The following is a 68,490-nucleotide window of genomic DNA, read 5'->3' as shown; positions in this document are numbered from 1 at the left end:
CCCAAAGTGCTGGGATTACAGGCGTGAGCCACCACGCCTGGCCACTTTCAAGATAATTATATTTATGCTTTGATGTATGTACACACTAACAAAACAAAAAACAAAAACAAAAACAAAACAAGGATAGTTTTCTTTAAATCAACAGAATAATACATTTTGTCATGCTGTCAGCCTACCCACACATAGACATGGCTTAGCTTAGCTTTTACATAGACAAGACCTGCTATATAAGAAAAACTTAAAGATGAGTCCCTCCTCTTGCTTTCTGAGGACGCTGTACTCTGCATCTGAGTAGCTTTCAGTAAACAACGTCTTCTCATTGCACCCTGAGACTTGCCTTGAATTTCTTCGTGCATGAGATCCAAGAATCCCCTCCTGGGGTCTGGATCAGGATCTCTTTTTCTGGTAACACTATGATTGCACACAGCACTACAGCCTGGGCCACAGAACCCACTCTTGTGGGTTTGAGTGTAATTCTGTGTTGTGTGTGTGTCCGGGAAAGTGAGTGTCTTTTATTTTTTTTTTGAGATGGAGTCTTGCTCTGTCGCCCAGGCTGGAGTGCAGTGGTGTGATCTCAGCTCACTGCAACCTCCACCTCCCAGGTTCAAGCAATTCTCCTGCCTCAGCCTCCCAAGCAGCTGGGACTACAGGTGCGCACCAACTGCAGTGGTGTATTTTCAGTAGAGTCAGGGTTTTGCCATGTTGGCCAGGCTGGTCTTGAACTCCTGACCTTAAGTGATCCACCCGCCTCGGCCTCCCAAAGTGCTGGGATTATAGGCGTGAGCCTCTGTGCCCAGCCAGGTGAATGGCTTTTGTGGGTACCAGACAACGGGATTGGCTCCTCTCAAGTGGGAAATTCCAAAGGAATTTTTGTTTGCAGATTGATCAAGCCCAGCCAATGAAGACAGGAAGCACCCAGCCGCTTTGGTGTGGACACTTGAGGCTTGTTTGTTGCTGCATCAGTTGGATTGACCCAGCTGCTTCGGTGTGGACACTTGGGGCTTGTTTGTTGCTGCATCAGTTGGATTGTGTTTTGGTGACTGGTGTGTGTCGATACAGTCCTGGGAAACTTGAATTTGATAAACTGATGTTCTTTTGTAATACTGTTTAACTCCAATATTCTTTGGAATCTGGCGTTTGCTGTTGAATGAGAAAGTGGGATGGAGGTCCCTGTATGCAGGTGTTTACGTGGCTGTTCTAAGCGGGGTTGGATCTGGTTAGCAGGTTTCAGGTGTTGTTCTTCTGTGGAGCTGTTTGCCCCCAGTGTTCTTTAGAGTCTGAGGAGGTTTTGGCCTTTAAAAATCAAACTGTCATGAAAATTGCTTTATTCAAAATCTGGGTTCACAGCCTTCATTGGATTACCTATCCAGGAAAAAAAAGTGTAGCCATGGAAACCAGTGAGTTTGTTTTTACCTATCCAGGAAAAAAAAGTGTAGCCATGGAAACCAGTGAGTTTGTTTTGCTATCTCATGACTAGAGTTCTGAGGTAAAAGCTATTGGATTCTTGTTTATGTGTGCGTATATATGTCTAGCTGTGTTTACGTATGTACATTTATTATGTCATATGTCGTGTCTACCAAATTGGCTTATAAATGAAAGAGTGCTCAGAAGTAAATCCAAAGTATTTTTTTCAAGTTTATGTGACTTAAAAAAAAATCTTTACTAAACAAGCTAGCTTTCAAATATCTTCAGAATTGTCAGCATACATTTCTGCCTGTGTTTTATATTTGTCTCTACTAGATATTTGGAGGTGTCATAGTTTGATATAGAGGGTTATAAAACCATAAACCCAGCTAAAATGAAATGATCTTGGTTTGTGTGCCGTTTTTGATAAATAAGACTAATTTAATGTTGTTAGCTAAATCTTCTGAGTTATTGGCAAAAATATCCAAATATTTAACTTTAAGGTTCTTACTTCTGTGAACGCCTGATGTTCACTGACTGTTAAAAAAGTTATTAACAAGGAAATTACTAACTTTAAATGATGACTAGCTGTGTCTAACATCTCAGTTTTCAGAAGTCATCTAGGTAAACTGTTTACAATGAAATAACTGAGTACATGTATATAGGATAAATGTTGCAAGTGATCTTTTTTGTAATTTAAAATCTTAAAATTATTTTTGATGCTCATTGGATGTCTGGAACATTTCCAATTAAGAAGAGGTTATGATGTGGGGAAACATATTTCTTTTTTTTTCACATATACTTGTCTTTTCATTTTATTTACAAAATGAATACATAGTCCTTTATTTACAAATTTGATACATGGTTTTTTTGTTTGTTTGTTTTTATTATACTTTAAGTTCTAGGGTACATGTTCACAACGTGCAGGTTTGTTACATATGTATACATGTGCTGTGTTGGTGTGCTGCACCCATTAACTCGTCATTTACATTAGGAATATCTCTTAATGCTATCCCTCCCCCTTCCTGCCACCCCACAACAGGCCCTGGTATGTGATGTTCCCCTTCCTGTGTCCAGGTGTTGTCATTATTCAATTCCCACCTATGAGTGAGAACACGCGGTGTTTGCTTTTCTGTTCTTGCCATAGTTTGCTGAGAATGATGGTTTCCAGCTGCATCCATGTCCCTACAAAGCACATGAACTCATCCTTTTTTATGGCTGCATAGTGTTCCATGGTGTATATTTGCCACATTTTCTTTTTTCTTTTTTTTTCTGAGATGGAGTCTCGCTCTGTCGCCCAGGCTGGAGTGCAGAGGCACGATCTTTGTTCACTGCAAGCTCCGCCTCCCGGGTTCCTGCCATTCTCCTGCCTCAGTCTCCCGAGTAGCTGATACTATAGGTGCCCAGCTAATTTTTTGTATTTTTAGCAGAGATGGGGTTTCACTGTGTTAGCCAGGATGGTCTCAATCTCCTGACCTTGTAATCCACCTGCCTCGGCTTCCCAAAGTGCTGGGATTATAGGCGTGAGCCACCGCGCCCAGCCGTGCCACATTTTCTTAATCCAGTCTATCATTGATAGACATTTGGGTTGGTTCCAAGTCTTTGCTATTGTGAATAGTGCTGCAATAAACATACATGTGCATGTGTCTTTATAGCAGCATGATTTATAATCCTTTGGGTATATACCCAGTAATGGGATGGCTGGGTCAAATGGTATTTCTAGTTCTAGATCCTTGAGGAATCGCCACACTGTCTTCCACAATGGTTGAACTAGTTTACAGTTCCACCGACAGTGTAAAAGTGTTCCTCTTTCTCCACATCCTCTCCAGCACCTGTTGTTTCCTGACTTTTAATGATTCCCATTCTAACTGGTGTGAGATGGTATCTCATTGTAGTTTTGATTTGCTTTTCTCTGATGGCCAGTGATGACGAGCATTTTTTCATGTGTCTGTTGGCTGCATAAATGTCTTCTTTTGAGAAGTGTCTGTTCATATCCTTTGCCCACTTTTTGATGGGGTTGTTTGTTTTTTTCTTGTAAATTTGTTTGAGTTCTTTGTAGATTCTGGATATTAGTCCTTTGTCAGATAAGTAGATTGCAAAAATTTTCTCCCATGCTGTAGGTTGCCTGTTCACTGTGATGGTAGTTTCTTTTGCTGTGAGGAAGCTCTTTAGTTTAATTAGATCCCATTTGTCAATTTTGGCTTTTGTTGCCATTGCTTTTGGTGTTTTAGACATGAAGTCCTTGCCCATGCCTATGTCCCGAATGATATTGCCTAGGTTTTCTTCTAGAGTTTTTATGGTTTTAGGTCTAACATTTAATTCTTTAATCCATCTTGAATTAATTTTTGTATAAGGTATAAGGAAGGGATCCAGTTTCAGCTTTCTACATATGGCTAGCCAGTTTTCAATATGGGGAAACATGTTTCTAAAAATTGTTGTGGGGAAAAGAGAGAGAGATAAGGTTGTTACTGTGTCTATGTAGAAAAGGAAGACATAAGAAACTCCATTTTGATCTGTACTAAGAAAAATTGTTTCTGCTTTGAGATGCTGTTAACCTGTAACTTTAGCCCCAACCCTTTGCTCACAGAAGCATGTGCTGTGTTGAATCAAAGTTTAAAGGATCTAGGGCTGTGCAGGATGTGCCTTGTTAACAATATGTTTGCAGGCAGTATGCTTGGTAAAAGTCATAGCCATTTTCCATTCTCAATTAAACCAGGGACACAATGCACTGCAGAAACGCAGGGACCTCTGCCCAAGAAAGCCTGGTTTGCCCCACACTGAGACAGCCTGAGACAGGGCTTCTAGGGAAAAGAAAGACCTTACCATCCCCCAGGCCGACACCCGTAAAGGGTCTGTGCTGAGGAGGAGCAGTGAAAGAGGGAGGCCTCTTTGCAATTAAGAGGAAGGCTTCTGTCTCCTGCTCCTCCCTGGGAATGGAATGTCCTGCGGCTAGAGGCGAGATATGCTTTGTTATTCTTTGCTACACTGAGATGTTTGTGTAAAGTGAAACATAAATCTGGCCTACGTGCACATCTAGGCACAGTACCTTTCCTTGAACTTATTCATGATACAGATTCCTTTCCTCACATGTTTCCCCGCTGACCTTCTCCCCACCTGTTGCCCTGCTACACTCCCCTCACTAAGACAGTAAAAATAACGATCAATAAATACTGAGGGAACTCAGAGGTCGGCACCCGTGCAGGTCCTCCGTATGCTGAGTGCCTCTCCACTGGGCCCACTGTTCTTTCTCTATACTTTGTGTCTTATTTATTTTCTCAGTCTCTCGTCAGGTGGGACGAGAAAATACCCCCCAGGTGTGGAGGGGCTGGGCCCCTTCAAATTGTCAAATGGTTCTCGTCTATAAAATGCTAATATCTGATAGGCAGCTCAGGACTTCTTGCTTCCTAGGTTCTCACTATAATTTAAGGTTACCGAGGATAGGAATTATAGTTAATATATAATTCTGTATATAAAATGTGCCAAAGAAGATGTGTTCTTAGTGAGATAAAGAATAATTTTGTCTGATTTAGAAATTATCTAAAGGTTAATTCAAATTATGGACTTGAAGAGGTTATTTATGAAAAGCGTAGTAAGGAACGAGTAGGGAAGAAAGATGGGAAGAAAGTTATGCATGTGAAGATGTATTTTTGTTAAGGAAGGTCATAAAGAAAAATAATAATTTTGTATGAGAAAGGATCTTGTATGGTGAATTTTTGTCCTAAAGTAAAATGACTCATTATTAAAAAATAGAGAGAAAATTTAGGACAAAATGGAATATCCAAGGATGTCATAGATGGTCTGTGTAAATCACATGTAATTTTTTTCTGTTTCTGTGTCTGTCTTCATGCACATACCAAAAAAAAAAAAATAGTTGAAAAAGTTTAGGTAAAATATTCTTTAAAACCTGATATAAAATTGAAGATGTTTGGCTAATTAATATTGTTCATAGTTAAAGCTCTTAGTCTTGATGTAGGCAAAATAAGAAATATTACAAAGAAATACATTGCCAGTTTGGCAGTTCTTTTTAAATGTAGTTAAGCATGAAGCCAGATTACCGTGGAGCCAAATTTCACACACATGCTTGCATTGCTTCACACTATATTTGCAATTCTGCATAGATAGTACTAGCACTAAAGTAATTACTGGTTACATACCCAAAGTGAACTCCTTAATTGCACAAAATATATCATGTTATTGATAGACTTAAATACATTGAATTGTATATCACGAACAAAATATCCATTATGTGTTTCTTTAAGACACTGGTTAACACTTTAGCCTCTAAGATAAACTGAGTAGGAGAACAATTGAGCTTAGTTTCCTGTTTATTTCCTTTTGCTTCTAATTTTCATTTATTTGCTGTTTGTTCTCCTTTGGGTTTTACATATATATGCATATATAAAACCATTGATGTTTTTAAGTTTCCAATGGAAGTCTTTTATTTTGTTCTATAAATAGTCATTTTGTTTCCTATGCATTTCCAACAATTCATCGTTTGTTTTATTTATCTAAAATTCCTAAGCCCCTTTGGCAAGCATCCAAGAATTGATAAAGGACATCAGCCATTTAAATTTTGGTTGGTTTTGCTTGATGATGGGGAAAGTTACAAGATCTTTAAGGCTCCTAAAATATATAAAGGCTCCTAAAAATATAAAAAAAGACTTATTTTTGCAAGTTCTGAGCAGAAATAGCACATTATTTATTTTGTTACTTGAAGAAGTGGGTGAGAATGAAAATGTTTAAATGGTGTTTATTTCCAAGGTAATTCAATTCAGTCAATAATTTCAGGTGGTTTCAGATCTTTCCTTTAGGTATTGAGGAAACGCTGGATATGGATACAACATTTTAATGTTCAGGAAAGATTGGCTGTATCCTTAATGAAATTGTATTGCTTAGGATTTTTCTGAAACTAATTTAGTTTGTTGACCATTATTAAAATTTTGTCATATTGGCCATTATTTAGTTGTGTTGACATTCACTTGAATTAGGTAGTAATAAAAAAGGTGAGACTTTCTAGTGACTTTTGATCTCAAATGGTTTATCACTGATGGGCTTGCACTTGAAAAAAATATGTATAAGTGTTGCACTGGTTTGAAGATCTTGGTGGTGAAAGTTACTTAATTGGTTCTCAGTACTGTATCTAGGAACCAATCTTGGAAATATGTGATGATGCACTTTAAGCATACCTGAAATGAAATTACTGTGTGCTTGCTCTTATCTCGTTTTGGCTCTGTTGTATACTATTTAAGTGAAAGGAGCTTATTTATCTTCATTGAATTTCCAAAACCGATATTTGCATTTACCATTTTTTAACGATGGAGAGAAAAGAAAAGGTAGTTGTTTTGATACGTTTGGCATAGGACCTATCACTTTTGGATGCTTTGGGTCACAGTTCTGTCACTAGAAGGCTAGTAACTAGATACATGCAATGAGTAACCTAACTACTTTAATACAGTGGTTTGGAGCGTGCAGGCAGTAGCTACTGAATGCCAAATCACGATATTTTAATTTGTGACATGTTAGAATGATAGAACTTTCTGTAGTCTAAATAATATCCCTTTAACTAATCCTTGTGCTGTTAAGTTACAGGTCTTTGACTCCGGGGTCTGAAAAAGACACCAACCCCTGCTACATTTTGAGCACTGATACCTGTCAAAGCCTCATCTTCAGACCCTCAGATCGGGGAAAAGATGACAATCAAAATGAACTGCTTTTGTGAGACACAGGGCCAGAAATTAATACTATTCAACCCCTCTAGGCCCAGGGACTATCGCAGAAGAGCTGAGCCTATGAGACTGTAAGGGCCGATTCTGAGGGATAACATTAGTTCTATAAATTAAACATTAATATCAAAAGCGCACTGGCGCAAGGCTAGCATCTGGGCCCATATGTCTGAATAACAGGGTTTCTTGGAGCATTGATCTGTTCGTTAATAGAAAATCATAAAAGGTTATAAAAAGTATATGGTAATCTTACCTTATGGTCAAATTGATTAAAACTAGATTTGTTTGTAAGGTTTTATCAAAATTAGCTTTAACATTAATAATACACCATACAAAGGTAAAATTCTGATTTTCTCTTTTGATCAAAATATTTGTGTAATATTAGTAAGAGATTTTTGTATACCTTTTATGTAAACCAAAGGGAAAAAATGGAGGGGGAGAGGCAGATTGAGTTGGCCTCATGCTGTGTTTATTAGGTTTTATTGTTTGGGAAGCTGAATCTCCTCTCTATCAAAAGGTAAATGTTTTTGTTTTATCATTTTGGCTAAATAAATGACTATTTTATAGTGACCTGTGGTTCTATTTTGTGATATCAAGTATCTTTTTTTTTTTTTTTTTTTTTGAGACGGAGTCTTGCTCTGTCCCCCAGGCTGGAGTGCAGTGGCCAGATCTCAGCTCACTGCAAGCTCCGCCTCCCGGGTTCATGCCATTCTCCTGCCTCAGCCTCCCGAGTAGCTGGGACTACAGGCGCCCGCCACCTCGCCCGGCTAATTTATTGTATTTTTTTTAGTAGAGACGAGGTTTCACCGTGTTAGCCAGGATGGTCTCGATCTCCTGACCTCGTGATCCGCCCGTCTCGGCCTCCCAAAGTGCTGGGATTACAGGCTTGAGCCACCGCACCTGGCCAGATATCAAGTATCTTAACACTGATATTTGGCAAACTTTCTAACAGCAAAATTTCAAGTTCTAAATTCAGTCTTTTTGACCTCGAACTGACTTTTTTGAATATTAGATTCCCTAAAGCCCAAGAAAGACAATTTAGGCTTACTTCTTCTGTTAGAATTAATCAGAAAGCATTGTCAAATCTGAGGTGTTGTTTAGCTTCCTTTGGGTTATATTTATATAGATATTTATATAGATATGTTGTCAATATGTGTTCCAGGATTGTGTAAGATTCCTAAAATTCTGATCTGTCTTAGTATATGTTGTCAGTAAGAATGATGATTATTATGTTAAATCGTTGTATGCCACAGATATAACCAATTGTCATTGACAACTGTATCTTTACAGCTGTCTTAAGACTTTTGTCATTCACAATTGTTGTTTTGCTTTGATCCTTCTCAAAAAGTGACTTCTAATCGGCTATAGTCCAGGGTTTTCTTCTTTGGAGAAGTTCATGAAAAGAACTCTTGAAGGCAGGTTGCTGTTAACTTTGAAGATTGTACCATTGGATTAGAGAGGATATTTCCGGGGTACTAGTTGAAAGGCTGATGTGCTTATAAAGATTACTAACCCAATATGAAGTGGAGCAGGAGTTGATTGCATGGATTGAACTAACGGAGGACTGAAATAATGTTTTATGGCCTTTTCTCTTTGTTTGTTTGAAGCATTGCTGATTCTTCAGAGTCTGGAGAACATTTTTCCTTTTGAGCTATTTATAGCCTTTAACAATTGAGAAGGTTATACTTTTGTAAACTAAAATTAAGGCATATTGTGTTCTCTGCCTAATTTCTCCAGAATTTGTAATTCATTGATGAATATTCTTAATTCATGGCAATGCGTTTGTTTGCATAACTTCAATACGAATCTGTTTTCTTGCATACTGGGACGCAGCGGAGGAACTGGCTGTTTTCCCAGGGCTTTGACCGAAATGGCCTTGTGAGAGGTTCCAGTCAGTCCAATCTAGGAGAGCCTATGTGCACAAGGATTCTTGCTGTGCTTTGTGTGGGTAACCAGGCCACCTGTACGGGACTGAAGTTTCTTTTGCCTGTAGGTTGTTCCTGCTGTTACTTGTCTTTGGTGGAAGTGAGGCCTGGAGAGAGAAAGATTGTGTTTCAGAAGAAAACCCTGTATTAAGTTAACCTTTGATTTCTGGGTGGCCACATGGTCACCCCTGGTATGGAACTGCCCACAATGAATTGATCAATAGAAAAGTGGGACTGAAACAGACCAAGAGTCCCACAGACAGGTTTTTTTTTCGTTTGTTTGTTTATTTGTTTTTGTATAAACATGGAAATTGACCCTCTGATCATAAATCTTGAAACTTGTATTTGTTTTATCTGAATTCCTTCCTCGAGAAAGGACCCCTAGGCCTCTCAGAAGGTATCAAAGGACTGAAACTGATCAGACTGCTGTATGCAAACAATGAGACACCAAACCTCTGGTTCATCATGATTGCTTCTTTATCCCTCCCGAGTTCCTGTTTCCCATACATAGTCCATTTTTCCCTGCTATGTAAACCCTTAGTTTTAGTCAGTCGAGGAGATATTTTGAGATGGATCTCCCATCTCCTTGGCTGCAGCACCCGATTAAAGCTTTCTTTCTTGGCAATGCTTGTCTCAGACATTGGCTTTCTGAGCAGCGAACAGCAGGATCTAGACTCAACCCCTGGTGTTTCAGTAGCAGTAGTGATGGTGATGGTAGTGGCAGGAACCTCCCAAGTGCTGAAGTCTTGGAAGTGTGGGTGCCATGGGTGAGCTAGGGCTCCAAGTGAGCTTAGGGAAAGGAAAGGAAGCAGACTGAGGCCTGAGCCAGGCGCAGGGGAGTGGAGGGAGAGCTCCAAGTGCAGGGGTCACAGGGAGGAACTGCTGGAGGGGAGGAGTCACCGGTAGGGAGGAGCTGTGGGCAGGGAGAAGCCTTGGGTGGGGAGGAGCTACTAGCATGGAGTTGCTGTGGGTGTGGTGGCTGGGGAGTGGACATAGCAGTAGTAGGAACAGCACCCGGCAGGGTCCGCCAGCTGGGCAGCAGGCAGCGAGGACGGGCTCATGGCTCAGACATGACGTGCGGGCCCCAGGTAGCAGGAGCAGTGGGTCTTGTTGTTCTGGGTTGGTGTGGGCCAAGGAGTCACCGGATAGGAGGAGGGAAAGTCCTGACATGCTCACCGCCCACAGTCTACAGCAACCGCCTCATGTTTGTAAGCCAAAAGTAAAATTCTAAGCTTCCCAACCATCCGAATGGACCCCTCCTCTTGGCATGGGCATTCCCAAGTTTACCTGAAAAACTAGTTTGGGCCAGGATGGGATGGGGGAGCGGGACGTGCCTCATTATACCCTCCTTTCTTTTGGAATTACTGATAGAACAGATTCTTTAAATCTGGTAAGAAACATTTACTTGGCCAGGCACCTGTAATCCCAGCACTTTGGGAGGCCAAGGTGGGTGGATCATTTGAGGTCAGGAGCTCAAGACCAGCCTGGCCAACATGGTGAAACCCCATCTCTACTAAAAAAAAAAAAAATACAAAAATTAGCTGGACATGGTGCCTGTAATCCCAGCTAATTGGAAGGCTGAGGCAGGAGAATTGCTTGAACTCAGGAGGCGGAGGTTGCAGTGACAAGATCATACCACTGCACTCCAGCCTGGGCAACAGAGCGAAACTCCATCTCAAAACAACAACAACAACCAAAAAAAACCATTTATTTTACTTTAAATCTGATTTAAAAAAAAATTACAATCTATTTTCCCTGAAGCCTGCTACCTGGAGGCTTCACCTGTGTGACCAAACCTTGGTCTCCACAACCCCTTATCTTAACCCAGACATTCCTTTCTATTGATTTGTAAAATCTTCGGATCTGCTTATGACCTGGAAGTCGCCACTCTGAGTTGTCCCTCCTTTCCGGACCAAACCAATGTACATCTTACATGTATTGATTGATGTCTCATGTCTTCCTAAAATGTATAAAACCAAGCTGTGCCCCAACCACCTTGGGCACATGTTCTCAGGGTCTCCTGAGGGCCGTGTCATGGGCCATGGTCGCTCATATTTGGCTCAGAATAAATCTCTTCAAATATTTTACAGAGATTGACTCTTTTGGTTGATACGTTGCTACTGCTTTTTTTAAAAAAAAATCTTCCATCTTCCTTCTTCATCGGCAGCTCTCCTCAGCTGGAAACACGGCTCTTCCCTGCTGCCCTCGTGTGGCGTCCAGCGGCCCCCTCCCTCCACATCTCACTTCAGGGGCTTTCCTGACCTCCCCCAAACTTCCCTCTCAGGCTCCCGCACACTCTCTTAGGTACCCAGCCAACTTCTAATGTTGGACATTCTCCTGAATTGGCTGGATTTCTTCTCATGGGTCTCCACTATAACCTCTAACTAATTTCCTCCACTTACATAGAACTTCCTGGCACAGGGATGCAGATGGCATCCGAGGTCTCTCTCTAGAACTGGCACTCATGCCAACGCCCTACTGTTCCTGGAAAGGGGTCCTGAGACAGACTGTAAGAGAAGGTTCTTGGATCTTGCACAAGAAAGAACTCAGGGTGAGTCCATGGAGTAAAGTGAAAGCAAGTTTATTAAGAAAGTAAAGGAATAAAGAATGGCTACTCCATAGGCAGAGCAGCCCCAACGGGTGCTGGTTGGCTATTTTTATGGTTATTTCTTGATCATATACTAAACAAGGGGTGAATTATCCATAAGTTTTCTGGCAAAGGGTCAGGGATGTCCTGGAACTGAAGGTTCCTCTTCCTTTTAGACCACATAGGGTAACTTCCAGACATGGGTAACTTCTTGCTGTGGCATTGGCATGCCATGGCACTGGTGGGAGTGTCTTTTAGCATACTAATGCATTATAATTAGTGGATGATGAGCAGTGAGGAGGACCAGAAGTCATGTTGTCACCATCTTGGATGTGGTGGGTTTTGGCCAGCTTCTTTATTGCATCCTGTTTTTATTCATTTTTTGAGACAGGGTCTCATTGTGTTGCCCAGGCTAGAATGCAGTGGCACAATCATGGCTCACTGCAGCTTCGACCTTCTGGGCTCAAGTGATCCTCCCACCTTGGCCTCTTGAGTAGCTGGGACTACAGGCTCATCCTACTGCACCCAGGCTGGAATTTCAATTTCAATTTCAATGGCTGGAAATCAAACTTTTCCTATTGCAGTATACTTATGGTGCTGTCGTGTTGTGGCGTGGGCACAACCAGTATTGTTTTGTATGCTGTTAGAATGAATGCCTTCCAGATTTACTGGGAGAGGTCCATCCACGTCCAAAGTTCCAACTCTCTTACAATCTTTAATGTGCAAATGGGAGTGGAGTACCAAGAAGAACCTGAGGGGGGTGGAGAAGAGAGTCACCCTGTTATCTCCTTCCAGTGTCAGCCTAACCATCAGTGTGAACTGGAACACACCTGCAAGGTGCACTTATGTGTGAGTGTGTGCATGTGTGTGTGTCATTGCTGTGGGGTAGATAATGACCAGTACCTACAGGCTGGAAAGGAAAGAGGCGAGGAAGTGAGAGGGAGGAAGAGGTAAGACAGGAGAGGCCAGAAGTATGTGACTGTAAGGAATTAAGAGCAGTTTAATGGAGAGTCAACACTGAGGAGTACTCCAGTTCATTCCTTTGCCTGTTTGGACAGGATGATTACACACACACACACACACACACACACACACACACTCTCCAGCCTAGGTTTATGACTGCCTCACCTGGATGGCAAAGCTCCACTTGCAGGTAGAGTCAAATTCAAATGGTATTTGGGTCTCTGTCATCTCTGTTTTACTTACTTCTCTTCCTCATTGAGTCTCTTTAGCTGCTGCCATCCCTGGTGGGCCAGTGCCTCTAGTGTGGGTATTTCTTCTGGCTTCCTAGCCTTTTACTTCCTTCAAGAGTAAGGTGAGATTGAGCGTGGCAGAAGCAGCCTGGACACAGACCAGACCCTGCTGTGCTGGGGACATGACAGATACCAACCTTCTAGCAGCCGCTGCCCTGGAAGGCTCCCGAGAGGCTTGATTATTTGAGGACAATGCATGAACTTTCACATTTTGTTCTAGGTCATTATGTGACCTATTATGTGTAGGGTACTCTTGTGCAAATATCACTACGATGGCATTTTCTTGGCTGACAGTTTCACTCATTGAAATGAAAAAGAATTTGCACTGGTTGGGCTGTTTGTTGTTCTGTATTTAAAAATGGCCTTCACACCTTTTTTGAGTGTGAGGCACTCCCTTTTAAAAAAAGTATTTTAGCAGGAAGCTAAAACAAAATATCTAACAGTGGAGGTGCACTCTTTGAAATAATTGTCTCCCATCTCCCCCCCCATCCACTCAGTTCCTGTTTCCTCCCACCGTGCCCCTGAGAGACTCAGAAGACCCCTGCTAAGTCTTAAGGGAGTATAGCCTCCCAATGCAGGGTGAGGCACTGTGCAGTCCGCTGGGGATCTGGAAGAAGGAAAATCAGGGGATGATACAACTGTTTATAAAAGTCAGCGTGTGCATGATGATCCTTATCTCTGCGTGGAGTTTTCCATAATTCTTGCTTTGCATATTTTCTAATTTTCCAAATGGAAACATACATTTCTCATTAAAAAATGTGAGCAAAATATACATGCATATGAAAAAAAGAGAGGATAACATAATATAGAAATATAGCTTGCAGGGTTATTGGATTGTGGATGATTCGTCTCTTCATTTCCTAAAATGTCCTCAATAGTAACAGCAAAGAGACTTTGGGAGACAGAGGCATATGGATGAATTTTAATGTTTTCTTGAATAGTGACCCAGCCGAAGAGAATACCTACTATTATTAGGTAAGGCTTAATAGAAAGATATGATTAGACCAGGTGTGGTGGCTCACACCTGTAATCCCAGCACTTTGGGAGGTCAAGGCAGGTAGATCCTTTAGGTCAGGAGTTCGAGACCAGCCTGGGCATCATGGCGAAACCCCACCTCTAACAAAACTACAAAAATTAGTTGGGCGTGGTGGTGCAGGTCTGTGATCCCAGCTACTCGGGAGGCTGAGGCAGGAGAATTGCTTGAACTCGGAAGGCAGAGGTTGCAGTGAGCCGAGATCATGCCACTGCAGTCCAGTCTAGGTGATAGAGCAAGATTTTGTCTAGGAAAAAAAGAAATAATGAATGTTGCACTTACAAAAATTTGCTAAAATTATATTAACTGATAGTAACCTGTAGTAACTTTTGATTCAGTAATAAAGTTTCTCTCAGGCACATCTTTTCCTTCTAGTTTCCGGGGTACACATGGGTGATGCAGCCTGCCCCAAGAGATGCATCGGCTGGCTGCAAATCAACGCCTCCAACTCAAGTTTCCACGTGGGATTTGGGCTTCGTGTTTGATATCTATGCCAAGGCTGCCCTGGACAGCTCCCTAGCCTAGTTCCAGCAACTCCGGGGGAGATGGTACCTCTCTGTGAACTCTCCCTGATTTAAAGTAACTGTCTCTTCAACATAGACCATATTTTACATCTCAAATGCACCCTTCAGATTTGGTGAAAACTGTCCAGCTGTTTCACATGACATGGTGACAGAGATGTAGTGTTTAGTTTTATTTTTTAGAAATGTAGCTTTGACCGGGCACGGTGGCTCACACCTGTAATGCCAGCACTTTGGGAGGCCGAGGCAGGTGGATCACCTGAGGTCAGGAGTTCAAGACCAGCCTGAGCAAGATGTCAAAACCCCATCTCAACTAAAAATACAAAAATTAGCCTGGTGGCGCATGCCTGTAATCATAGCTACTTGGGAGGCTGAGGCAGGAGAATCACTTGAGCCCGGGAGGCAGAGGTTGCAGTGAGCTGAGATTGTGCCACTGTACTCCAGCCTGGGTGACACAGTGAGGCTGTCTCAAAAAAAAAAAAAAAAAAAAAAGAAAAGAAAAGAAAAGAAAAAAGACAGAGAGAGAGAGACATAGTTTTTATTTACAGAGAATTACATTCTTTATTCACAGAATAGTGTTATAAATTTTATTAGTGACACCAAATTGAGAAGGAGCTAGCAGCAATCAGCGGATTTTACGGAACGATCGGGGAGGCAGGCTGTGGAATCAAACCAGTTTCCAGCCCTGACTTCACTGACAGCAACCACCTCGGAGACCTGGAACAAACTCAGTCTCCTCATCTTGGTGGGTTCTCACTGCAGGGCCTCGGTGTGTGGTCATGAGGGTTAGCTGAGATGCACGTGAAGAACTTAGGGCAGTGCCTGTTTGCACGAGGGGCGGGTGCAGCCAGGTGGTCTCTGAGGGTGCCTGTGAGCCCGGCAGCAGTCCTGTTGCTGAGGCCCTGTACTGGCTACTCTGTGACTAAGTCAGTGTATTTGTTTCCCATTGCTGCCATCACAAACTACCTCAAACCTCAAATGGCTGAAAACAACCCAGCTTTACGCCGTACAGCTCTGGAAGTCGGAACTCCAGAACGGGTCAGCTGGGCTGGTTCCTCCCAAGGCTCCGGGCAGAATCTGCTTCCTGGCCTTTTCCAACTTCTAGAGGCCGCCTGTGTTCCATGTGGCTCCACATCGCCTTGACCTCTGCATCTGTCCTCACATCTCCTTCTCTGGATGTGACCCTCCTCCCTCTCTCATGAGGACCTGTGATCACACTGAGCCCACCCAGATGATCTGTAAGAATGATTCGTGATCCTAATGTCTAAAAATGGAGTGGCTTCTGTCATGTGTGTAAACCAAAAACAAAATTCTAAGCCCTCAGTCATCTATACAGACCCCTCCTCTCAGCAAAGGCATTCCAAAGCTAACTTGCAAAACTAGTTCAGGCCATGATGGGAAGGGGAGCCGGACATGCCTCATTATACACTCTGCCCTTTTGGAATTACTGATAGAGCCAACTTTAAGTCTGATAAGAAACATTTACAGTTTATTATCTCTGACACCTGCTGCCTGGAGGCTTCGCCTGCATGATAAAACCTTGGTGTCCACAACCCCTTATCATCATCCAGACATTCCTTTCTACTGATTCAGAAAATCTCTGATGGACACACCTGGGGAAAGCCATAAAAACAGCAAGGAACTGACACTGCCAGAGGCATCTTGAGAATTCCTGCCTGTAGGAACTTAGATGCCGCCTCCGGATGAGACAGCGGCTGCCCAGAGGCTGTGTGTGAGAGGAGTGTCTGCTGTGTTAGCCTTCTGAGCCACTGCTTGGGTTTGCCATTCCCCTCATTACTGCTTTTAGTAATCGGATCATGTCATTCCCATCACTCACGGGAAAATAAACAATGAGAAAACATTGTATTGTTAATGTGTGCTTGACTGGGTATATGTGAGTCTCTGGCAATAAACCACGTTTAAGCATTGCACATTGGTTACTGGGTCATTGTGAGCCCTTCTGACTTTGATCTAAGTTAGCACACAGGCCACACAAGAACCCGATTACAGTAACAATTAAATGAACATAATACCAGATAACCAGCACGTCTCCCATCTCAAGATTCTTAACTAGAGTGATCACATCGGCAACATCCCTTTTGCCATGTAAGACAGTCACCGGTTTTGGGGATTAGGAGGTAAGACATCTTCGGCAAGGGGCGTTATTCTGCCGGCTACACCCCAGTGTCCACTGACTGGGGACTGACGACTAGGTGGCCATAGAGGGCTTGGTTGATGTGCTCCTGATCCAGACCTTCCCTGATGGATGAATTCAGGTGCAGATGGCACTTTTTTTTTTTTTTTTTTTTTTTTTTGAGACAGACTCTCACTCTTTCACCCAGGCTGGAATGCAGTGGCGTGATCTCGGCTCATTGCAACCTCCACCTCCTGGCTTCAAGTGATTCTCCTGCCTTAGCCTCCCAAGTAGCTGGGATTACAGGTGTGTGCCACCACACCTGGCTAATTTTTTGTATTTTTAGTAGAGACAGGGTTTCACCGTGATGGCCAGGCTGGTCTTGAACTCCTGACCTCAAGTGATCCACCCGCCTCGGCCTCCCAAAGTGCTGGGATGACAGATGTGAGCCACCGTGCCCTGCCCAGATGGCACTTTTGCCATCAGTTTATTAAGGAGGAGGGTGATGACAGCAACTCATGAAATGTGTTTTTCTTGCCCCTGAGCATCTCCTCTGCCATGGCCATGGTCCTCATGGGGACAGGTGGAAGTGTACCTATCACATGGGGAGAATGACGGCAAGTTTTCTCCTGTGTTTCCACAGAGGGGCCTTTTCATACCTTCACATCAGCCGGTGAAAGTTGGGGTGGCCTGTAGGTGGCAGGAAGGACCTCATGACAGCAGAGGGCAGACGTGGATAGAAAGGTGAACTGTGCAGGATGAGGAATCTCCATCAAGTGATGAAGTTCTTTTCTCTAGACAAAAGCATCCATAAATCATAGCAAAATTGCATCTTTGGTAAGTAAGGTAAAGCTATTCCACAAAAAGACAAAGAATTTCAATTTTATGTTTTAAACTTTTGCTAAAAAATGTGTTTAAAATAGAATTGCAGCTGTCAATGAACATTCCGTAAAATGGGTTATTTTTAGTGGATGATAACGAATACGTGAAAAAAGAAAAGAAAAAACACAAATGCGAACGTGTATCTTCTGGAGCGTAGAGGGCAAATATATTCTGACTGCTCCAAAACGGATAATGGGGACGATATGTACAAATGAGGTAGTGACTACTGCTTTAGGGAAGCAGTCCTTAACCTTTTTAGTCTCAGGTTTGTTTGGTAATCTGGGGAAGTGTCTCGGCGCGTTACCACCTGTGCACTGTTGTGCAAGTCACATTAGCGGTATCTGGCTGACCTCTCCAACTGCATCCACAGACCCCAGCTGAAGATCCCCCTGCAGCTGTTTCTTCCAGCTTCTGGTGGAAGGGCCTTTGGGCTAAGGGTGGGAGGGAGATAGAGGAACAACCTTCATTTTCACTGTGGCTTGACATTTAAATCATAGTGTTACCTAGAGAACTTCTGTAAAATTACTGGTGAAACATTTTCAGTTTGATGTCTGCTCTTTCTTTGTTCCTGGGGCCATGTTAGATTTAAATCTGAAGACTAATTTTTTTTTTTCCTCTGTTCTGTCTTCCTCCTGTTATTGAGGCTTCCTAGCATGAATAAATCTGCCAGACCCATAGTTCTAACCTAGGGGGCAACTGTGCCCCAGCCTGGAGGACATTTGGCAATGTGTGGAGACATTTTTGCTTGTCATTGTTGAGGGGTAGGTGCTCCTGGCATGGAGCGGGTGGAGGCCAGGGATGCTGCTGAACATCCTATGGTGCACAGGACAGTCCCCAGTGCAAAGAATGATCTGGCTCCACATGTCAGCAATGCGTTGGTTGAGAAACCCTGTGCTAGACAATTAAATCATTTCACTATAGGAGCCTACCTAATTTTCTGTGTAGAGATTCATTTGGAGGTCCCTCTTTAGGGGAATTAAGAGGGCAATGTTCAAAGTTGACGTTGCTGTTTAGTTTTACCAGGCACTTTGTTTAAACAAAGATAAAGATGTTCACCAAGACTTCCAGTCACTTCCCATTGAAGTGAACATATCTTGGAATTGCTGACAGACTTTGGAGAAAAAACATGTTTTAGTAAGTAGTACAATCAATGAAAAGGAAAATAAAAGAGCAACTACAGAAGAGTAGAGAATATGCATAATTCTACTGCCGTCACATGTACTTAGAATTGCACTTGTGTAATTATAATTTTGACTTTTTTTTTTTTTTTTTTTTTTGAGACAGTCTCACTCTTTTGCCCAGGCTGGAGTGCAGTGGTACGATCTTGGCTCACTGCAACCTCCACTTCCTGGGTTCAAGCGATTCTCCTGCCTCAGCCTCCTGAGTAGCTGCGATTACAGGCACATGCCACCACACCTGGCTAATTTTTGTATTTTTAGTAGAGATGGGGTTTCACGATATTGGCCAGGCTGGTATTGAACTCCTGACCTCAAGTGATCCACCTGCCTTGGCCTCCCAAAGTGTTAGGATTACAGGCGTGAGCCACTGTGCCTGGTCTAATTTTGATCTTTAATATTGCTTCTAAATTACATCTCTCTTGTTTATTTTTTGATAACTCTCTTCCAATGTCAATTTCAATACGTCCATTATCCTGCACCCAAATCTGCTTCTCTTCCTTAAACCCTGTCTTCCAGCACGCAGCACGAGGCTCAGCCATCCGGGCCTCCTCCCCCATCTCACCTCTGGGCGCTGGACTGGTTTCCTCTCAAGGCCTCTTACATTTGCCCCCTTTCTGAGTCATCTCTGCTACTGCCTGGGTTCACAATCCCCCTTCAGCTTCTACACTACCATCTTAACTACCTCTTAACCACTCTCTCCAAGCCCAGCCTGAAACCTCCCCTTATCTCATAAACCCCCATTACTGACAGAACAGTTTTTGTAAATAAAAAATCTGTTCATTAAACTGAGGCTTTAAATTTGAGTAGCTTCTATTTACTTAAACATGTACTTACAGTCCAGAAAAAACCCTTCCATAACGCAGTACATGAGGTTCAAACACATTCTACCACGTAGCATGCAGGATGATGTTATTTGAGATCCGTGAGCTGCCTGGGGTGATCCTGGCCACCGGACTGGCTGGATTCCAAGGGTTCTTGTGTAAGATCCAAATACATCCCTGTGATCACTGCTGCCGGGGACTGTCCTGTGGAGGTTGCCTGCTCTGGGCTTAAACCCCACTGGGGCAGATTCTGGGCCCTTTGGCTGGATAAGCACCAGTGATCCCAGGAATCATTTCTGAACATTGGCCTGATCTCTGACTATTGTAATTGGAGAATACTGGGGACACAGGGGGCCACCTGCCACCCTTCTCGTTGCCTAGCCCCTTCTCCCATCCACATCCTCTTCTGTAGAAGCAAGATTGTTTGAGAACAGGAATCTGGGCAGAGGATGGGAGCCTCGTGCCAAGCCCATTATAGCTGAAACCAGGGGAGCACAGAAGGGAGTCGGCTCTGGGCTTCAAAGTATTGCATACAGGCCCTTTCGATTTGACCTCAACATACATTTCAGGGCTCCTCTCCTGCTGTTGTGTTCTTCTTATCCCCCTCCCGACGCACGTACTCGAGCACATAAACACACACACACCCTCCAGACCCTTCCAAGTCCATCTTCAGAGACCTTCCTTGGTCCCTGTTCTCTCAAGCCACCTCGATGATGCTGTTTCCCTGTGTGCCCGCTCGTAGATCTCTATTTCTTGATCATCTAATCCCAGCATGAAGCCTCTCAATCGTTCAACAAATGGGCTTCAACAAATACAGTTGTCTCTTGGTATCTGATTGATGCCAGGATCCCAGTGAACACTGAGCTCTGCGGATGCTCAGGTCTCTAATATAACATGGTGTAGTGTTTGCATATAACCTATGCAAATGTAACGTGTGTAACATCCTCCCACACACTTGAAATCATCTCTAGATTATGTATAATACCTAATACAGTGTAAATGCTGTACAAATAGCCGTTATACTGTATTGTTTTAAAATCTGTATTTTTTTATTGATGTGGTTTTTTTTTTACTTTTTTTCCAAATATTTTCCATCTGCAGTTGGTTGAATCTGTGGATGCGGAACCTGCAGGTACCAGAGGCCAAATGTCCAGTGTGCTAATATAAAAATTGGTAAAGGAGGGTTAGGCTGTCCTGAGGCTCACAGTCCAGTGTGGGAGACAGAAGATTTAGCAGAAAGTCCCTATGGAGCTTAAGTGTTGGGCTGGGGCGTTCTGGGGGCGTTCAGGGCACCTTGGAAGTACCTCGGTGTGCTCGCCATCTCTGCCTCAGACTGCAGCCCCCTTGGGCCAGATATCGTCTCTTCAACTTGGTACCAAGTACACAGCAAGTGCCAAGCCAAGCCCAGGGCAGGCAGCCAATTATTTTTTGTTAACTGAATGCGTAAGACTTAGAATGGAGCCTGACTGTGTCACATGTATGGTAGGAACATGTTAGAGGCAGGGAAATGTTTTCAAGGTTGTGGAAACCTTTGCAGAGTGAACAGGGCCACGCTCCATATCCTGCTCTCTCCAGGCCTTTAAGGAAGTGTGTCAGACGCCCACAGGCAGAGCTGGAAAACGTGGCCTTTGCTAAAGATACAGAAGAGTCCGGAGACGCACAATGGCTGGGTCACTGGTGGTGAGGGACTTTATTTGCAGTGAATTTGGAGTTAGGAAGGAAGTTGCTGCTGGGCGGGTCCTCCCTGTGTCCTGCTGCGGTCCAGTGATGGAGGTCTGCTTACACATGTTTGCCAGGTTTGCAGGCCAGCAACAGGATTCTGTTATTTCTCTAGTGCTTGTCTGATCATGAAGTAGTGATTTTTGAAAAATCCTTGGACCTGGTGTGAGGATCAAAGACTCCCTTCTTCTGGACAGTGTTGGAAAATCCTGGAAAAATGCTTCCTCTGGGGCCCTGTGTATCTTCCATCTGGGAAAACCGTTAAAAGTGATCAGGTAAAGAAATATTTTTGTGGTATGTTGTGACTTTCTTAAAGTAATAAAGTAGAAGAGATTTTAAATGAAAAATATACATAATTGCAAAATCTCTTGATTCTTAGCTATTTCTGAACAGATTTCATGCCCCCTGTATAACCTTTTGTTGGGGAAAGAGGAGAAAGGAAAGGAAAAACTAAAATAACTTTTGTTTTCATAGTTCTGTTTTTTTTATCCTTTGCTAAACCCATTTTCCATGGTTGGTCATATGATTTGGATTGAAAGGACTTTTCCTCTGGCCTTGGAGCACAGAGGCAGCTAACATGTTTGCGCAGTGGTTCACGCCTGTAATCCCAGCACTTTGGGAGGCTGAGGCGGGAGGATCACCTGAGGTCGGGAGTTCGTGACCAGCCTGGCCAACGCGGTGAAACCCCGTCTGTACTAAAAATATAAAAATTAGCCGGTTATGGTGGTGTATGCCTATAGTTCCAGCTACTTGGGAGGCTGAGGCAGGAGAATCACTGGAACTGGGAGGTAGAGGTTGCAGCAAGCCAAGATCACGCCACTGCTCTCCATCCTAGGCGACAGAGCAAGACTCCATCTCAAAAAAAAAAAAAAAAAAAAAAAAAAAGTACATGAATAAATAAATAACAGCTTCTTGTTTAATCAGTTTTCTCTATCGTTATAAATTCTATCTCATTGACTTATTCTTCAATCTTTATTATTTCTTCTTTTCTACTGATTTTGTGTTTAATGTATTTATACTGTTTCTAGTTTTTGAAGGCAGAAACTGAGGTCATTGATTTGAAGCCTTTCTCCTCTCCTAATAGAGGCATTTCATGCTGTAAAGTTTCCCCAAAGTACTGATTTAATAACATCCTACAAATTTTGATGTTTTTACTTTCATTTTTTATTAATTTCAAAATACATTCTAATTTCCCTTTTGATTTTATAATATTTTTATAAGTATTTTTCAGTTATGAAAATAAATAAAAGTACTGATAAATGCTACCTGGAACCATCAAGAATGACCCTTGAAAACATTCTGCTAAGTGAAAGAAGGGCAGTCACGAAAGACCACCTATTGTATGATTCAATTTGCATGAAATCTCCACAGTCGGTCAATCCACAGGGCCAGAAAATAAATCTGTGGAGTACAGAGCGTCTCCCAGAAGCCAGGGGTTGTGAGGAGGAGGAAATAGAGAATAATTGCTAATGGGTATCACAGTTCCTCTTAGGGTGATGAAAACCTTCTGGAGTTAGACAGTGGTGAGAGCTGGACAGCTTTGTCAATATACCAAGAACTATTGAATTGTATGCTTTAAAAGGACGAATATTATGGTCCGTGAATTGTCTTTTAATAAAGGTCTTATTTTAAAAAACAAGCTAGGCATCTAGGGTTTAAAATTGAAGGAGGCTCTGATTCTCAGGGCCACGCAAATGCAGGGTTGGCACCTATGAGTGTGGCCCTCCTGAAATGTTGTGCCTTAGGCACCTGCCTTGCCTCTCCCTAATTCAGGCCCTCAGGAGAAAGCTCTAATTCTGGTCAATTCGAAACAGGAGGACACGGCTTCTGGGAGACACTCAGTGCTCCAGAGAGAGGCATTTGGTCCGTTCTCTTCCTCTGGACGGCACGTGCCAACATGAAATGCTTCCAATTGCGTCCAGCCTAGGATGGAGCGGGGTAGGGGGATATCTGATGACATTACGAACTGCTGCATCAACTCCCCCGAGTCCCTGCCTCTGGACCCCCGAGAGAGGACACAAGGAGTGTCCGGAGCCCATGTGACTCAGTGTCTCTTCCCATCACTTCGCGGGAAAATGGGGCTGCTTACACCGCACCGCAGCCCAAGCACCTGTGGCTGGAGAGGGGCTCGGGCGCCAGGAGTGAGGAGCCTGGTTCTGGGCCCGGGACTGGTACTAGTTAGTGGTGGGACCTGGAACAAATGGTACTAGTTAGTGGTGGGACCTGGAACAAACGCTTTGGTTCTAAGTGAATCCCTCCTATTCATGACAAGAGGCGTGGAACACAGACCCATGGGGCCTTCCCACTGGAACATGGAGCTTGGCTGTCACCCGACCCACTTCTCTGGGCTCAGAATTTCACTGGGTTCAAAACCCGATCCCGAAGCGGCCCTGGCGCGCGCCTTGGGAACCTGGCTGGCCTCAGGCTGGCGGGAGCATTCGCGGACATCGCCCTGGGCCGGGAGGACTGGGGGACCCTGGCCTGCCCCTTCCCCTAGCCCTGACCTCGGCCACCACGCGCGCCGCCCCCGCTGGTCCCGCCAGGCTCCGCCTGAAGCCAGAAAGCGTGGGAGGGGCCCGACCCCTGCGGTATAAAAGCGGTGCCCGCAGAGGCCCTAGTGGGAGTCCGCGGCGAGCGCAGCAGCAGGGCCGGGTCCTGCACCTCCGGGATCGGCGTCCAGGCTCGGAGCGCGGCACGGAAACGGCGGCGGCGCTGGACTCGGTGGTAGGTGCGGGCGTCCCCGCGCGGGGCCGGGGTGGAGCACGGGAGTGGCGAGCCTCAAGACCCGGCTGCCACGGAGAGGTGGGACCGGAGGACAGGAGCGGTCGCTCAGCCAAGAGCCCCGGAGAGGCGGTGCCTTCTCGGTGGGGCCAGCAACGGCTTCCGGGGGTGCCTTGGAGCGCGCAGCCGGCCTCCGCCTTGGCGGCCCACAGCCAGCGCGGACCATTCCCTCTCCCAGGTCCGCTCGCTGCCCTTCCCGGGCGGAAGCCCTGCTTTGCAGCCCCTCCCCACCGGCCGGCCCTGTTTTCTCACTGCTCCTCTCTGCTCTGGGAGCCGCAGGATGACGTCTGTCCTGCTGCTTCTCTGTCCTTTAAAGTCACCAGTCTCGGCCGGGCGCGGTGGCTCACGCCGGCAATCCCAGCACTTCGGGAAGCCGAGGCGGTCGGATCCTTTAAGATCAGGAGTTCGAGACCAGCCTGACAAAAGTGGTGAAAACCGGTCTCTACTGAAAATGCAAAAATTAGCCGGGCATGTTGGCGAACGCCTGTAATAATGTCAGCTACGTACTGAGGCAGGAAAATCACTTGAACTCGGGAGGCGGAGGTTGCAGTGCACTGGGGTTGCGCCACTGCACTCCAACCGGGCCGCATACAGAGCGAGACTTCGTCTCAAAACAAAAGTAAACAAAAAAATCCCCCCAAAACACAAAAAACCCCACCACCACCACCAACAACAAAATAAAGCCACCAGTCTCGAGTTTCAAATCCGAGCACTCTTATCCATCTTAATTCTTTCAATAATTCAGCGAAACAGATGGGGCCCGTCCTTCTTCGGATTACTCCTCCAGGGACTATGAATCCGCGGAGCCAGGCTCAGCCGTCGCCTGCAGGGCCTGCGGTCTGTGGGGACCGCCAGCAAGATGAGGAATCACCTTCTGGGGAGGGTTGCGCCGGCGGGGTCAAGGGAACCTCCTTTAGGGTGGGAATGAAGCCTCCAGGCCGCGGTGTTTGAGGGTGAGTAGAATTAATCCCGTGATGGACATGGGGCCTTCTAAGGGGGACCAGGAGTTTGTGAAGAGGTGACTTTGGGAGGGGTTCAGGATGGCCAGAGGTGGAGGCTGTGACCTGAGCGAGGCTGGATCAAGGGAGGGGGCAGGTGGAGAAGAAACCGTTCTTTTTTTGAAACGGAGTCTCGCTCTGTCGCCCAGACTGGAGTGCAGTGGCCGGATCTCAGCTCACTGCAAGCTCCGCCTCCCGGGTTCACACCATTCTCCTGCCTCAGCCTCCCGAGGAGCTGGGACTACAGGCGCCCGCCACCACACCCGGCTGATTTTTGTATTTTTAGTAGAGACGGGGTTTCACCGTGTTAGCCAGGATGGTCTCGATCTCCTGACCTCGTGATCCGCCCGTCTCGGCCTCCCAAAGTGCTGGGATTACAGGCTTGAGCCACCGCGCCCGGCGGAAGAAACGTTTTAACAAGGTGGCTTTGAGCGGATCCTAAGGGTCCCGGGAGATTTAGGAGGAAGGACAAGAGGATTAAGACACGGCTTTCTGAGGATGCTGTGTGGCTGTGGCCCGGTGGTGGCTGGGGGAAGCGGGTTGTGTTCATTGTCCAAGGCTCTCCAGTGCTTTGTGTGGCATTTTGGGGAGCACAGATGAGGTGTCCCGACAGTGGGGAGTGGCTCTAGGGAGACCAGAGGCTCGGGAGGGGGGCCTGCGCATTAGGCCAGGCACAGGATCCGCAGTGGAAAGAAATGTGGACACAGAGTGCAAGTCTTGGGGATGGGTGTGGGGGAGGAGGGGGATGGAAAGGGGTCAGGGAGGTCTCCCAGGCTCACCTGGAGGCATGAGGGTCTCATTTCCAAGGGCACTGGGAACTGCAGCCTGGGGGTGGGGGTTCATTTGGTTTCAGACCTGTGGAGAAGAGACCCACCCCCTCACATTCACACTTTGGCCTCCAGTGGCTTCACAGGCACCACCCCCTTGTTCTCACCTGTTTTACTCCTCACCTTGGGCTGTTTCTTGCCTTTCCATTCTGGCGTTCTGCAGGGATCAGTTCCTTCCTCTCATGCACCATCTACACTCATGGCTTTTGCTGGGAGTAATGAGTAAAGTTCCCAAATAGATGTTTCTGAGTTAGCAAGCACATTAAAAACAAAACAAAACGAAGCAAAAACAACACACAATTGTCTAAGTCCCACTTTCAGTGTTCAAGGGTCACATGATGTCCAGAAGCTAGTGATGGGCAGGAGCTCTGAATGGAGTTACTGGGATGTCAGGCCGTGTGGGCCTGGGGCAGGCTGGCTGACGGAGCAGACTGGTTCCATCCCAGCTGTCCAGGACACACTCACTTGCCTCTGTGGATGACAGTTCCTTGCCTCACAGCTGTCTGTCTCTGGGTCAGGCTCAGCATCTCAGTGTCTTTTGGGTATCAGCTGAATGACAGGGAGGCCACAGGCTGGTGCCCAGTCGAAAATCTCACAAGGACTCTTTGTAAATGCATACAAGAATAAGAAAAGCATTTTCCTCCTCCTTCCTGAGCCCATTCTCTTCCTCAGATGGGACGATCAGGTCCTTACAGAAAGAATTGGAGTTCACTGCTCCCAGCTCTCTCTCTCTCTGTGTGTGTGTGTGTGTGTGTGAGAGAGAGAGAGCGAGAAAGAGAGAGAGAGAGAGAGAGAGAAAGCGGGAAAGAGAGAGAGAGAGAGAGAGAACTCTGCAGGCGAGCCAGTTCTGTTGCTATTGCTGGCTTGAGCTGCTGCCATCACCACACTTAGCTAATTACCTTAATATTTGCTGGTGCCCAGTTGAAAATCTCACAAGGACTCTTTGTAAATGCATGCAAGAATAAGAACAGCATTTTCCTCCTCCTCCCTTAGTTTTTGGCTGGAGACTAACAGAAAATAAAATTTTCTCCAACTTGAAATACTTATGAACTTTGAGAAGAAAACAAAAAGTACGATTCCAAAATTGCCCTGTAGTAAGTAGGTCAGTAACATTCAGGGAGTGTCAAAACTGCATTTCTCTTTATTCTTCACTTCCAGGCCCTGCATCATGGAAACTCTTTCTAATGCAAGTGGTACCTTTGCCATACGCCTTTTAAAGATACTATGTCAAGACAACCCTACGCGCAACGTGTTTTGTTCTCCTGTGAGCATCTCCTCTGCCCTGGCCATGGTTCTCCTAGGGGCAAAGGGAAACACCGCAACCCAGATGGCCCAGGTAAGCTTGCCTGTGCCCCAGGAGCAGGGACTGGCCTGGGCTGCATGTTCTGTCACCAGCATCACACTCATACTCCACAGCCACTGAGAAAGGAGGGCAGGACTGGGGCCCGAGTATGCAGTGGCCATTTCAGGGAGGCGGGGGTCCACCGGGAAAGAAGGGGGGCAGGGCAGGGAGGCAGGAACTCTGCTCCACCGAGATTTATTTGGGGGAAACTTTCCTCCGTTAATCCCTTGGAAAAGACCATCCAAGCTGTCTTGTCCTAGCACGGAATCTTTGTTTAGAAAATGATACTGAAATTATTTGAAATATAAGTTGCAAAGACCTACCTCTTTTTTGCAGCAAGAGACTGTAACTATAAACTTTCATTGGTAAGGAGGGTTAATACCTGTTTCAAGTTGTTTCTGTACCAACAGCTCAGGGAGGGCATCAACGGAAATTTGCCAGAAGGATTCCAGGGCAAGTGCTTAGTTACCGCTGCACACCGTGCAGGTACTGCTCAGCTTAGTCTCACCAACGTTCAGAGAACCTCTGAAAATGATTCCAGATCAGTGCTTGTCCCCAGACGTTTGTGGAAAGGAGAGGGAACGTACACCTGAGATGAAACTGAAAGCTTGCGTCATCCCTGACCGCGGGCCCCTGGACACGCCTTCATCATGGGAGTTGTCCTTTGTTCAATATGACTCTTTTTTTTTTCCTTTGATGACACTTTTCAGTAGCGAATTACTCATTTTAGTAATTTCCCAGCTCATTGTGTGAAGGAGGGAAGGTTTATGTATAAAGGCTACCAGCCTTAATAATTAGCACAGAGAAGCTCTCTAAAATATATACATTTGGAAAAAGGGCATTACAATGAAAATACGCATGCCATAGCAAGCTATGTGTGTATTCAGGGAGGTGAAATAACACTAAGATTTTTAAAGGAAAAAGTAAAGAGGATTACATAATCCCTTTGAAATAGTTATTTTTGGCAAAAAGATCAGTAACGAAGGTGATGCCAGTGTGAGGTTGGATGGGGAGTTCCTGGGTAGACATCCTTGTACAAGTATTTTGTTGTGTAAGGCTGTGATGGCCTTTGTGCAAGAGTGTAGTTTTTTACGGAGTCCTTTGTGATAGTTTTGTTATCAGGCATTCAAGCGTGAGAACCCTCTCTTCATGGTCTTCACTGTCTCTGTCAAAGTTTTAGTTTTAGTTTTTGTTTTTGTTTTTAACATTAGTGACTCCATTTTGGGTCTGAAGTTCCTTACGCTTAAATCTTTATGATCTTTTTCTATATTTTAGGCTCACTGATAAACCCTTATAGAAAGCTTTCTTGAGAGCACCAAAATTGTTTGGGTACCTTCTTAGGTGTGACACGGAGCTCTCCATGGCTCCAGTGTTCACCTGGATACTCGTGAGACACCAAACATACTGAGTACACATTGCTACCTGTAACATGAAGGGAAGCATTAATAGCAGCAGAAATATTTTAAAGGAATTATTTATTTTTCCTTCATTATATAACTGGTAAAAGTCCACTATAAAATTTAAAAAAAAAAATAAAAGTAGAAGGGAGGAAAAAAAATCCTTATGGATCCATCACGCAGAGACAACCACACTTGATAATGTAAAGCATCTTCCTCCAGTCCTATTTCCCCATTTTCTTTTTCTTTCTTTCTTTTTTTTTTTTTTTTTAGACAGAGTCTGGCTCTGTCGCCCAGGCTGGAGTGCAGTGGCGTGATCTCTGCTCACTGCAACCTCCACCTCCTGGGTTCATACCATTCTCCTGCCTCAGCCTCCCGAGGAGCTGGGACTACAGGCGCCCACCACCTCGCCCGGGTAATTTTTATTTTTAGAGACGGGGTTTCACCGTGTTAGCCAGGATGGTCTCGATCTCCTGACCTCGTGATCCGTCCGCCTCGGCCTCCCAGTGTGCTGAGATTACAGGCATGAGCCACCGCGCCCGGTTCTATTTCCCCATTTTCACTTGACATTTTGTACTTTGGTAATTATATGGTGTCTTTACTTTTATAACTGTTTTTTCAGCTCATCTGAGGATTCGGTGAGACAGTCCATGTAAAGCAAGTGCTCAACATGTGTTGGCTGTGAATAGTAATAGTGGTGTCACAGCCTTGGGTGAAATTGGTCTTAGCTTTTGGTTTTGTTCTATTTTTAACAGGGTTTCTTATCAATAGTCTATGAGCTGCCTAAAATAAATTTAGCAGCTTCCTCTTTTTTCTATGTTACAGGACAGTGTGTATTGCATGAGAAATAGAAATTGCTTGAATATTAGGAAAAAAATCCCTCAAAAGATCATCTAAGCCTTTTTGGAAGTAATTCTCTCTCTCTTTTTTTTTGTTCATTCATTGTGCATTGTGACTGATTGATAGATTCTGTGGGTTGTTTTTTTTTTTTTTTTTTTTTTTTGAGATGGAGTCTCGCTCTGTCACCCAGGCTGGAGTGCAGTGGTGCTATCTCAGCTCACTGCAACCTCCAACTCCCGAGTTCAAGTTCAAGTGATTTTCCTGCCTCAGCCTCCCAAGTAGCTGGGATTACAGGCACACGTCACATTGCCTGGCTAATATTCATATTTTTGACTGGCGTTTGGTAACTTATAATCTGTACTTTATTGAAAATAATTATATAGTGTTTTTGTTTTAACATTCCCTCTGTTTATATTGTTGTAACCTCTTTTTCACATAAAACTTTCCTTTGGAGTGCTTTTTAAAATATGTGGTGGGTGGTTGTCTGTTATGTATGTATGTGTGTTTTCTTTTAAAGAACCAGTTCTTGGATTCACTGATCATTTTGTGCTTGTTCCAAAACTCCTTAGGAGTTTTTCTGTATTTTCTCTAACATAATGATGTAAAGTTTTAGCATTTTATTACTTTCTTGGTAGTACTAAAAACAATGCTATGTTTTAACTTATCTTTGGCCGAACTCTTTGGTCTAATATATATCACCCATATTTTGATTATTTTCTAAACTATTTGTCATATACTTATTTAGAGGAATATTTTTTGTTTGTTTGTTTGTTTTTGAGGAAGAGTCTTGCTCTCTTGCCCAGGCTGGAGTGCAATAGTGTGATCTCGGCTCACTGCAACCTCCGCCTCCTGGGTTCAAGTGATTCTCCTGCCTCAGCCTCCCAAGTAGCTGGGATTTCAGGCAAGCATCACCACACTTGGCTAATTTTTGTATTTTTAGTAGAGACAGGGTTTCGCCATGTTGGCAAGGCTGGTCTTGAACTCCTGACCTCAAGTGATCTGCCTGCCTTGGCCTCCCAAAGTGCTGGGATTACAAGCATGAGCCACTGTGCCCAGCCTAGAAGAATATTTTAAATAATTGTTTAGAAGAGGGATTTTTTTTTTTTTTTTTTTTTTTTTTTTTGACATGGTCTTGCTCTATCTCCTAGGCTGGAGTGTGGCAGCTTGATCACAGCTCACTGCAGCCTCAAAGTCCTGGGCTCCAGCAATCCTCCCACCTCAGCCTTCCAAGTAGCTGGGACCACAGGCACACACCATCATGCCCAGCTAATTGGAGATGGGATCTCATGATGTTGCCCAGACTAGCCTCAAACTCTTGGACTCAAACAATCCTCCTGCTTTAGCCTCCCAAAGTGCTAGGATTACAGGCATGGGCCACTGTGCCTGGCCTGGAAGAGTATTGTAATTGTTACTTTGAAGAGTTAATTATTTAGAAAAGTGTTTTCAGTAATATTTTGTATGTCATTTTCATTTTGTTGGCATTTTGTTTATAATGTTGATTTTTTGTTACTACATTGAAGTTAAAGGATATAATCTATATAATTTCTGTATTTCAGAATGTATTGAGACTTTGAGACTTTTCTTATGGTCCAATATGTGTTATATTTTTTGAAATATTTAAGTAACACACACACATATGGTCCCTATAGGGTACAATTTTAATAACTGTGTTATTGTCTTATTAATCACATTGCTCATTTAATGTCATTATTTCCTTTTGAGGATTCTGATGGTTGTATTTTTATTTTTCCTTGCATTTTTTCTGCTTTTAACTTTTTAACTGCATCTTTTTTGTTTTTCTATAAATTTTAGAGGTAATTTTCCCACCACTTAGGGCACATTTATATTTTCCTTTGGATGCCAGATTTTATCACAACCTCTTTTATGAGCTTTTCTCACCCTTGTCATTTTTTTTCTGTTACTCACCTTTAAATGAGTGAGATCCATTCAGGCAGGCTGGCTACATCTTTTACTTGCCTGTTTTCTGTCCCCTCTCTCTCCTTTCCCCATCCACCAAAGAGCTATCTTGATAACTTTGAAATTATTTCTCACAACAGGCACTTTCTTTAAACACAGAGGAAGACATTCATCGGGGTTTCCAGTCGCTTCTCGCTGAAGTGAACAAGCCTGGCACACAGTACCTGCTGAGAACAGCCAACAGGCTCTTTGGAGAGAAAACTTGTCAATTTCTCTCAGTAAGTTGAATCAATAGAACGATAAAAGTTGTATTCAACATATCTGGTGATATAGAGTCTGGGAGAAAGACCCTAGAGAAACTGAGAAACTTACATTAACCAATTAAAAAAATTGTACCTTTTTTTTTTCTAAGATGGGGTCTCACTATGTTGCCCAGGCTGGTCTCAAACTCCTGATCTCAAATGATCCTCCTGCCTGTTGGGATTGCAGATGTGAGCCACCATGCCCAACCTAAACTTCCTTTTTTTAAAGACCACAATTCTATAATTATACCTTGCATTAGTATTCCAAAAGTAGTCTCTACTTTTCTTGAAAGGTAAAATTGAAAGGTAAAATTCTCAAGTTCATTTCTGGTTATTCAGGGTCCAATGCATACCTATTCACAAACTCTGATATTTTAACATATCTTAATATGATCACTTTTAAAGAGTTCTGTGTATTCTTTTTATTAAAAAAAGATAACATATTTAGAATTTTTGAAAGTTTGTTGACATTTGTATTTAGCAGTGCAGCCTCACTGAACATTTTTCTCTCCAAAGACGTTTAAGGAATCCTGTCTTCAATTCTACCATGCTGAGCTGAAGGAGCTTTCCTTTATCAAAGCTGCAGAAGAGTCCAGGGAACACATCAACACTTGGGTCTCAAAGAAGACTGAAGGTCAGAATGACAAGTTATTCCACCCTCCTCCCAACCCCTCCTCCTGCGGCTCTTCCTATTCCTCCTTCCCTCCTCTTACATCCTCCCTCCTCCCTCTCTCCCTCCTATCCCTCCTTCTCTCTCTCCTCACCCACCTCCACCTCTCCACTCCGGCCCCTCTAATTTCACGGGTGTTTCAGATGGTCAGAGTAGTGTTGACTGGCAGGGCCTCCTGGCATACTGAACCTTGATGGACTTATAAAGGTTCTGATCAGACATTCAGGTTTTCAACAACAGAGATTTACTTTTGTCTATTCTCCCAGGACTAGAGTAGCTGATATAAATGTCAAAAGAGAGCTAGGGATGGTGGCTCTTGCCTGTAATCCCAGCAATTTAGGAAGCCAAGGTGGGCATATCACTTCAGGTCAGGAGTTCGAGACCAGCCTGGCCAACATGGTGAGACCCCCCATCTCTACAAAAATACAAAAATTAGCCAGGCGTGGTGGCCTATGCCTGTAATCCCAGCTACTTGGGAGGCTGAGACATGAGAATCACTTGAACCTGGGAGGCAGAAGTTGTAGTGAGCTGAGATCACGCCGCTGTGCTCCAGCCTGTCTCAAAAACAAAAAACAAACAAAAAACAAATGTCAAAAGAATCTCAGGCCAGGTTTCCAGTTTAATAACTTACATTAAAATATACTCTCCCTGGCCTGTAACATTCACATGTCAGGTGGCTCCATTGTCTCCGTGAGAAGGAGATTGACGGACAGATCTTGCCTGAGGTATACACTTGGGCTGCCTCTTCCTAGGTTCTGGGGGACCTCCATCACCATCACCTTTACCTGCTAAGGTCACTTCTGACTTTTCATGTCTTCCACTTAAGCTCCTTTAGTTTGTCTTGCTAAGCCTACATTTGATTGGTTAACTGCAGACCCTCTCTCAGGGCTGATCAGTTCCACAGACTGAAAATATCCTCCATTTGGGGTTGAACTTTATTCATCCACATTTCAGAAAGTGACATGTTCCAGTCTTGGCCTCCAAGACCAATGACGGTCTGATGAACGATGCAGACTTCTCTGCACCAATGATGCTTAGTACCACTAGGAACATTTCTATTTCTGTGAATAAATGAGACGGTAAAGACTGGGAGATGTTCTTCGCTTAAAGTCTCAGCAATTGTTCCCCCATTCCTGCTTGGAGTATTTGCCACAGATGCTTTCTTGAGGCAGTGAATTAGCAGGGATGCTCTCGGTTCATTGAAAAAGTACCACTTGATCTCCAGGGAAAGAAGGAGTGATCTTTGCTTGCCCACATTCTCTTTTCCAGAGATGTCTGGTGCTTTGTTGAGGGGATTCGGCAGGAAGATCTCCTCCAGAAGCTTCTAGAAACTCCCCATGTGCCCAATGTCAGCTCTTCCCGCTTTGAACCATCCAGTTTAGAACTGAGTGTGATCACGAAGGGTTGGGTCAAACACTCCATTTAACCACATGAGACAAACACCCCTTCAGCCTATCACATTTCCTGCCGGTCTTGTTCTCCAACCTGGTGTAATTTTTCTACTTTCTACCAACCTGCTTTCCTCGAGTGACTTAGGTGTCTTTCACCATCCTCAACTTGGTGGATGTTCTCAAGGTGTCGGTAATCATGAATGCCACTCACACGTGCTGTTTTTATTTCTGTACGTAACAACCCACACTCAACAAACTTGAAAACAGAAGTTTGCTTCTCAACTAGTCATCCAGGATCATCGAATACATCAGGTTCTTACAAAAAGCAACTGAACGTAGTCTCTACTTTTCTTGAAAGGTAAAATTGAAGAGTTGCTGCCGGGTAGCTCCATTGATGCAGAAACCAGACTGGTTCTTGTCAATGCCGTCTACTTCAAAGGAAAGTGGGATGAACAGTTTGACGAAACGTACACAAGGGAAATGCCTTTTAAAATAAAGCAGGTAGGGGGACGCTTGTTAACATCTTGCTACTTTGATGAAGAAGTTGAATGGAAAGATTTAACTTTGTAAAATCATAAGTGACGTAAGTGTAAGCCAAAGGGAATTTGAAACTTAAAATATTTCTGAATGAATTTCTTAACTCAGTAGAAAAAAACTGAAGGAATAAAACATATTTGCTGCATATATATATATAATATATATGTAGTGTTTTATCACTGCTCTTAACTACCTTTGATAATTTCTTATAAACCATTGCTGCCACCTCTTTTTGGAAACTAAAGATCTTCCTTTAAGCTCAATTTACTTGGCTAGAAAGCAAAAAAAAAAAAAAAAAAAAAGGTGTTAAGGTAGTGTGGTATGTGGGAGTGGGAGTGAGGGGCAGTATAGGGCAGGGTAGAGGGAGAGAAGGTGAAAACATGTCTTTAGTTATTTTTAAAATTAAAGTAAGTTTTGATTTGAATTGTTAACTATCATTAATTCAGTATTTACAGCTTTTTAATATTAAAACTTCATGACAAAGACCTTAGTTTTGACATTGAAGTAAAACTTAATTAAGGCAGGCATTAGAATAATTTTCCATAATCCTCCAGCCCCTAAAAAGATACCATTTTAGTGCAATTAGAAAATGAAAGCAGGTAACTCTCCTGCATTTTTTGTAAGGTGTACTTGAACTTAAAAAAAATTAGTTCTCTAGTTGCAAAGGGTGGGAGGAGAATTCTTCTAACTTTGGTTTTAGAATGGTTTTAATTTTTATAATAGATGACCTGTATCAATTTTTAAAAGTGAATTTAATAAATGTAGTACTTTGCTGAACTTCTGTGTGCATATGCCTCTTCTGTATTTTAAAAAAGTTATTTCCTTAGAGTATCATAATTGAAAAGATTGGGTTAAAATACATTACTATATACGTAGGTCGTAGGTCATCACTCTTTCTGAGAGAGTGTACCCATTTATACTCCCTGTCATGCTGTTGTGGAACTATAAGTTTGATCCCACTTTATGATTTTTTTCTCATATGTTGGGTTGGATAAATAGGAAAAACAACACACATTTTTTTCTAATTAAATCAAAACAACTTTGTATTTAATTTCATTTGATTATATTGTTTTCTTAGATCTATTTGCTGAGCACAAATTAAATGAGAAAAATCTTTCTCCTCTGGAAAATGCAGAGTATCACATTTTATTTTGCAGAATAAAAGCTTTCCCAGGGTAGTACTGTGTCTGCTTGCAGTGATGATAAGAAGGAACTGGTTGCCTTTTTTTTTTTTTTTTCTTTTAGTGTTAATTGGGGCATGAATGTGGTGGTTTCCATCACAGGTGCTGAAAACACTATCGGAGGCAACTGCAGCTCTTCTGAAACTTTTAATTGCCTCTTTTAATAATCCTTCCCCCAGGAGGAGCAAAGGCCGGTGCAGATGATGTATCAGGAGGCCACGTTTAAGCTCGCGCACGTGGGCGAGGTGCGTGCGCAGCTCCTGGAGCTGCCCTACGCCGGGGAGGAGCTGAGCCTGCTCGTGCTGCTGCCTGACGAAGGCGTGGAGCTCAGCACGGTAAGACCCGGGCGGGAAGAACCCAGGGACGCCTTTGCGGGCAGAACTCGAGCGCCACTTGCACCTCTTGTATTTACCTTCCGAGTTGGCCATGTGGCACACGCACACTGTGCAGGCACTTGGCCTTGGGTTCAAACTTTTGTTCAAGGCTGACTTTTCCCAATATTGTCTGCGTGATCTGCCAAATTACACATCTCAGTCCTCTGTTTTTTCATCGCTAGAAGGGGTAGGGGGCGGTTAAAATGCCTTTTAAAATAAATCAGGTAGGAGGAAACTTATAAAAATCCTGCTAGTTTGATGAATGGCAGACTTTTAACTGTAAAAGCATAAATGACAGCTAAGGGTTATTGCCCGGTAGGGTTATGATGAGGATAAACGGTGGGTAATTCAGGTAACAAGCTTACCACCTTGCCTGGCAAATAGTAAACTCTCTACAAATGTGATCCGTTATTATAATCATTCTTAGCATTATGCTTTGAAAGTCTAAGAACTTGAAATAGAGAATGAGGAAGTCTTAACTTTCACCTAACGAGGCTGGGAGGGGGGATCGTGGCATCCGGGGGGGTGTGAAGTCCAGTGCTCAGAGGGTGGGACCAGAGACAGCCTCTGATGGCACATCCAGGCACTCGGCTTCCTTTCAGCATGGATCCCTGGGGTGAGAGAGTCACCCGTGGCAAATGGCAGGCAGTGGAACCCCATGACTTAAGAGGTCTGTGTGCGCAGCAGCCATTGGCTCTCCCTCTGCCCACCTGCCTGACTGTAACCGCTCTGCTCCAGAAACTATGCGGAGTCTCATCTGGGGCGGATAATCCTGTTGGAGTGGCTCACGCTGAGAACCCTTTCGTTTCCAATCCTTTTCTTTACTAGCAATGGTTTGTTGTCTTTAAAAAGACTATGTTTGAAAAGCAAACATAGTCGCCTGGGCATTGACGCTTGTCACAATACAAGATGTCTCTGGAGTTGCTGGATAAGGAGAGGACAGCCACAGCCTTCCTGCCTCTGGCTGCTTGGTGTCTCTCCCCCTTGTCAAGGAAGTGGCGCATGGGATGGCACATGGGACATAGGACAAGTAGGAGTGCTCACAAGCTTCTGGCAGATGAAGGGGCCACTGATCCTATGTGAACAAACAACACCTACGTGCAAGAGGAGGAAGGGGACTGTGTGAGTGCCTGTGTGCTTGTAGATGTGCACTGAAGTCGGAATCTTAAAGTCTAATTCTGGTATTTCAGGTGGAAAAAAATCTCACTTTTGAGAAACTCACAGCCTGGACCAAGCCAGACTGTATGAAGAGTACTGAGGTTGAAGTTCTCCTTCCAAAATTTAAACTGCAAGAGGATTATGACATGGAATCTGTGCTTCGGCGTTTGGGAATGGTCGATGCCTTCCAGCAGGGCAAGGCTGACTTGTCGGCAATGTCAGCGGAGGGAGACCTGTGTCTGTCCAAGTTCGTGCACAAGAGTTTTGTGGAGGTTAATGAAGAAGGCACCGAGGCAGCAGCAGCCTCAGGCTGCGTTGTGATTGCAGAGTGCTGCATGGAATCTGGCCCGAGGTTCTGTGCTGACCACCCTTTCCTTTTCTTCATCAGGCACAACAGAGCCAACAGCCTTCTGTTCTGTGGCAGGTTCTCATCTCCATAAAGGGTGCACTTACTCTGCACTCAGCCATTTCCCTCTGGCTGTGTCCCCAGATCCCCACTACAGCTCCAAGAGGATGGGCCTAGAAAGCCAAGTGCAAAGATGAGGGCAGATTCCTTACCTGTCTGCCCCCATGATTAGCCAGCATAAGTTCATGATGCTTCACACTCAGCTCTTCCATACTGACCACCCATTTATCCTACTTAATCAGAATCTTGAGAAAATAGACCATAATGATTCCCTGTTGTATTAAAATTGCAGTCCAAATCCCGTAGGATGGCAAGCAAAGTTCTTCTAGAATTCCACATGCAATTCACTCTGGAGACCCCGTGCTTTCCTGAGACCTCAAATACATGCCTTAACCCGCTGCCTCAGTGGTAATAAACGCTGCTAGATATTGCTACTAGTTTATAGATTTCCTGGTGCTTAGTCTTTTAAAAAAGGTTTTAAAATGCACACGTATATTTTGTCTTTTTTTTTTCTTTTTGACATCTACCAATAACCAACCACGCACCAAACACTGCATTTGGCACTGGGGATGCAAAGGGGACAGAGCTATCCTCCTTTTACACCTGGTCTTCAATTCTGTGCCCAACTTACATAGCTTTGACAATGACCAGGTTGGACTCTTTAATGTCTTTCAAGGTATGATGTAATCCTCTTGTAGGGATCACATCTTTCTTTATGATACTGTATTTCTCTACCTCTCTTTAACAGTAAAAATCCCATTCAACACTTAAAGCTCATTTCAAATTCTTCTTTGAGGAGTTTTTCCTTTCTCCACAACCAGATATACAAATTTTGCATTCGGAGGGCACTTTTTTTTTTTTTTTTTTTTTTGAGACGGAGTCTCGCTTTGTCTCCCAGGCTGGAGTGCAGCCGTGCAATCTCGGCTCACTGCAAGCTCTGCCTCCGGGGTTCACCCCATTCTCCTGCCTCAGTCTCCTGAGTAGCTGGGACTACAGGCGCCGCCACCACGCCCGGCTGATTTTTTGTATTTTTAGTAGAGACGGGGTTTCACCGTGTTAGCCAGGATGGCGGGCACTTCTTTCCTGGTAGTTCTTTTATTTTTATTAATCTCTGTATCCTTAGATAGTCCTCCAACAACCAAGGGTTGGGACTCTGTCTTACATATTTGGGTGCCCCTCATAGTGCAGTAATAAGTAAGTGGGTTATATATGAGCTGTGTAACTTATTTTTTATTTTTATTTTTTGAGACAGAGTCTCGCTCTGTCACCCAGGCTGTAGTTCAGTGGCCGGATCTCAGCTCACTGCAAGCTCCGCCTCCCGGGTTCAGGCCATTCTCCTGCCTCAGCCTCCGGAGTAGCTGGGACCACAGGCGCCCGCCACCATGCCCGGGTAATTTTTTGTGTGTTTTTAGTAGAGACGGGGTTTCACCGTGTTAGCCAGGATGGTCTCGATCTCCTGACCTCGTGATCCGCCCGTCTCGGCCCCCCAAAGTGCTGGGATTACAGGCGTGAGCCACCGCGCCCGGCCTGTAACTTATTTTTTTAATGGCTGGATATCACTTGAGTTTATTGTTTTTTAAGAATTTTTTTATTGAAGTAAAATTCACATAACATAATTAACTATTTTAAAGTGAGAAATTCAGTGCCGTTTAGTATTGTTAACAACGTTGTGTATCCACCACCTTTATTTAAAGTTCCAAAAAAATTTTTCTCCTCTAAAAGGAAACCCCATCCCATTAAGCAGATAACGCTCCATTTCTTCTTCCCTCCAGCCCTTGGCAACCACCAATCTGCTTTCCGTCTCTATGGATTTATCTGTTCTTCATATTTCATATAAATTGAATTGTTTGAGACCTTTTGTGTCTGGCTTCTTTCACGTAGCAGGAGTTTCTGAGATTTATTTACATAGTAGCATGTATCAACACTTCATTTTTATGGCCAAATAATATTGTACTATGTGTTTATAGCACAATTTATGTGTCCACTCATTCACTGATGGACGTTGGGTCGTTTCCGACTTCTGGCTATTGGGAATAGTGCTGCTGTGAATGTTTGTGTACCTGTGTTTGTTTGAGTGCCTATTTTGCATTCTCTTGGGTATATATCTAGGAGTGGAACAGCTGGGTCATATGGTAATTCTATGTTTAGCTTTTTGGGGAACAGACAAACTGCTTTCCACAGCAGTTGAACCATTCTACATTCCCACTAGCAATGGGAATGTACTTACTATTTTCCTTTTCCTTTTTTAAAAAAATATGTTATAGCCATCTTAGTGGATGTGAAGTGGTATCTCATTGTGTTTTTTATTTGCATTTCTTATGTAATGAGCTAGAAAGTAAAGTACAAACTAGATGGGACATCCAGTCCCTTTGATAGATAATGCTGAGTAAAAAATGAGATGAAAGATGTTTGTTTGTTTGTTTTAGACCAGGGGTGAAAGTTTATTAAAACTTTAGAGGAGGAGGAATGGAAAGAAAGTGAAGTACACTTGGAAAAGGGCCAAGTGGCCAAGTGGACATCTTGGAGGTCAAGTGCCTAGTTCAGTACTTTTTTTTTTTTTTTTTTTTTGAGACGGAGTCTCACTCTGTCACCCAGGCTGGAGTGTAGTGGCATGATCTGGGCTCACTGCAATCTCCTCCTCCTGGATTCAAGCAATTCTCTTGCCTCAGCCTCCCAAGTAGCTGGTATTACAGGTGCCTGCCACCACACCCAGCTAATTTTGTATTTTTCAGTAGAGACGGGGTTTCGCCACGTTGGCCATGTTGGTCTTGAACTCCGGATCTCAAACAATCTGCCTACCTCGGCCTCCCAAAGTGCTAGGATTACAGGCATGAGCCACTGAGCCCAGCCCTAGCTCAGTATCTTTTGATATTATGCATATGATACATAATATGATACATATCATACATAATATATTATGTATCATATGCGGATACTTACTGCATTTCTTTTATTAGTGGTGAAAGTGTTTTATGCATTTATTGGCTCTTGAATTTCCTCCTCTATGAATTGTCATTCACACACCTACTTTTCTACTCGGTTTTTACATATCTTTTTGCCTATTAAAGATATTATCCCTCCGTCTTATATTTTTTCTCATTCTTGTATTGCCTTTTAAATTTTGTTATGATGTTTCATTAATAAACAGCATTTTGTTTTCCTCTATAATCAAATCTAGATTTTTCCTTTTGTGATTTCTGACACCACTTCCATTCTTAAAAGTACTTTTCCATTCATAAACTAGTTAAATAAAAGTTATTTTTTCCTCTAAACTTTTATTTTTGTAATGATTTAATTCACATGGAATTTGATTTTGTATTATTGACATTCAGGAGAAAGCATAATTTATTTCTTAATAGCCAATTTCTGGATATTATTTGTAAATCTATTTTTCCCTAGTGTTCATTCCTATTTTTCCATCTTTATTTTTCTAAGTGAACTTTAGAATAATTTTTTAAGAACCCAAGTAATGTTTTTAACTTGTTGAGAGTTTTTTGGGGGGAAGGATTAGCATGACATTAAGCATATAAATTACTTGGGTAAATTGATGTATTTACAATGTTTAGTTATCTCATTAAGGAAAATGAGAAGAGTCTCCATTTATTCAAGCCCTTTTGTTATACTACTTTTATTAAAACCATTTTTTTTTTAGTTTTTTTCTATATAAGTCCTACACATCTTTTTTTTTTCTTGTTATGGTTATTTCTAAATTTTAGTAACAATTTTAAACAATAGCATTTCCCCCGACCTGATTATGGATGGCATATAAGTAAACCATTGAAGTTTATACATTTATCTTGTGCACGACCAATTTGGTATATTCTTTTGGTAATTTAAGAATTTTCAGTAAATCATCTTGGAGTTTCTGCTTATGATTTTGCAATAGGCAAATGATCTTTACTATGTATGTAATGGTATATGCAAATAAGAAAGAGGACATCCTTCTAACTGATACGCCTCTAGTGTCTGTTTTTTGTTTATTGTTTTGTGTTTGTCTGTTTTGCATTACCTAGCCATTGTGAGACAACATACTATAGTTTGGATGTTTGTCCCCCCACATTTCGTGTTGAAACATGATCCCCAATGTTGGAGATGGGGTCTAATGGGAAATATTTGGATCATGGGAGCAGATCCTTCATGAATGGTTTGGTGCCATCCTTGAGGTAATGAGTGAGTTCTGGCTTTATTTGTTCCCCTGAGAACTGGTTGTTAAAAAGAGCCTGACCCCTGCCCTCTGTCTCTTGCTTTTGATCTATTGCCTTATGATCTCTGCACATGGCAGTTCCCCTTCACCTTTTGCCATCAGTGGAAGCAGCCTGAGGCCTCACCAGAAGCAGATACTGGTGCCATGCTTTTTGTACAGCGTGCAGAACTGTGAGCCAGTGAATTACCCAGCCTCGTGTGTGTGTGTGTGTGTGTGTTTTATAGCAACACAAATGAACAAAGACACAGAGTGCACAATCATGAGAGAAATTCTTGTTCTGCTCTCTGTTTTAATGTAGAGATTGATAATATCCAGTGTTGGTGAGCGTATGAGAAAACAGGCATCCTTACCTTGTGTGTGAGAATGTGGATTAAGGGTTTTTGAAAGGAAGTGGGAGCCTTTCCATTTTAAATGGACATTCTTTTTGGGCCAGCATTTCACTTTTAGATGTCTGATCTACATAAGTATTTGCATACATGCTTAGATATGTTGAGGTTTTCTCTGTAGTATTTTTAAAGGCATTTTTGTAGGATTATTCAAAAAATTGTGGTAAAGAAAAACAAAATTTACCATCTTAACCATTTCTAAGCATACAGTTAGCATTATTTTTGAATAGCAAAAAAGTAAAGAAAAAGAAAAAGAAAAGAAGGAAAGAAGGCAGAGAGGGAGGGAGGGAAAAAACAAAGAAAATGAAGTGGAATTAATTCAATTTTAATTTTTCCTTCAATAGGAGAATAATTTAATTATAGTATGAACTTTGCAGAACTTTAAAAATCACAATAGGTTCAAATGCACTTATTGTAAAAGACCATGAAAACAAATTAAGTGAAAAATGTAACTTGCAATGCAATGTGTATAATATGATCTCATTTATATGAATGAAACCCTGTATATGTACATTCATGTATGTGAATCTATGGGAAGAGGTTTAAAAGGTGACACTTTTCACTGCTAACAGAGGGTGTCTCTGAGATAGGTTTGGGGAAGGAGATATGGGAAAAAACCTTCCATTTTTTGCCTTCTATATTTCTGTAATATTTAAAATTTTAACAAGGAAAATCTAATTGTGTAGTCTGCACATAATCTAAAGAAAGAAGAACTCCATTATACAACCACTTGTCTAATACTAAGTGACATGGTATTGAAATTGAAATAAAATCCATATAAATGGGTTTTGAAAATATCTTTTTATCCTTGGTTTTTATAAGAGTTTTTAATGAGAATGGCAATTGAACATTGACTTCCTCTTTTCATAAGTAAAGTCTATTTCTGCCTTTTCTTTTGTTTAAGAGCTGTTTTTATTTCCTGTTCTGTGAACTGACTTCATATACTTTGCCCATATTTTTCTTCGGGAGTGTAGGTCTACTATGCATGAATGAGTAGAAGCATTTTATGTATTCAAGGAATTAAGCCAAGCACAGGGGCACGTACCTGTAGTCCCAGCTGCTCGGGAGTCCGGGGCAGAAGGACGGCTTAAGCCCAGGAGGCTGTAGTGTACTGTGATTGTGCTTGTTAATAGCCAGTGCACTTCAGCCTGGGCAACGTGAGGCCCCTATCTCTTAAAAAAAAAGGTGAGAAAGAGATTAGCCTTTTGTCTGTGAAATGAGTCATAAATATATGCATATATTGTTATTTGTATTTTATCTTATTTACAGTGTTTTCACCACGTGAAATTAAAAAGAAGAGTTTTAATGTAGTCAAATGTATGAATCTTTTAGCTTCCAGGCTGTGTGATTGTTTACTCCTTACTCAGCCAACTCCAATCTGGTTTGTGCTCCACCACGACACTAAACAAATGGTCACCAACACCCTCCTTCTTCCCAAGTTCAATAGAAACCTGATTTTTCAGCAGTATTTGACCCTTTTGGAGACTTCTTCCCTAAGAAACACTTTTTGTTTTGGGTCCTGATCTTCCTTCTACCTTCCTGGCCTCTCTTGCTCAGTCTCATTGTCCTACCCTTTCCCTGGCCCAGGCTGTAAATACTGCTATCCCTTGTGGGGCTGGCCTGAGTCTTCTTTCATCCACTTTCTCCGAAATTGGTCTGGCCCTCATCCATGGCCTGACCGCCAGCCCAGAGCTCAGATCTCTCTTCTGAGCTCCAGACCCAAATCTCTACGTGCTTATCCCACCCTTCCATTTGGACACACAACAAGTATCTCTATCTCCATGAATCCAAAGCCAAGATTATTACTCACCTTCCTAACACACCTTCTTTAATTTTTCAGCTCTAGGACTGGATGCACCAGAGCAGGAATCGAGTTCACTTTATCGGCTCTGCATACTGGACACCTCACTCACTGTCTTCTGCTCCTTATAAATTATCAGATGCATTAAACTGAAAGGCAAGACAATCCGTGCAGTTACCCAAGCTGGACTATAGGACACCTTCTTCCCCCTGTCACTCTGTCATGCAAATTTAAATAGCACCTTTTGAGACTGCCTATAGGTTGCCTATAGCAATCACTCAGTTGATTCCTACACATGTATTCTCGCTTGTCTTCCTTCCTCTTCTTGCCTCCTCCAACCCATTCTCCACATTCCTTGCAGAGAAGTCTTTCCTGAAAGTAAATCTAGGTAATCCTAGCTGCTGCAACATAAACCTGCGGTCTCAATAGTGTAACACAATAGAAATCTATTTCTTGCTCACATAAAATAAAAAATGATTGTTTCAGGTGGTGATTCAGAGACCTAAGATCCACAAGCATTCACCAATGCCTTCTAAGGATGCTGCAGAAGAAGAAAGAGTGTGGGGGGCCATGCCTGGTGTTGGCCCACATAACACCCACCTGCAGGCCACTGGTGAGAACTCAGTTTCAGGTCCACACCTGATTTCAAGGAGCCTAGAACATGTGGTCCAGTGCCTGCCCAGGGAGAGAACCTGGGTCTTATGATGAGCCTTGGTAGTTTCCCATTGCTTTGAGGATAAAGATCACACTCTTTTATAGGAGATAACAAGGTAGCTCCTGATTTAACTGGCTCTCCTCTCCCACCTTTGCCATTTCTCCACTGCAGCCTCCACTCCAACCTCACTGAACTATTTGGAGTTTCCTGATGATTCCATACTCTCTCTCACCTCTGGGCTTTGCGTTTTCCAACTTCTACCTGGAAACCCCTTCCTTTCCACTCTTTCCCCTCCACCAGTCTCCAGTCCTGCACCCCATATCACTGGCTAACCCTCACATGATCATGAACTTGAGGGCAGTTTTCCCATAGCCGTACCCTCCACACCTAGCACCAGGATAAGTGGCATCACTTATGAGGCCCAAAATGCAAATGACAGGCCCATTGTTAGAATTTTAGGACACCAACAGCAGCACATCAACTCCAGGGTGAGCCCTCCTGAGGGTGAGGTCTTTGGGAACTACACAGATCACAGGCTCCTGAAGCCAGCTCTGCCTACGAAAGGCTAATCACACAAGCCAAATATCCACTGTGGCTTTTGTCATTGACCTAAGGTTTGAGATAACATCCAACTTTCTAATTCTTGGCTGGAAAGAGAAAGAGAGGCCACATTTTTTTCTGAATAGTGTTGCAACAGGGTTTTGTTTATTTGTTTTATTTTTCCATAAGTTATCGGGAGTACAGGTGGTATTTGGTTACATGAGTAAGTTCTTTAGCAGTGATTTGTAAGATTTTAGTGCACCCATCACCCTGAGCAGTATACACTGCACCATATTTGTAGTCTTTTATCCCGCGTCCCCCTCCCACTCTTCCCCCTCAAGTCCCCAAAGTCCATTGTATCATTCTTATGCCTTTGCATCCTCATAGCTTAGCTTCCACATATCAGTGAGAACACATGATGTTTGGTTTTCCATTCCTGAGTTACTTCACTTAGAATAATTGTCTCCAATCTCATCCAGGTCACTGCAAATGCTGTTAATTCATTCCTTTTTATGACTGGTAGTCCATCACATATATGTATATATACACATATACATATATACACACATATACATATATACACATATATACACATGTGTATATGTGTGTGTGTGTATATATACGTGTGTATACATATATATATATATCACAGTTTCTTTATCCATTCGTTGACTGATGGGCATTTAGGTGGGTTCCAGGATTTTGCAGTTGTGAATTGTGCTGCTATAAACATGCCTGTGCAAGTATCTTTTTCGAATAATGACTTCTTTTCCTCTGGGTAGAGGGAATCCCACTACCCAGCAGTGGGATTGCGGAATCAAATGGTAGCTCTACCTTAAGTTCTTTAAGGAATCTCTACACTGTTTTCCATAGTGGTTGTACTAGTTTACATTCCCATCAGCAGTTTAGAAGTATTCCCTGATCACCGCATCCATGTCAACATCTAATGTTTTTTGATTTTTTGATTATGACCATTCTTGGAGGAGTAAGGTGGTATTGCATTGTGGTTTTGATTTGCATTTCCCTGATCATTAGTGATGTTGAGCATTTTTTCTTTCTTTCATTTTTTTTTTTCTTGAGATGGAGTTTCACTCTGTCACCCAGACTGGAGTGCAGTGGCGCGATCTCCGCTCACTGCAACCTCCGTCTCCCAGGTTCAAGTGATTCTCCTGCCTCAGCCTCCTGAATAGCTGGGATTACAAGCACACGCCACCACGCCCGGCTAATTTTTGTATTTTTAATAGAGACGGGGTTTCACCATGTTGGTCAGGCTGGTCTTGAACTCCTGACCTGGTGATCTGCCTGCCTCGCCCTCTCAAAGTGCTGGGATTACAGGCGTGAGCCACCACGCCTGGCCTTGAGAATTGTCTATTCATGCCAGCCCAATTTTTGATGGGACTGTTTCTTTTTTTCTTGCTTATTTGTTTGAGTTTCTTGTAGATTCTGGACATTAGTCCGTTATCAGCGGTATAGATTGTGAAGATTTTCTCCCATTCTGTGTGTTGTCTGTTTACTCTGCTGACTGTTCCTTTTACTGTGCAAAAACTCTTTAGTTTAATTAGGCCCCAGCTATTTATGTTTGCTTTCATTGCATTTGCTTCCGGGTTCTTGGTCATGAAATCCTTGTGTGAGCCAATGTGTAGAAGGATTTTTCCAATGTCATCTTCTAGAATTTTTATAGTTTCAGGTCTTAGGTTTAAGTCCTTAATCCATCTTGAGTTGATTTTTGTATAAGGTTAAGAGATGAGAATCCAGTTTCATTCTCCTACATGTGGCTAGCCAGTTATCCCAGTGCCATTTGTTGAGAAGGGTATCCTTTCCCCACTTTATGTTTTTGCTTGCTTTGTTGAATATCAGTTGACTGTAAGTATTTGAGTTTATTTCTGGATTCTGGATTCTGTTCCATTGGTCTATGTGCCTATTTTTATACCAGTACCATGCTGTTTTGGTGACTACAGCCTTATGGTATAGTTTGAAATCAGGTAATGTGATGCCCCCAGTCTTGTTCTTTTTGCTTAGTCTTGCTGTAGCTATGTGGGCCCTTTTTTGGTTCCATATGGATTTTAGAATTGTTTTTTCTAACTCTGTGAAGAATGATGGTGGTATTTTGATGGGGATTACATGAATTTGTAGATTGCTTTTGGCAGTATGATCATTTTCATGATATTGATTCTACCCATCCATGAGTATGGGATGTGTTTCCATTTGTTTGTGTCATCTATGATTTCTTTCAGCAGTGTTTTTTTAATTTATTTTTTATTTCTTAGTTTTCCTTGTAGAGGTCTTTCAACTCCTTTGTTAGGTATATTCCTATTTATTTTTTATTTTTTTATTTTTATTTTTTTAGCTATTGTAACAGGGGTTGAGTTCTTGATTTGATTCTCTGCTTGGTCGCTGTTGGTGTATAGAAGAGCTACTGACTTGTGTACATTAATCACATATCAGGAAATATGGCTGAATTATTTTATCAGTTCTAGGAGCTTTCGGGAGGAGTCCTTCAGGTTTTCAAGGTAAACGATCATATTATCAGCAAACAGTGACAGTTTCACTTCTTTTTGATTTGATTTGATTCTCTGCTTGGTCGCTGTTGGTGTATAGAAGAGCTACTGATTTGTGTACATTAATCTCATATCCGGAAACATTGCTGAATTATTTTATCAATTCTAGGAGCTTTCTGGAGAAGTCCTTAGGGTTTTCAAGGTAAACAATCATATCATCAGCAAACAGTGAGTTTGACTTCCTCTTTACCGATTTGGATGTCCTTTATTTCTTTCTCTTGTCTGATTGCTCTGGCTAGGACTGCCAGTACTATGTTGAGGAGGACTAGTGAGAGTGGGTATCCTTGTCTTGTTCCCATTCTCAGAGGGAATGCTTTCAACTTTTCCCCATTCAGTATTACATTGGCTATGAGTTTGTCATAGATGGCTTTTGTTATGTTAAGGTATGTCCTTTGTATGCCGATTTTGCTGAGGGTTTTAATCATAAAGCGATGCTGGATTTTGTCTAATGCTTTTTCTGCATCTATTGAGATGATCATGTGAACTTTGTTTTTAATGATGTTTATGTGATGTATCACATTTATTGACTTGTGTATGTTAAACCATCCCTGCATCCCTGGTATGAAATCCACTTGATCATGGTGGATTATTTTTTCGATATGTTGTTGGATTCAGTTAGCTGGTATTTTGTTAAGGATTTTAGCATCTATGTTCATCAAGGATATCAGTCTGTAGTTTTCTTTTTTGGTTGTATCCTTTCCTGGTTTTGGTATTAGGGCGATGTTGGCTTTGTAGAATGAATTAGGGAGGGCTCCTTCTTTCTATCTTATGGAATGGTGTCAAAAGGATTGGTACCAATTCTTCTTTGAATGTCTGGTAGAATTCTGCTGTGAATCTGTCTGGTCCTGGACTTTATTTGTTGGTAATTTTAAAATTACCATTTCAGTCTCACTGCTTGTTATTGGTCTGTTCAGGGTATCTAATTCTTCCCAATTTAAGCTAGGAGGGCTGTGTTTTTCCAGGAATTTATCCATCTCTTCTAGGTTTTCTAGTTTATGTGTGTAAAGATGTTCATGGTAGCCTTGAATGATCTTCTGTATTTCAGTGGTGTCAGTTGTGATATCTCCTGTTTTGCTTCTTAGTGAGGTTATTTGAATTTTCTCTTTTCTTTTCTTGGTTAATCTTGCTAATGATCTATCAATTTTATTTATCTTTCCAAAGAACCAGCTGTTTGTTTCATTTATCTTTTGTATTTTTGTTGTTGTTGTTTTGTTTCAATTTCATTTAGTTCTGCTCTGATCTTGGTTATTTCCTTTCTTTTGCTGGTGTTTGGGTTTGGTTTGTTCTTGTTTCTCTAGCTCCTTGAGGTGTGACCTTATATCGTCTGTTTGTGCTCTTTCAGACTTTTTGATGTAGGCGTTTAGGGCTATGCTCTTAGCACCACCTTAGCTGTATCCCAGAGGTTTTGAAAGGTTGTGTCATTGTCATTCAGTTTGAATAATTTTTTAATTTCCATCTTGATTTCATTTTTTGACCCAAAATTCATTCAGGAGCAGGTTATTTAATTTCCATGTATTTGTGTTGTTTTGAAGGTTCCTTCCGGAGTTGATTTCCAGTTTTATTCCACTGTGGTCTGAGAGAGTGCTTGATATAATTTCAACTTTCTTAATTTTATTGAGGCTCATTTTATGGCCTATCATATGGTCTATCTGGGAGAAAGTTCCATGTGCTGTTGAATAGAATGTGCATTATGTGGTTGTTGGATGAAATGTTCCATGTGTATCTGTTAAGTCCATTTGTTCCAAGGTATAGTTTAAATCCATTGTTTTTGTTGTTGTTATTGTTGACTTTCTGTCTTGATGACCTGTCTAGTGCTGTCAGTGGAGTATTGAAGCCCCCACTATTATTGTATTGTGGTCTATCTCATTTCTTAGGTCTATTGTTTTTAAATTTTATAAAATTGTTTTATAAATTTTGGAGCTCCAGTGTTAGGTGCATACATGCATAGGATTGTGATATTTTCCTGTTAGGCAAGGCCTTTTACCATTACATACTGCCCCTCTTTGCCTCCTCTTTGTCTCTTTTAACCACTGTTGCTTTAAAGTTTTTTGTCTGATATAAAAATAGCTACCCCTGCTCACTTTTGGTGTCCATTTGCATGAAATGCCTATTTCCACTTCCTTTACTTTAAGTGAGTCCTTATGTGTTAGGTGAGTCTCCTAAAGGGAGCAGATGGTTGGTGAGCTTTTATCTGTTCTGCAGTTCTGTGTATTTTAAGTGGAGCATTTAGGCCATTTACATGCAATGATAGTGCTGAAATATGAGGTACCATTGCATTCATCACGCTCTTTGTTGCTTCTGTACCGGTTTTTTTTTTCATTTTTTGTTTTTGATTTTTAACTTGTATTTTTGCTTTATAGGTCCTCTGTGATTTATGCTTTAAAGTGGTTCTGTTCTGATGTGTTTCCAGGATTTATTTCAAGATTTAGAGCTCCTTTTAGCAGTTCTTGTAGTGGTGGCATGGTAATGGCGAATTCTCTCAGCGTTTGTTTGTCTGAAAACGGTTGTCACTTTCCTTCACATATAATACTTAGTTTCGATGTATACAAATTCTTGGCTGATAAATGTTTTGTTTCAGGAGGCTGAAGATAGGTCCCCAATCCTTTCTAGCTTGTAGGGTTTCTGCTGAGAAATTGGCTGTTAATCTAATAGGTTTTCCCTTATAGGTTACCTGGTGCTTCTGTCTCACAGCTCTTAAGGTTCTTTCCTTCTTCTTAACTTTGCATAACCTGATGACAATGTGCCTAGGCGATGATCTTTTCGCAATGAATTTCCCAGGTGTTCTTTGTGCTTCTCGTATTGGCATGTCAGGTCTCTCACAAGGCTGGGGAAGTTTTCCTTGATTATTCCCCTGAATATGTTTTCCAAACTTTTATAATTGTCTTCTTCCTCAGAAATACTGATTATTCTTAGGTTTGGTCATTTAACATAATCCCAGACTTCCTGGAGGCTTTGTTCATATTTTCTTATTCTTTTTTCTTTGTCCTTGTTGGATTGGGTTAATTCGAAGACCTTGTCTTCGAGCTCTGAATTTCTTTGTTCTACTTGTTCAATTCTATTGCTGAGACTTTCCAGAGCATTTCGCATTTCTAAAAGTGTGTCCACAGTTTCCTGAATTTTTGATTTTTTTTTTTTCTTTAAGCTATCTATTTCCTTCAATATTTGGATTTCCTTGCATTGGGCTTTGCCTTTCTCTGGTCCCTCCCTGATTTAACTTAATAACTAACCTCCTGAGTTCTTTTTCAGGTAAATCAGGGATTTCTTCTTGGTTTGGATGCATTGCTCGTGCACTAGTGTGATTTTGGGAGGGTGCGGGGTGTTGATGAGCTTTGTTTTGTCGTATTACCAGGGCTGGTTTTCTGGTTCCTTCCCATTTGGGTAGGCTCTGTCAGAGGGAAAGTCTAGGGCTGATGGCTATTGTTCATGTTTTTTGTCTCATGGGGTGTTGCCTTGATGTAGTTCTCTCCACCTTTTCCTGTGGATGTGGCTTCCTGTGAGCTGAACTGCAGTGATTGTTGTCTCTCTTCTGGGTCTGGCCACCCAGCAAGTCTAACTGGCTCTGGGATGGTCCTGGGGTTGTCTGTACAGATTCCTGTGATGTGAGTTGTCTATGGGTTTGTCAGCCATGGATACCAGCACATGTTCTGGTGGAGATGGCACACGGTGCAATGGACTCCATGAGCACCCTTAGCTTCGGTGGTTTAATGCTCTATTTTTGTGCTGGTTGGTCTCCTAACAGGAGGTAGTGATTTCTAGAAAGCATCAGCTGCAGTAGTGTGTAAAGGGACCAGTGGTGGGCAGGGCCCTAGAACTCCCAAGATTATACGCTCTTTGTCTTCCACTAACAGGGTGGGTAGGGAAGGACCACCAGGTGGGGGCGGGGTTAGGCGTGTCTGAACTCAGACTTCTGGGGCAGGTCTTGCTGGGGCTGCTGTGGGGGATGGGGGTGAGATTCCCAAGTCACTGGAGTTGTGTACCTAGGAGGATTATGACTCCCTCTAGCTGAGTCATGCAGGGGTCAGGGAAGCTGGGGAAAAAGCTGGCATTTACAGACCTCACCCAGCTCCCATGCAAACTGAAGGGCTGGTCTCACTCCCACTGTGCCCTCCACAGCAGCCCTGCATCTGTTTCCAGGTGACGGGCAAGATGGGTTTGAAAACTTGCCTCAGGCTTTCCACCTCCCAGCTGAGAAAGAAAAAGGCTTTAGTTCTTCCCCTGCCTGCCGAGTCTGCAGACTGGATTCGAGCCCTCTTCCGAGTTCTGGCCAGGAAGCTTACAAAGTTCAGCTAGAGAAATCCTTCTCCCTGTGGAGTTTTACCCCCTGCTCCTCAGGCCACCCTCCCAAAGGATCCCGGTGGTGCCAAGTAGGAATGGGCTGCTAGGGGACCCAGCAAGCTCCCAGGGCCTTACTGCTGCTTCCTCTCCCTCCGTTTTTCCCTCAGCTCTCTAACTTGGCTCTGCTCAAGGTAGAGTTGGAAACTTCTCCGCAAACAGACCTTCAGCTTCTCCAGTGGGTGTGTGTGTTCGGGAGAGGAAGGTCTCCCTTTCCCACTTCCACAGTTGGGGCAGTCAGTATTTGGGGCGTCTCCCGGGTCCTGCAGGAGCAGTCTGCTTCCTTCAGAGGGTCTGTGGGTCCTCTCAGGATTGCTGGTTTGTTCTTGCAGTTGATCTGGAGCTAAAATTCAATGTGAGTCTCTGCATGCTGCTCTGTCCAGAGTTGCAATCTAGTCCTGCCTCCTGTTTGCCATGATCCTGAAATCCTCACAACAGGATGTTAAAGTGAGAATCTTTCTGTTTCAGTTTTGCCCCAAACACCCACACAATGGATGTGTCATAACAGAAAGAAGGACAAAGCCAAGGCCATTGACCTGTCAGTCCAGGGCACGGTCAGCAGTTCATGGAGAAATATGCTGAGAGGCAGAGTCCTGAGCTTTGTAAAGGCTGGGAAGAGGCAGCTTCTGGTGGCTGTGTCCATAAAACATCTAACTCTAGTGCTCTGGTTGGGGCAGAACCAAGTTCATTTGCCATCAGTGTGTCAGGTGTGGGCGCCTGGCCTCCGAAGGGCACTTGAGGCTTAGGGTCCAGCTGTCGCTTGTGCCAGGGCGCCACCAGGAAGCCTGAGAGAGTTGCCCGAAGCCTCCTAGCTCTATTAGCGCACCGGCCTCCGAGCTGCCCTGACCCGGGAAGAGCAGAACCCTTAGCTGGAAGGCTTAGGAGGGAGAGAGGGACGCCAGGCGATTGCTTTGGCTTTAGGTCACCTCTGCTGCGTGTCACCCCAGGGATCCCGGGACCCTAAGTTTATTTTGACTTTGGGGGAGGGCAAGGAAAGACCAATGGTTCTAGGGCTACAGGAAGGACAGGGGGGCAAAGGGAGGGTGTAGCTGACCTCCCTCCCCTTGTGCAGATTGTAAAAGAATGGCCCAGATCCTCTCGACCCTCAGATGAGCGGATTCAGAGAAGCTTTTGACAGAGTACTGGCAAAGACATTTTTCACAAAAGAGCTGTAGAGGTGCTCATGCCCATGGCGGGCGTGGGTGAGAGAGGGCAGCTTTTCCACTAGGCCACCGGGAGTCCTCCCCACCTGTAGCCTAGGCTGGCACCCCCCTCCCCCGCCCCCCCCAACTCAGAGCGAGTTGGGGGGTGTGTGGGTGGGTCCCCTGCGGCACCCACCGTCCACGGTCCCCGGCCCACCCTGGCCGCCGGCCCACGCCCGCCCACGCCCACCCTGCGGCCACGCTGCTCTGCCGGGAAACTGAGCGCTGCAGGCGCTTCCTCTTGTATTCTTCAAACACGAATGTGTCCCAACTGCTGGGGGGCTTCTGCCCAGGAGGGCTGGGGGAGAGGGCGGATAGATGGGATCTCAGAAGCGGGACTTCTTCTGGGACAGTTGGATCCCGAGACACCACCCAGCAGTATCACCGGTGGGGAATGCCTGGAGTTCAGCCAGGTTTGGTCAGGGGTGATTCCTATTTATTTATTTGAGCTGCCCTTGTCCCCCAGGCTGGAGTGCAATGGCGCCATCGCGGCTCACTGCAGCCTCTACCGGGTTCAAGCGGTTTTCCAGCCTCAGCCTCCGGAATAAGAGGCAAAGCCTGCTGGGATGGGGTAGGGGACTTGGAGAAGTTTTCTGTCTAGCGAAAAGATTGTAAATGCACCAATCAGCACTCTGTGTCTAGCTAAAGGTTTGTAAACGCACCAATCAGCACTCTGCCAAAACGGACCAATCAGCACTCTGTAAAACAGACCAATCAGCACTCTGTAAAATGGACCAATCAGCAGGATGTGGGTGGGGCCAAATAACGGAGTGAAAGCAGGCCACCCCACCTCCCTCCCCAGCAGTGACAACCAGCTTGGGTCTTATTTTACTTTGTGGCGTCTTTGTTCTTTTGCCGTCTACAATAAATGTTGTTGCTGTCCACTCTTTGGGTCTGCACTGCTTTTATGACCTGTAACACTCATGGCCAAGGTTTGCAGCTTCACTCCTGAAATCAGTGTGGACCACCAGCCCACCAGAAAGAAGAAACTCCAGACACTTCTGAACATCTAAAGGAACAAACTCCAGACACAGCATGTTTAAGAACTTTTAATGTTCACTGCTAGGGTCTGTGGCTTCATTCTTGAAGCCAGCGAGACCAAGAACCCACTGGAAGGAACCAATTCCGGACACAGGAGTAGCTGGGATTATAGACACACACCACCACGCCGGGCTAATTTTTGTATTTTCAGTGGAGACAGTTGGTCAGGCTGGTCTCACTCCCGACCTCAGGTGATTTGCCCACTGGGGCCTTCCAAAGTGCTGGTAGTAGGCGTGAGCCCCTGCCCCTGGCCCGGGTATGATTTCTTCCCAGACCTCCGGGTGGCAGAACGGGGGAGGGCCAGCAGCTTGGCGGTCGGGACGAGCTTCCTCCAGAACCCTGTGCGACCCTGGGCAGCGCAGCGCTGGAGCTGGATGCAGCGTCCACCCTTGCGGAGAAGAGAGGCTGGAGGAGGGCCCGAGAACGGGGGAGGGGGAGGGGGAGGGAGAGGGAAGAAGGGAGGAGGGGAGAACGGGGGATGGGGGAGGACATGAGCCGCTGCCCTAGGGCTGCCCTGGCGTCTCCAGCCTGTCTTGCCCGAAGCCTCCTAGCTCTATTAGCGCACCGGCCCCCGAGCTGCCCTGGAAGAACAGAACCCTTAACTGGAAGGCTTAGGAGGGAGAGAGGGACGCCAGGCGATTGCTTTGGGTTTAGGTCACCTCTGCCGCGTGTCTCCCTAGGGATCCCTGGGTCCCTAAGTTCATTTTGCCTTTGGAGGTGGGAAAGGAAAGACCAATGGTTCTAGGAATATGGTGTATACCTAGGATTAGAAAATACACAGAGCGTGTAGCTGGATGTGTAACTGGGTGTGTAAATGTAGGTGAACCAGTAGGGATGGCTCATCGGTGTCCATTGTCTTAACGGGCATGGTTCGATTCCTACGTATTGAGCCCAGTCGCCAGAGAACCCCGGAGTAGAAGCGGGGAGGGTTAGGGTGGGGAGACCGTGAGAGCCATGATGTGATGTCCTGGCATGAACAGTGACTTTGATATTGAAGCTATGTCACCTGCGGGGATGACTGACTGACGGGCCAGTGTTTCACAAGTATGCACTGGTACTGCCTCACTGGCTGTTATCAACATTTCTTCCAACTGGCCAGTGCCCAGGATACTTTTACTCTGGGGCTCCCGTCTGTGACCCCCTCCCACCTCCTAGGAGGCACCTTTTCCGAGTTGGTGGAGCATCCCAGGACACAAGCTGAAGATGACAGCCCAGAGTTAGGTTCCCAGGGAAAACCCCTGTGTGTCTCTGGCCAAAGCCTGGGGAAGCAGAGCCCTCAAACAGACGTCAGCTCATCAAAGCCATCCAGGAGGACCAGGATGGAGGCCAGGGCTGGGAGGAACACAGGTCCTGGACAGACAAGGATGGGGAGAAATTCTGGGCTTACCTAGGGGAAGGAGAAGAAGGGCCTGGGCATGGAAGGAGGCCAGCTGGGGTTTGCCAGAGACCCTGGTCTGAGAATGCTCTGCCAGGGACTGAGCAAACCTCTGCTCTAGAATGACCCCACCCAGTGGCCTGGAGTTGCCGAAATCAAGATCCCCTGGGAGTGTTCTGATGACAGCTGTCATGCTACCTGACGTCAGTATGGGCGAGAGGTGGCATAGCAGTTAGGTGTGTGAGTTCTGTAGCCAGAGGGCTTGTGCTTGGCCCTTATTCTGCCACTTACAAATTAAACCTTCTTAGATAAATGACTACAGCTCCCCACACTTGATTTCCTCATCTGGGAGGATACCCCAAAGGGGTTGTATTTAGAATTAGGGTTGTGACATACTGTACTTAGGCAACAGCACATGGACCATAGTAAGGGCTCAACATAAAAGTTTGTTATTATTATATACTTTTTTCTTTTAATTTTTAAAAATTGAGACAGGGTCTTACTCTTGTCACCCCAGGTAGAGTGCAGTGGCACAATCTTGGCTCACTACAGCCTCTGCCTCCCAGCTCAAGCGATCCTCCCATCTCAGCCTCCTGAGTAGCTGGCATTTCAGGCACACACCACCACGCCTGGCAAGTTTTTTGTATTTTTGGTGGAGACAGGGTTTTATCACGTTGCCCAGCCTGGTCTCAGATTCCTGAGCTCAAGTGGTCTGCCCACTTTGGCCTCCCAAAGTGCTGGGATTATAGGCATGAGCCACTGCACCTGGCCTAGTTTGTGATTATTTTAAATCAGTTTAATCAGATTGCTGTCTTCTTAATGTGTAGTTAATGCTACAGAGTGGAGAATGAAATTTTCTGGGAAGGTGGTGAAGAAAAGGAGGAGGAGGAGGAAGAAAAAGTAGTTAATTAATGAGTTAATACAGGTGTTTGGGGCAGAGGCGATGGTTCTGGAGCATGTGATGAGGTGTCTTTGGACAGCAGAGGCGGCATAAGGAAAGGTCCTGAGTGCTGGGCAGGACGGGGGAGAAGTGTGGCTGCAAGTGAGTGGGGAGAAAAAGGAGCAGTGATTTTGGCTCTAACGGGCCTTACTCTTCCTCCCTGACGTCAGGTGGCTTCTGGAAGCTGTCAGTCGCATTGCTGTCCCCCTGGCAAGCATAGCTTCCTGCCTCCCTGCCACCCAGCCTTGTCTAGTGGTCCCTCTGCCCTGCCTGTGAGTGAAGAAGAGAGGAGTCTGCTTCTCAGTCACCCCCTCCTTCCCCGAATTCCCCAGGCTGTACGACAGCCAAGAGCTACTCCTCCTCTCCCAACCCCTCCAATATTCTGCTGGCTCCATCTGAGAAGCTGTTTGTTCTCCTCAAGGATGACAAACTGTCAAACACTCCTCCCTGTGCTCTGTTTCCAGACCCTCCACCATGAGAACCCTCTCTGAAGCAAATGGCTCCAGCCATCATCTTTTAAAGAAGCCATATAAAGAAAACCCTTCATTCAATGTGCTTTTGTCTATCCCGAGTGTCTCCTCTACTCTGGCCATGCTCTTCCTGGGAGTGAAAGGAAATGTGGCCGCCCAAATGGCCTAAACAAGGAGACCTCCGCTGCACAAGGAGGAGGGATTGTTTGTAGCCATTAGAGTTGTTTGCCAGAAATTTCTGAATTTCCTCCCTTCCAGCACATGGTAAGTGATAAGGTCTGGGTCTGTGTCCCTACCTAAATCTTATCTTGAATTGTAAACCAAACTTTAATCCCCACGTGTTAGGGGAGGGACCTCGTGGGAGGTGATTGAATCATAGGGTGGTTCCCCCATGCTGTTCTCATGAGAGTAAGTTCTCATGAGATGTGATGGTTTTGTGAGGGACTTTTCCTCTTTTTGCTCTGCACTTCTCTCATTCTCTCTCCTGCTGCTATGTAAAGAAGAATGTGTTTCTTTCCCCTTCCGTCATTATTGTAAGTTTCCTGAGGCTTCCCTAGTCATGTGAAACTGTGAGTCAATTACATCTCTTTTCTTTGTGAATTACCCAGCATGAGAACAGGTATGTCTTTATTAGCAGCGTGAGAATGGACTAATACAGTAGCATGGTTCTTTCTGGCTCCCTTTTGGGGTTTTGTGACCAGTTCTGGTCAACAAGTTGTGTGTAGAAGTGACACACACTGAAGTATTTAATGGGAAATGTGAGGTCCTCTAGAATTCTTTTTGTTCCTCTAGCATGACATCAGCCACATACGAGGTGAGAGCTACTCTACGTGCTTGGGTCTCCAAGTGTCCCTGCCTATTCATGATAGACTTGTAGCCTGAAGCACAAATTGACACCTTGTTATCTGCAACCACTGAGATTTGGGGGATTCTTTGTTACCACAGAGTAATCCAGCCTCTCCTGACTGATACAGATTAGATATTTCCTTCCACAGGTTATGGAGTGACTCATGAGCACTCTTGCCAGTGCTGCTGGAATAGGAAAGGAAGTGAAAAATGTGTTAGGACTTTGCAGACCTGTGATAATTTCTTCCATAGCTCACTTTTTATATAAACTCAAAGGTTTCATTGCCTTGTGGGAAGGCAGTCGGCTTTGAGTGAGTTGATGAGCTTTCTTTATTTTTTCCTTTATTATTATTTTTTTCCCTGAGATGGAGTCTTGCTCTGTCACACAGGCTGGAGTGCAGTGGTGTGATCTCAGCTCACTGTAACCTCCGCCTCCTGGGTTGAAGCAATTCCCCTGCCTCAGCCTCCCAAGTAGCTGGGATTACAGGCGCCTGCCAGCACACCTGGCTAATTTCTGTATTTTTAGTAGAGATGGGATTTTACCATGTTGGCTGGGCTGGTCTCAAACTCTCAACCTCGTGATCCACCCGCCTTGACCTCCCAAAGTGCTGGGATTACAGGCGTGAGCCACTGCACCCAGCCCTATGAGCTTTAAAGTCCAGGTACTGCCTCTGATTCGCTGTGGAATCTTTCCTGAGCCATATAACTTCTCAGAGCCTTATAAAAGAAAATATCAGCTTGGCCCACAACACACATGAGGTGTTTGTAATCCAGCAAAATACGTATGTGAAAGTGCTTTATAAACTGTAATATACTTGTCTAGTAGCAAGAAAATGTTGGCTGTCTCTGGATAATTTTCTAGCTCAAAAAATTTCCGTGATTGCATAAGACTACATTCAAGGGAATGAATCCAGCTTTTACACTGGAAACTCATATTGTAGATGGAGAAAGCGTGCCTGACCTGAGAAATAATTCTAACTATGGGCAGAACCATACACTGTAGGTGACAACTTCAGGAATGTGAGAACCTTCTGCCAAATTTGAAACTGATGCAGTTTTGAGGGTCCTCTCTTGGATGCCATCTCTGCTGGGATGCTCCTGTGTCCTGTCTTTTGGAATTGGGGACTCTATTTGACAAACTTTCCTTGTCCCATCAACCTGCTTTCCCTCCTGGAATCGTAGGAAGTCAGAGCTGAATGGATACTGGAGACCATCCAGCCCAGGGATTCTCAACTTTAGCTCCATTAAAAAAATCGCTGAGGGAGCTATTAATTCCATTTAGGCCTTGATATTTTCTCTGTTTTCAGTGTACTCATTGCAGTGTTTGCATTTTTATTTGTCTTGCATGTAGTTTTAACAGTCAATCTAATTAAATCAATAAAAAGAAAATAATTATATATGCACATGAGGTCAGTTCTCTTTGGCCTCCCAGACACAGGAGCGAGCGTGAATGGGACAATTTTAAGGACTGCCCTTATATGAAAAAACAAACAAAAATCCTACTTTCCACTGAAAAGTCTAATTATTTTAGACTGGTGCCTAAGCATTGGTATTTTAAAAAAATTTCCCCAGATGGTTTCAATGTACTACCAGGGTTGAAAAACCTGGCTCTAGTCCAGTGGTTCTCAAAGTGTGGTTCTCTGTATGGGCAATATTGGAATTGCCTGATAACTTGTCAGGCCTCCGAATTCTCAAGCCCCACCCAAGACTTTAGGAACTCTGAGAATGGGAACCTCCGGGTGGGTGATTCTGGTGCATGCTATGGGTTGAGAAACACTTATCTAGCCCAACCCCTCCTGCCGCAGGTGGTAATGAACCTGAGGCTGAGAGCCTAATAAATTCATGTTACTTCTAGTTCCAGCCAAGATGGAATAACAAGTATCAGATTTACCCTCTCATTGTTACTAACTATAAACTGGACAAAATATATGAAACAACTGGTGGTTGATTTGATCTTGTGGAAGCTTGGTCTTATTAGGAATAGTTTAGAGTAATCTTCTAGGGCTATACTAGCGCTAGTCCCAAGGCCTGAGACTTCTGGACTCTCAACTACATGCCAAAATGTCCAGCATATTTTAAAAAGTCACTAAACCTATATAGTATAAGTAAATATGACTTATAACCAGGAAAAATTAGCAGTCAATAAAAACAGACACTAAAGTGACACAAATGTTGAAATTAACAGTCAAAGACTGCAATGCAGCTCTTATAAATACATTAAGGATTTAAGGAGTAGATGGCATAGTGAGTGAACACATAGAAAACCTCAACAGAAACATAGAAACTTAAAAAAATTCTCGGGAGGCTGAGGCAGGAGAATGGCGTGAACCCGGCACGGAGCTTGCAGTGAGCCGCGATTATGCCACTGCATTCCAGCCCGGGCGACAGAGCGAGACTGTCTTGCTCTGTCGCCCGGGCTGGAATGCAATGTCTCAAAAAAAAAAAAAAAAAAAAATCTAAAACAAATATTTAAAATGGGACATTTGGCAGATGAACTTAATATTGGATTGAACATTTTAAAAAATCAGTGAATTATACACATCATTACTTTTTACCCCTAAATGCTTCAGTATGCATTTCTTATTTTTTAAAAGGACATTTTCCTATATAACTATAATACTAACCTCACACTTACTAAAATGAACAATTAGTTTTTCATACTCAATCCATATTCAAATTTTCTAGCAGTCTTGGAGATATCTTTTATAACTTGTTTATTTGAACAACAGTCTTGGAGATACCTTTCATAGCTTGTTTATTTGAACAAGAATCCATTCAAGGGTTATGCATCAAATTTCATTGTGATGTTGCTTAAAACTGTTTTAATCCAGAACACTTTCTCTGAGCATTCTGTCTCCTTCATTTTCTGACACATTGACTTAAGAGCTCATTCTTGTACAATATCCCATGAACAAGGTTGCTGTTGGTATTCATTTTAGTTGATTTCAGCCAGAATAGGGTTGGAAGAAAAGATGCATGAAATAAAATATGTCTGGATCTTCGTGTCTTTAACTGTTAAATCAGAGATGTTGTGCCTATGCATAATTCATGCAACAGAAAATCACATGGACTTTTTAAAGTATCTGTCAATACATCTCTCTGGCATCATTTACAATGGCTACCTAGTGTTCCATTAGGTAACTTAACCATAATGTATTATTCAATTATGTAAAGATAGACATTTCAGCTATTTATATTTTTACCAATACAAATATCACTTTGATAATTTGATGGGAGGAAAATTGCATGTCACCATTATTTAAATTTTCATTTGTTTATTAGTCATTCATACTTCTTTTAGAATTAGCCTATTTTTATTATTTGCCTACTTTTGTCCTTGGGATATTCATTTTTTTCTCTTGTAGTTTTTAAGCGCTCTCTACCAATAGATTTTTCTCAATGTTATATACATATTGCAAGATAATTCCTGTGCTTTTAATTTGCATTTTAGTGTTATTAATGTTTTAAGTAAAGCACTTTTTATTTAAATAGTCCACTTTACCATTTTTTCATGTTTTCTTCCTTCAGAGTCTTGCATAGAAAGTCGTCTTGACACTCAGGTTATATACATATTCACTTGTCTTTTGCCTTAGAGCTTTTATAATTTTGTTTTTTTGCATTAACTCATTTGGAACTTCTTTCAGACTAACATATGAGAAGTTTATTTTTTAAGGTAATAAGTTTTATTGTGTGTATTAAAAATACTGAGGCTGAGCATGGTGGCTTACACCTGTAATCCCAGCACTTTGGGAGGCCAAGGCAGGAAGATCGCTTGAGCCCAGGAGTTCAAGACCAATCTAGGCAAGTAAGACGGGTAAGTCAAGCCTAATGAAGCCATAACTGATAAGAAAAAGGTGTTATGAACTTGCCAAGACTATCAGTAAGTGGGAGTAAAGAACTTTAAGAGTTTTTTTCCTCACACCAATCAGTTCTTTGACACCACCTGGGCGTCCAACAATTCATTTCGATTCTGACAGTACTTACGTCCAGTTAGAGGGCTCACCCCCCAAGACTGCCCCTCTTCAGACACCTGTCACAAATGGGGTTCCCAGGCTGTTCACGCTGCTGCCTGGCCAACTACAAATTTGGAGATTCCCATAACCTCCCTCAGGCTTAATAATTTACTAGAATGACTCACAGAACTCAAGAAAGCAATTTACTATTATTACCAGTTTATTATAAAGGCTACAATGCAGAAACAACCAATGGGAGCGATGCAGAGGGCACGTTAAGGGGGGTGGGCGGTGCGTGCAGAGTTTCCATGTCCTCTCGAGGCACTCCACCCTCTCAGCACCTCTGTCTGCCCATTAACCCACATGCTCCCTCAACCTGGTCTTTTGGATTTTTATGGAGGTTTCGTTACATAGGTGTGATTGATTAATTCATTGGCCATTGGTGGCTGAACTCAATTCCCAGCCCTTCTTCCCTCCCCAGGGGATCACCAAGAGCCACCTCATCAACACTAACTCAGGTGTAGCTAAAGGGGCTCATTTTGAACAGCAAAACACACTCCCATTACTCAGGAAATTCCAAGGGTTTTAGGAGCTCTGTGCCAGGAACTGGGGATAAACACCAGGTATATTTTTTATTATATCACGACCCTAAATGAAAGTAACCTCTTAGGAAGCCTGAAAAGGGATGAAAATAACTAGTTAGGAGTTGTCGACTTAAAGGAAAAGAAACTGAGGCAAAATTAATACAGAGAGTTTATTTGGGCCAAGGTTGAGAACAACTGCTTGGGAAACACCTCCAAGTTGTCTTGGGAAGTGCTCCGGAGAACAAAGGATGAATCAGGAGAGGAGGCAATTACCAACATTGTTGGTTAAGAATTCTCATTGGTTTACAGAAATAACATTGATTAGTGAGTGGTTAGGCGTTGTTGAACTATAGGGTATAAGTTATGCTGTCCAGCATATGCCATCGTTAGGTTAATTTATAGCTATTGGTGGTGGCATTGGGTCAAGAGTCCACACAGCAGGCAGATTACATACATACACAGCTCAAGTGGTGAGTGAGGTGTGACTACTGTCACATTTCAGTGCCTGCCTGGACCTGATGACTTAAAGGGGCTCACATTCCTCAGATGAAAATTTCCTTTCTGGCCCGGACTGGTGGCTCACACCCGTAATCCCAGAATTTTGGGAAGCCAATGTGGGAGGACCACTTAAGGCCAGGAGTTTGAGACCCGCCTGGACAACATAGTGAGACCTTGTCTCTACAAAAAAATAAATAAAGTTAGCCGGGCGTGATGGCGCATGCCTGTAATCCCAGCTGCTCAGGAGGCTGAAGTGGGAGGGTTGCTTGAGCCCAGGAGGTTGAGGCTGCAGTCAGCTGAGGTTGCGCCACTGCACTGCAGCCTGAGTGAGAGTGAGATCCTGAGAAAGAAAGGGAAGGGGAGGGGAGGGGAGTGCGGGGTGGGAGGGGAAGGGAAGCAGAGAAGGAGGAAGTGGGGGAGAGAGAGAGAGAGAGGAAGGAAGGAAGGAAGGAAAGAAAGGGAAAGAGACTGATTCCTTTCTTCCTCAGAGACAAATGCTCAGTGAGTTTTTTTTTTTTTATATATATATACTTTTAAGTTCTAGGGTACATGTGCACAATGTGCAGGTTTGTTGCCTATGTATACTGTGCCATGTTGGTGTGCTGCACCCATTAACTCGTCATTTACATTAAGTATTTCTCCTAATGCTATCCCTCCCCCTCCCTCCACCCCACGACAGGCCCCGGTGTGTGGTGTTCCCCGCCCTTTGTCCAGGTGTTCTCATTGTTCAATTCCCACCTATGAGTGAGAACATGCAGTGTTTGGTTTTCTGTCCTTGCGATAGTTTGCTCAGAATGATGAAATGCTCAGTGAGTTCTATCCTAGGTGTTGCTGGGTGAAGGGAGGGGTCACACAATCATGATAGAATCCCATCTTTAAGGAGCTTAAAATTTGGTCATGGAATAAGATGGACAAATGGGATGATTATTTTAGGACTGACCTTCCCACAACAGGCTGCCCTGTCTCCATTTGGTCATGCCCAGTCCATTGCTGCTGTTGCCCTCTCTTCTCCGTAACACTCTGGGATTGTTGGTAGCTGACTCCCTCAGGACAGTTTTTAGGGTTTTCATTTCTCAGAAAAGGTGTTGTTGACTATGGAGAAACAAGAAAGATTGTAGCAATGAATAGAATTCTCATTCCTATGCAGGCATAAAAAGGATGGGTCTTTCCCCCAAAACTTTAAAGAATCTTGTCAGAAATTGTATCAGGCCAAGCCAGAGGGGCCATCCTTTGCGGAGGCCGCAGAGGTGTCCATGCAACACACACAAATGCCTAGGTGGTGAAAGCGACAGAGGGTGGGGTCTTTAATTTTTATGTTGTTTTGTGTTGTTAACAACATTGTACTATATAAAGGACAGAAATTTATTTCCACAACTATTTCTACTACATATACATTGGTATGTGATAGATAAGAAAATTATTAGGTAAGGAAAAGCAATCAATTTTTAATTATTCTGGGAGACACAAAACAAAAAACTTTAGAACAATAGTCATCAGCAAATCATTTCTTTCTTTTTTTTTTTGGAAACAGAGTCGGCTCACTGCAACCTTCGCCTTCTGGGATCAAGCAATTCTCCTGCCTCAGCCCCCCGAGGATTACAGTCATGCGCCACCACGCCTGGTTAATTTTTTGTGTGTATTTTTAGTAGAGACGGGATTTCACCATGTTGGCCAGGCTGGTCTCAAACTCCTGTCCTCAAGTGATTCACTCCCAAAGTGCTGGGATTGCAGGTGTGAGCCACTGCACCTGCACATTTCTTTAGTTACATCTTACTTAATGATGGAGGAGGCACATGCCTCATAGCTCAGGGCATGGCAGCCAAAGAATCCAGTGGTATTTGGAGCAGTTTCTTCCAGTTCAGCTTAATTTAATAAACAGGTAGGAATGTTGACTTTGGCCCAGGTCCTGGGGATATAACGATGAAAAGATAATTCTGCGTGGTAAGCTCCTGGGCTTACAGGACAACTGGGAGTGATCCTGCATTCAGTGGGTCAAGCCCACCTCCCCTTGGGGAGCCTTAAGAAGCCTCATCCTGGGGGGATCGTGTATGGCCTTCCTCCTAGGAGATGTGTGTGGAGGATTAAATCCGTGAGTGTATCTGAGTCATTGGTGCAATGCCTGGAGCAGGATAGGTCCAGCGAGGTTGGATGTCGGCATGTAATCCCAGATACCCCACCTTCCACAGCTGTCCATCAATGTTTCAAGGGAAAGTGATCTACACAGTTTTATTAAAAAAACAACAGCATCAACTTGTGTGTGGGGTGGGGAGTCTTTTAAAATTAGCAAGGTAAGGCTAGAACGATGTCTATGTGTGCAGAAACTGTCTTGAAACACTAGGACACTGTCATGAGCTGAATTGGGTTGTTCTTCATTCCCCTCCATTCGTATGTTAAATTCTTAACCTCCGGTATCTTGGAATGTGATTGTATTTGGAGACAGGGTTTTTACAGGGGTAATTAAGGCAAAATGAAGTCATTAGGTCATCCAATATGACTGGTGTCCTTATAAAAGGGGTAATTTGGACACTGACACGTACAGAGGGAAAGACACTAAAGAGCTACAGAGAGAGGAGGGCCATCTGCAAGTTAAAGAGAAAGGCCTGGAACATGTTCTCTCTCTGAGTCCCAAGAAGGAACCCACCTTACTGACACCTTGATCTTAGACTTTCAGCCCTCAGAACTGAGACAATAAATACCTTTCTGTTGTTTAAGCTGCCCAGCCTAACGTACTTTGTTATGTATAGCAACCCTAGACAGTTAATACAAATATTAATATCAACAATCAGTCACAGTGATTCCTTTTGGGTTTTTAAATGCAAATGAGATGAACACCAGAGATGATTTTCTCTTTAGCTGAATCATGTGAGGATTCTGAGTCAAGTTTATATTTTTAATAAGTTAAAACATTTTGCCTTCCCCTTTCCATCATCTGGTTGTGGTCATCTGATTTAAATAACATCCACTTTCTTTTAGAATGAGAACAAAGCCGTTACACTCATATATAAAATACACTCTTCTCACCACCTGTTTTGGGGGATTAGTGATAGTTTAAAAATTAAGTGCAACTCAAGTTGTGGCCAAGCAAGGCCGACTGACTTCCTGAGATGTCAGGATCCTGTTCTCGGGGCCACCTCATTTGCTTGCATGGCTCCGGGGAACACCTTTCACATTGGGTGTGACTGGAACATCATCCTTGAAGGTGGGTGACTCGGCAGCCCTGCCTACCCTCTGGTGACACAGAAAGTGTTGTGGATAACAGTTTTAATTCGGAGGAACTCTACACAAATGTCTTGGGTACTCCTATGTGCTGAATACTGTGGGAAGACCGTTCTTCAAGGAGTTTACGATCCACTCCAAAGGTGGAAGGGCAAGTCCACCTTCAATATGGCATAGAACATGGTAACAAAATAGGTGTGTAAAGCCCTTTTGCTAGTTAGAAACACTTTAGATCCATTTGACTATTTGAATTTTTCCAGTTTTCTTGAGGTATAGTTGACAAACAAAAATTGTATACATTTGCAATGTACAATGTGGTGTTTTGATATATGTCTTAGTCCATTTTGTGCTGCTATAACAGAATGCCACAGACTGGGTAATTTATAAAGAACAGAAATTTATTTCCTCACAATTCTGGAGGTGGGGAATCCAAGATTGAGGGTCTGGCATCTGGTGAGGGCCTTCTTGCTGCTTCATCCCATGGTGGAAGGTGGAAGGTGGAAAGCAAGAGAGGATGAGAGAGAAAAGAGAAGGCCCAACTTGTCATTTTATAAGGAACGCACCCCCCAGATAAATGCATTAATCCATTCATATGGGCAGAGCCCTCATGACCTGATCACCTCTTAAAGGTCTCATAAATTACAACATGAGTTTGGGAGGGGAAAAACATTCAAACCATAGAAATACACAGATACATTGTGAAATGATCACATAGTCAAGCAAATTAACATATCCTTCACCACATATAGTTATCATTGTGTGTGTGTGTGTGTGTGTGTGTGTGTGTCATGAGAACATTCAGGATCTACTCTCTTAGAAAATCTCAAGCATACATTCTCATGAACTTTTGTCACCATGCTGTACCTTAGATTTCCAAAATGTGTTAATTTTGAGTAACTTAAATTTTTTTTTTTTTTTGAGGTAGAGTCTCAGTTTGTCACCCAGGCTGAAATACAGTGGTGTGATCTCAGCTCACTGCCACCTCCACCACCTGCGTTCAAGTGATCTTTCCACTTCAGCCACTCAAAGTACTGAGATTACAGGTGTGAGCCACCATGCTCAGCCCATAATTGAAACTTTATACCCTTTGACCCCTGGCAAGCCCCCTTCTACTCTCTGCTTTCATGAGTTCTACTAGTTTAGATTCCAAATATAAATGAAGTCATTCCGTATTTGTCTTTCTGTGCCTGGGCCTGGCTTATTTCACTTAGCATAATGTTTTCTAAGTTCATTCATGTTGTCAAAAACGACAGAATATTCTTTTTTTTTTAAGATTGGATAATATTCTATCAGTTATATGTACACCACACTTGCTGTAGCCATTCATTCATGGACAGATTTGGCTTGTCACATCTTGGCCATTGTGAATCGTGCTGCAGTGAACATGGGAGTGTAGATACCACTTCAGGGTAAGGATTTAATTTCCTGTGGAGATACATCCAGTAGTGGAATTGCTGGATAGTATGGTAATTCTATTTTTAATTTTTTGCGGGACTTCCATACTGTTTCCCCGAATGCTTGTACTAATTTAAATTCCCAGCAACAGTGTGCGGGTGTTCCCTTCCTCCACATCCTGACCAGCCCTTGTTATCTTGATTATTTGTTTTTTTAAAAAATTTATTTATCATGCGATTTGATTTTTAGAACAACTGTAAGCCGTGGGCAAAGCAGAAGCCATTACCTTCCTTTCACAGATGGGGAATCGAGGACAAAGAGATTTAGAAACCTGCCTAATATTCCACTAGACACTTGTCTAAGATCATACAGATAGTAGACTTAAATTTAGATGTTTGATGACGCAGAGCTACAGACAACAGGAAGAGGACGGAGGTTAATCCCAAAAGCTCAAGCAAAGGGCTGCAGAACTGAGAATTGTCAAGGCTGCACCATGCGGAAGGGCCTGCATGAGCGATGGTGTGGAGAGAGAAGACCCGTAAGACAGTTACCAGAGGGACCAGCCCAGACGGAGAAGGGGCAGAGGACAGAGCCATTGGGCTGGAGCCACACAGAAGAGGAGTTGGAACTTTTTCCAGGACCATCATTTATTATCAGTGGAGTCACATGATCTCCTCGGAGCCTGGAACACTGTTTAGTCCTTTCTCATCTTCCCGGAACCTAACCTGATACTTGGCTCTGTAATAGAAAGTGCACAACAAATGTTTACTGTCCAAACCAGAGGCGACCTCTGGCTCCGAGGATGATGTGGCAGCAGAAGGAGGCTGGTTTGGGTGTGGGGGAAGAGGCAGGGTGGGTCGAACAGAGGCGGGGCCGTGAGAAAGGGGCATTCACTTGGAGAGCCACTGTCAGTTGGAGAAAACAAACCAAATTACCTTTCTCAGGCCTTGAGGCAGAACTCTGTTTTTCTAGAAGCATGATAAAAGAACGAAGGGGCCAGGCACAGTAGCTCATGCCTGTGATCCCACCACTTGTGGGAGGCCAAGGCGGGCAGATCACGAGGTCAAGAGATCGAGACCAGCCTGACCAATGTGGTGAAACTCTATCTCTACTAAAATTGCAAAAATTAGTCAGGCATGGTTGCGTGCGCCTGTAATCCCAGCTACTCCGGAATCTGAGGCAGGAGAATTGCT

General features: G+C 43.6%; 1 protein-coding gene and 1 long non-coding RNA gene across 3 annotated transcripts; one reads left to right on the top strand and one right to left on the bottom strand.

The window, feature by feature from the left end:
• Positions 1-20,427: 20,427 nt before the first annotated feature.
• Positions 20,428-26,011, bottom strand: LOC103222291 (uncharacterized). The gene is made up of 3 exons (XR_005242924.2): positions 25,910-26,011; positions 25,739-25,814; positions 20,428-21,429 (listed from the first exon to the last, which is right to left on the bottom strand). It is a non-coding gene; the product is annotated as an uncharacterized lncRNA (long non-coding RNA).
• SERPINB9 (serpin family B member 9) lies at positions 23,791-41,253 on the top strand. 2 transcript variants are annotated; one of them, XM_007973849.3, is made up of 7 exons: positions 23,791-23,904; positions 26,945-27,122; positions 31,423-31,560; positions 32,101-32,218; positions 34,004-34,146; positions 35,543-35,698; positions 36,928-41,253. In XM_007973849.3, exons 2-7 carry the CDS (start codon positions 26,955-26,957, stop codon positions 37,333-37,335), a joined length of 1,131 nt encoding a protein of 376 aa, XP_007972040.2. In that variant the 5' UTR covers positions 23,791-23,904; positions 26,945-26,954; the 3' UTR covers positions 37,336-41,253. The 2 variants fall into 2 exon arrangements, with proteins under 2 accessions (XP_007972040.2, XP_037861627.1); XM_038005699.2 differs by having other exon boundaries at positions 23,810-23,908.
• Positions 41,254-68,490: the final 27,237 nt, after the last annotated feature.

Source organism: Chlorocebus sabaeus, chromosome 17 (assembly GCF_047675955.1).
Source record: "Chlorocebus sabaeus isolate Y175 chromosome 17, mChlSab1.0.hap1, whole genome shotgun sequence".
In the NCBI taxonomy this organism is placed as follows: Eukaryota; Metazoa; Chordata; class Mammalia; order Primates; family Cercopithecidae; genus Chlorocebus; species Chlorocebus sabaeus.
This window is presented reverse-complemented; position numbering and strand designations above follow the sequence as displayed.

Bases quoted from the DNA above. Each gene is read 5' to 3' on its own strand.
- SERPINB9 (XM_007973849.3), top strand. From the start codon at position 26,955: ATGGAAACTCTTTCTAATGCAAGTGGTACCTTTGCCATACGCCTTTTA. The intron at 31,561-32,100 runs GTAAGTTGAATC...TTCTCTCCAAAG, and splicing joins AAACTTGTCAATTTCTCTCA to ACGTTTAAGGAATCCTGTCT. The intron at 32,219-34,003 runs GTCAGAATGACA...TTTTCTTGAAAG, and splicing joins GGTCTCAAAGAAGACTGAAG to GTAAAATTGAAGAGTTGCTG.